This window comes from Cloeon dipterum, chromosome 2 (genome assembly GCF_949628265.1).
Source record: "Cloeon dipterum chromosome 2, ieCloDipt1.1, whole genome shotgun sequence".
Classification (NCBI taxonomy): Eukaryota; Metazoa; Arthropoda; class Insecta; order Ephemeroptera; family Baetidae; genus Cloeon; species Cloeon dipterum.
This window is the reverse complement of record NC_088787.1, coordinates 23,932,789-24,004,877: the sequence shown is the minus strand read 5'-3', so window position 1 is coordinate 24,004,877 and position 72,089 is coordinate 23,932,789. Positions and strand designations below refer to the sequence as shown.

The following is a 72,089-nucleotide window of genomic DNA, read 5'->3' as shown; positions in this document are numbered from 1 at the left end:
CAGCACACTGGCTTTCTCCCGACACTGTGTTCCTGATGTGCTGCTGCTGCCGCGCGCTACTTTAAAAGGCGATATATTAAGGCGAAAGAAAAGCCACAAATCCCAAGTGGAGAGGGGGGCGTGACCCCGCGAAACCGGCCATAATTCTGCTGCTCGTCTCTCGAATGAGCAAGCAACCTTTCCATGCAGTGCAAAAGTGGCTGGAAAAAGATGTGCCCCGGCGATAAAAATAAATAATCTCGGTGCAGCCTCAACGGACCGACCGTCGGCCTGCCTAGGGTTGCCATATGCCGCAGCAGAGAAAAAATTTGCAAATCTAAGATCGCGCGAGAAATGGGAAAAAATTATTTCAGTTGCTAAAACGCTGTTTTGATCGTGCTTATTGAGGCTGGTTGGTGGAAATTAAAGTTTTGAAAGCAAAACCAAAAACATTCAGACTATGATGAATCTGCTTCAAAGTTTTGTGCGTCGCTTCCTAAGCTACATTTTATGGATCTGAATATTTATGAAATTAATTTTGCATGCAGTTTCTTTCAGTTTGAAATTGTCGCAACGCTTTTGCAGCACTTAATTTACGAGTGACGAGACAAGAATCTTTGTCTTTTACGGCCGCTTTTCGCAAAATTAAGAGGTATACTGGTGGCAACCCCGGAATGCTACGATGCTCTTTTCTCTCTTTGTGCTCGATTTCGGCATCTTGATCTTGGCGGCAGGAAATAACAGCCATAAAATTCATCTTGATACACCAAACTAATCTCTGTGCTGGCCGCGACTTCTCTCCTTCCCTCGTCTTTCTCTCTCTATATATTCAATTTCGAGGCTTTCTCGACGAAACCATCTTGGATTCCATTCTGTTTTCGCCGCTTGAGGCTAACCGACCACCAACCGACACAAACAGAGGTTTGCTGGCGTATTTGGAAAACATAGAAAAACTGCCGGTTTTTGTTGTCATTGCCTGGGCTAATATTATGTTGGGATCGTGCTCTCTGTTGTTTTTACCGCCGTAAACGGTGGAGAAAAGCAAATATATGCTAAACCTCTGCAAGAACACACTCACTATTCCGGTACTAACAAGAGCACTGTTTACCTTAAATTTTTCAAAATCCGTTTGTATACTTGAGAACCTTTTAGTAAGAACAGTATAGTTTACTTAACTCAAATTGAATTTAATTATATTTTATTTTTCAAACTCCAACATTAAAATGTGTATAAGAAAAATTGCCAATAATTAGCAACTTTCAAACATATTGGATCTTTTAATGTAGATTTTGATTAAAAAGAACAAATATTTACATTAATACTCTTTTTATTAGTTTTCCAACAATCTATCCTGTCTTCATGTTTTTTTAGAAATGTATAATTGATGACAAGTTGACACATTATAGTTGAGAAACAAGTAGCATTAATTAATTTCAATTTGATGCAGAGCGTCTGCAAAGTGATTTCCCTCTGTTGGGTCGCAAAGTTTTCTCTGCCAGATGAAAATTGCGCCCCTGCCTTGCTGCTTATTCTTGTCTCTTTTATCTCTCACCGCTACTGCTACTGCAGCAAAGCAAGTTAACTTGGCTCGCGAAGATTTTATTACGTGGAGCCCTCTTCATTTTACTCTCCTGCGAAGAAGTTTTGAGCAACTTATTATTCAGCAGCAACTTTGATGTTTTATTTCGAGAGAGAGGAGCAAGCAGACACCTGCTTTTATATCGCCCGCCTGCCGCGCAGCTTTGCTCAATTACGATGATGTTTATGGGCTCAAAATGTATACTAGGCGGCGAGCAAGCGAGTTTCCTACTGAAAACTTTTGAATAATACTCAGACGAGCGTTCATTTGTATTCATCGTCGTAGCCACGTGCTATATACGGGATTTTTATTGTTTTCATTTCACTTAGGCCTTCTATGGAATTAAAAGTTATTCGTTAGAGTTAGCGAATTAAGATCGGTTTCATAATTCATAATTAACTTGCAACCACGGGGTTTTAGATAGTTTTCTAAAAGTTTGTAATATATTTTCTTATTTATACTGATTTTCCAATAAAACTTTAAACATTTGCTTGAAAACAATAAAGTGTCACTTGGAGGCTAGATAATTAGATCAGACCAAAAACGGCACCTATGGGAGTAGTTTTTAATTTTCAACTTAAAAAAACTTGGAGGCAAAAACAATTGAAATTTCAAACGAATGACTTTAATCAGCTCTCCATACCTGACGGTTTGTGTTTGTATGTGTGGAAAAAAATCCATTAATAACGAACACGGCAGATAAAACTTATCCTGTGGCGAGGTTATGGCAGACGGCGTTTGCGGCAATAAATCAAAGAGTGCAAAGCCTAATCGCGTTGCGCCTGACGCCTCCTGGAAGGCTTTAATTTTATACCTCATATCACTTGAATACACACACGACGATCAGGCCACGAATTATTATTTTCATGCGGCGAGTAGGCAGGCGAGCTGCCGTGAAAGATGAATGGCCGGCCGACCCTCATCAGCTGTTTGTCGCCGCGAACCATCGCTTCTGCTACGGCCATGTTTGCAATTATGTTCAGTCGAGTCTTTTCATGAGACTGAAATGAAGCCATTCAAAATGGGTTGTAGTGAATAGATCTTTGATTTTTACACTATCAAAATTGTAAATTGAATAAGAGGGTTGAAGAACTGATGCGACTTGATATGAGAGGAAAAAGCTAGTGGAGGAGTGTGTGCATGACCATTCAATTAGCTTTTGTGACGACCGCACACATCACTTGAAACTAACGAGATATCCAGTTTTATCTCACCATTTATTTTCAGCTTTGAATAGATTTCTCAGTATAAGAGGAAATGTTTTGAATGAAATGAGCGAAACTCTGTCTGCTTACAAGCATTCATCAAGTACCCTAAACCTTCAATATAAATAATATCAACAATTTAAATAAGTGAAGCGGAGCAGTAAAAACAATTTTGAATTTTTTATAACACTCCCATAAATGATTTAATATGTATAAAGCACGTGTCCATCCAATTAGCTAGATAAGCTGGCAATTAGAAGAACAGTGGCTCGAGCAAGCCACAAAGGATGCTGCTAACGTTTATAGCATAGCGCCATAAACATTGCATGCGGCGGTGGTTTTATCTCTTCGGCAGCCTACCGCAGCTCTCAAACTCGCATGCATTTCTTATGACGAGTTAGTTTAAAATTCATGAAAAATTCCGTTCTTGTCGGCTCATCCTCCGAGCTCTCGGTGGACCAACGAGCAAAATATAAATTTGATGTGGGCCGAGTGCCGATTCATAATTTAGACGACGCAAAAACAATGCCTTGAGCGTTGAACGCGACGCACAGAGATTTGCAGAAAATGAAACGGGACAATGATCTGTTCATATTCTTTGCGAAACGACCAACGCAGCAGTGTGTTGCAATGAAATTTTATTAAAACGCGCGCGCTAGTTTCGCATTTGCACTTGCGATCGGTTTTTATTTCATTCCCATGTCGCTCCAGCAGCAAGTAAAATCAGAGTCACCGAGGCCAAAGCGCATAATATCGATTCCATTTCACAAATAAAATTTTTTTGCATGCAATTTTTCTTTCTATTACAAATACTGTAGTGAATTACGATGGGTAAAATTAAAAACTGATTCATAGAATTTTAGTGACCTCACAAATAATAAAATTTAACGTTGCCTTGTTAACTCTTTTGTGTTTAACCTATTTCGTGTACTTAAATTACAGTAGCATACCTGTTTCTTCCCAAACTATTACATTCTCAAAATTAAAGTTTTTGCTTGTTGCTTATTGTTAGTAGCATAGTGAGCTCATTCTCGATAACATTTGACACATATTTAATTTTTAAAGCATAAATTCAAATTGAATATTAATAGATGGTTTAGAGGTCTCAGCTTGGGTGTCGTGGTCAGCCGCTAGCTACCGTGACTTTGGCTAAGATGCGCCAGCCACTCTAGCCGCCGGTCGAAAAGTTGCAAAAATCAAAAAGTACCCGAGAAAAAGGTTTGGGTTTTGTTCTTCGAGCCATTAAGTTCCATCAAACTTTTAAAATTTTGTCAGCCGTGCCAGCCGCCCCAGCTGGGCTAAAATTCGGCCGAAGCTGGTCAATCCAGCCAGCCACTGCCTAAAATTATACGCGGCTGAGACCTCTAGTAATAGTTTATTACGTGACAGTTTACATTCATTTTTAAAATCAGCGTAAGAATCCACATTGTGTTTCAGCAAACGAAGAATCCGAGTGAAATTTAGTCGCAGCAATTTAATTTATTTACCCTCCTGACGTTCAAACACCGCCTAAATTTTCACACTTGCTCTTCCAATCAAAACAGATTGAAGGGCTCATGTCGCTGAGTTTTCCAGTCACGTTTGCAAATCCCGAGGGAGGAAAATTTGTCGTCGTGTGGCATGACGCAACATGCAAATTAATCAAAAAGTCGGCCCGCCGAGCCGCGCACATATTGGCATCACAAAGGCGTTGTCACAGCAAACACGGCCCGATTTTGCATTGTGCTCGCCCGCCCGCCTGTCTGATGCTGTGTATGTGCACCATATGGACCACAATTCTGCTCAAACAAACATTCAGTATGTGCCACTGGCTGCGACAGAGCTTGCGGCAAATAGCGCGCGTTTGGCCCCTCTGCCGCGCGAAAAATTCCAGCCGACGCTGACTTTCTGCGGAATAGGATTATTGGAAAGTATAAAGCATAAAGGAAGGGGCAATCTCATCATTCACTATACACAGGATTAAAATTAATGCATATACCGGATGAAGATTTAAATCCCCTCTGCCACTCTCTTTCTGCTCCTATGGACGGAAAACAGCTTAAATTTTAAAGGATATACTCTGGCTTAAAATTTCTGTGCACTTAGTTAAAAAAACGTGTTTTTTAAATTCTATTTATTGTTCTAGCTTAAACAGAAATCTGAATTGTGTTAATCACTCTTGAAAATCGTGGAAAAAACGTATCATGAGATAGTTTTTAACAACTTTCAATCAGGACTTTTAAAATTTACAAATTGAAATGTTAATCGAGGAAAAAGATAATTTCACTGAATTTTAATGAAAGAATATAATTTTATATTGATCATATTGATGAAAAAATCTTGATTTTTCAGCTACATACAGAATAATGACAGAAGAATGAAAAAAAGCTTCCTCGGTATGTACAGTGAGCTGTTTATTTTTCCATATCCAAAATGGTCCTTTATGTAACAATATAGAAAAAACAGCTCACTACACACCGAGGAAGCTGCATTTTAATTTTCTGACCATGAGACCATGCGAGCCTCTGCCTTCATTGGCATCTATCAAGAAATGCATAATTATCTTTAATAAAAATGAAAATCTTTTTGGAGATTTTTAAAGAGTTAAAAGTAAGGCGTAGATTTCTGGACAATTTCCTAGCTCAATTTAATTCATGTAGTAAATTCAAAATTTTCTCCTTTAAATTACAAGAGTCAGAAAGCGTTTAACGGTTTAAATGATGATTATTTACTGATTGAATAAATATTTGATCGGCAACTAGCTTTGCTTTGGGTGCATACTCAATAAACTAAAAACTTTCCTTGGATAAAGTGGCTTTGCAGGATAGAATCTGAAAAAATCCCATCAAATCGCTTTTACGTTTTTCCACCACATAGCAGCAGAGTGAAAATTTCCTATTGAATATAAAGCCACGCAATAACGCAGCCATCAAAGGCCTCGCACATGATTAAAGTCGTTTCCAACTTTGGAAAAATTTAAACCGTTTATGCGCGTATGAAATGAAATGAGCATCAAATAGCGGCTCTAATAAAGCGCGTGGCGCGAGCGAGATTTAAAATAATTCTCTGCCGTTTTTCAGCGCTGACGGCGGAAAAGGTCTCGTCATCTCATCGTCGCCGTTTTAATACCCACACGCGCTCATACGAATTTTGCTCCATTTAAATAAAAGCAGCGTACGACGGAGCGAATTGTCAGAGAGCGCGTCGGTATTTTTCATGCTGATGAGATAGTCGCTGCCAGCGAGTATGTGTGCGTCGGAGCGAGCACGCGTCGCAAGCAAAAAACACCCTGAAATGCGGCTGTGCTTGCGCCGACAGAGACGACAGCTTTGATGGCCGCCGGGTGACATATCGGGAGAGTGTTTGTTTTCCATTTTAACCCAACCTTGCCAGTCGTTTATATTAACTACCAAATTGCTAATTAATTATGGGAATTATTGGAATACGTTTTGTGCGCAATATTTTAATAAATTTTATTTTGAAAAAAAACGCGCTCCTAAACCGCTACACACTCATAACCATGAATGCGATTATAGATGAAAAAATTCAATTTGCAAAGAAAACTCCTGTTTCCGTAGCGAAGGTAGATGGAAATACAACATTATTATTGTGTTCATTATTCTTGTTTATTCTTGCTCGGGTTAAATACATTAAAATACACATTAAATATAGTTTTTTTTTATAAATTGTTTACTCTCATCAAAGTCATAATACAAATATAGTACAAGTCAAAGTCAGAATATATCGATGAGTAAAAGGCAACAAAGCTAGCAAAAACTGATTAATCAGACTGTAGCTATCGCGCCCGTGAGAAAAATCACTAACACTACAAATTACAATCACAAACACTTTAAAACTCTTGTTACATGTGCTGCTTGAGGAGAGCGGGGAATTTGTAATGTTGCATTAAGGAGTAAAATATTAAGAGCTGTAACCATCTCAGACTAAATCTGTAGACGCATTTAGGGAATCACTGCACACGCGAACACAACAGGAGTGTGTATAATGTACACATGTGCTTGCGCTGCATACATGGCTGGCAGTTTTGCTGATTATTTCGGGGTGGGCGCCCGGTGCTTGCACAAGATCATCAGTGTTTGCACTTGTCTGACGCGAAATTTGGGTACGCCTAATGCCTGATCAGGTTGAAATAGTGCAATGCCTTCTTATCAGGCAACCAGGCTCCACGATTACGTGGCGTATGAATATGTTCAGTTTTTCCTTTGCATATTTGCAAAATTCAAATCGGATAAAATTTTCCCAGGTGAAATTTTCTATCGCGAGACAAGCTTATCAAATGTTTCTAAGGTTTCGCCGATGTGATTTTTTCATTTTTATGGTGCTTTTTAATTTGTACATTTTGCTACATTTATTATTATTTTTTATAAGTATAATATTACTGTCTCATCTCGAATTGAAAATAAATTAATTTTAATGCAAATAAAAAATCCATATTATGATGCTGATCAACAGTGCTGAAGCTGCGATATTCTAATTCTATTGACAGTGGACAAAGTGGTGCGTGCGCATGTATGCTAATACAATTAATTATTCACTACTCGCGCACTTGTGTAATCGCTTCCGCCATTTTCAGAAATAACTTTGACCAGCACATTCAGCGTTATTCATTACAGTTGCGGCATAATCAGCAAGAGCGGCGTAACGAGGACACAGGGAGCGCGAATTCGGCATTAGCGAGCAGACGTCAAATGGAGCAGAGAGTGGCCTTAATGGGACCGTTCGGGGCGTGCGCTTGCTCTCATGTTAATGCAGTTATCGGAGTTGCAACTTGAGGCCGAGCGAGCGCTGTAGGCGAGAGAGAAATTAATGATTTAATTACACGTGTAGCGAGAAATCAGTGGCCTTCTGTCAGCACTGCGGCTGATTTGGTGCCAATCAAGGCGAACAAAGTTGCCCGGCATCACCGAGTTGCAATCAACAGATTTGCATAAATAAATCCCCCGACAATCCTCTTCCCGGCGAGATGATTTTCTCTGCTCAGAATAATCAATCCCAACGATATGCAAAGTCCCTCTGGAGAGCCGGGCAAACAACTCTTTTGAATAAAAAGATTAAGGAAGTGGCCTTTTGTGTTGCCTTTGCACAGCGACAGATTATGAGTCGGATTTTTTTAAGAAGACTTGATACCATTAGTTGGATAAAAGGTTTTCTGATCCGTTTTTCTGCAAATTTTAGGAGAACGGAGTGAAATTTATTAGATAATTTTTCAATTAAATTTAATGTAAGTATGCACCTATAAGATTAGTGTCTTGGAAAAATTCTTAAATAATGAAGGTAAATGTTATATCCCATTCACTCAGATATTTCATGTATGTGAGCACGCAGGGAGTGCGGAGTGTGAAATAAATTTAGCCCATCTCTAGCAGTCAAATAGTTCATTCCTTTCCCTACACGTGCGGCCACCACGCAACTTTACTACATTTCAGTAAACAGTTTATTTGAACCTTGCTAACTCCGCAGTTTTTTTTTAAATTTGAAAATTATTGAACAGCGTTGCATAACTTTGGATTTTGGTAGTAAAAATAACCTAAATGGACTTTTTCATCTTTCAAGAGGGACAAAAGAGCGGAAATGACCTAACGTATTTTTAGATTACTTTAACGGTATTTTGATCTCTATAATGACACAAGTAATACCATATGTATTCGTCTCAATTAGGAAAAAAATTCTTTGAGCCGCGATATACTAGACGACTCTTGTGCAAGTGCTTCTGGCACAAAGCAGCAGTCGATGGTTTCTTTCAGAAGCGCTCTACCGTCTCCGGGGAGAGCTGGGCAGGGTGGAAATGTCGAGAGATCGAGCGATTTGCATGTTTTCCAGTGGCAGAACGTGATGTCGGCTGGCTTATGAACGCTGTGCGCGCTTTGCAATTCGCCCTTCCCCTGCCACCCCCTTTATTTAGCTGTAAAAAGGACGAATGGGTGTGTACGCCATTAGCTCAGTGTCGAGAGCTACAGGTTCATATTTGAAAAGCAGATTCCGCTTTGATGTATGCATACGCAACAGAATTTTTCACCTAACGAGCGCCTTTCGTTTGGCGCATTCAATTTGTGCACCAGTGAAAAACTTTAATTTCTTGTTTAATTAAAGCTTTCGATGTGATTCGTTTGAACAAAATCAGAACAATGGGATTTATCTCTTTTGCGAATAATAAATTAACGGTTTCAGGAGGTTTGAATCTAAGGGGAGGCGTCTCTATGTTTTTTAGATCAAAAGCCGGCAAAAATGCGAGTTCTGCTCTTTGAGCGCAAAACGAAACGTGTGCTGCTGACAAAAAGGAATATTTAATGCTCAGGACAATAGACCTGAGCCGGAAGGAAAAATGGGGTAATTTGAACGGGCGCCAAATCGCGACGGAGCCAGGGATAACAACCGGCTAATCTGGTCGTTAATGAAGTTTTGAAACACTTAGCATGCTGCGAAAGAAGCAAGAGAGTAGAAATCGGCTTTTGCTCATTTTTGCCGACGAGTGAGACGAATCGTTTTAATTAGGGTCTGTGTACAAGCCTATGAAAGGATTGCCAATTAAACAACTTGGCACAATCCCCAACTTTATGGCCATCATTTAGAGATTTCGCTCGCTGCTCTGCTGTATTGCTTTTACAGAGCAGGCCCGTCCGTCCGCTCCTGCCGTTAACTTCAGAAATCTAAAAAAATAAATGGTTGAGCCGGGGGATTTGGCTTTGGTCGCTCTAACAAAGACAATTTGGCCTTTAGCGATCGCTGAAAGGGAGACCAGACGACCAGGATTGAAATTATTCCCCTTTTGACCGTCCGCCCGCGCTACTACACCCGAATTTAAACAGCTCGTGCAAATACCAGCATTGGCTTTGGCCACTCACCGTGCACTCCACTTTCATTTCATTAATATGCACGAATTGACCACCTCGCTGTTATCGATTATTATGGTATTTTGCGTAAACTATTTTCAAAGCAGACAGTAAGCCACCGACAAAGGGTGCTCGAATTTTCCCTCTTGTTGAATTACAACTCTAATTTTTGCTAACATGAAAGGCTTATAGTAAGATACTTTCCTTAGAGAATCTTTAAATAAAAAAATTGTTAGTTTGTATCGTGAGAGGGTCATATTTCAGTATTCCTTTTATAGTATAAATATTGGTATTACGAGGGCAATCTTTTAGATTAACATCATATTTTCAATAGGCTTCGTTGTTTGATATAAAAAATACCTTTTTTAAGACATAAAGGCCTCTAAAATACATTTCAAAATAAAAGATATTTTGGAATTAGTTTTTATCAAGATTATTTGATGATAGTAGTCCCACAACTTGATGAAATTGAGTTGTAAAACTCATTTTTATTGACTCTATGAAACGCTTTTATCTTTAATAGATAATCCAGCTGTTATGAAACGAAATACGTACAGCTTTCTGCATCAGCCATGTTGAAGTTTTTAACGAGCATAGAGGAGCGTGCTTGCGGATGCGTCAATTAACACGCGCCTCTAAAGTGACAGATGTTTCGCGAGGAAGGAGAATTAGAGCAGCAATTAAAAAAAATACGCAATGAAAAAGTTAAGAGCAAAAAGTGCGGCGGGCGCAATAAAAAATGGTGGCTGCTGGCTTGTGGTGTTTTCTTCCGCACTTGGCATCCCCCGCGTTTTGCCAGCAGCATCTTTTCATTATTACGCGCGAGGATAAAATAAGTTTCTATCTCGTCTCGACCGAAAACTTTTCTGCCTTTCGCTCTCTGAAACTATTATTTTTCTGACCCAGTGCAACGTCGGCATCTAGCAAAGCTAATTCCAGAGCTGCTGCTGATTCTTATAGCTGCTCTCGTTTCACTGCACGATCAAAGTTGTGCTGCATGGCAATTGAAAATTTAATTGCATATCTTCTGAAACTCGGCATTACCAATAATATCTATCTGCCAGCCATGAAAATGAATTACTGCAATGAAATAAAAGTGTAAGAGAAATACAACTCACAAGAGGCGAAGAATACAGATATTGAGCTTTGAGAAGTTGGTCACGAAATGAATTATTGAAATTAAAAAACGTTTCTGATTTCCAGTCGTTTCCAACATTAATAATTATTAGAATAATATTGTCAAGATTAAAAAACTCTCAACACATAACATTTAAATTTTTTACAGAATCAAATAACTAGATTATTTTGACAACATATTAAAACACAACCAAAAGCAAAGATTTAGGGGAAAAAGCAATAAGAGTTATGAATTTGTACCGAAGTGGAAACTTGTGTAAAACGAGTTAATTTTTGCTTCTTTCACAAATATAGCTTACAAATATTTGCATTTAAAATTTGAATTTTATGCTGGAGTTTTTTTGTTCCTCTCCATGCCTCCTTTGATCAATAATAATGACGGCTAGTTATTCACCAGATATATGTGGTGTTAATATACATTGGAAAAAGAAAAGCCACGTTCATTCGCAGCTATTTCCATTGCGCCGTTCTATTCGCTCCACCACTCGTCGTTGAAATAGGAGTCGACTCTGCAATTTATAACTTCCGGCCGTGCAAATTTGAAACGAGAAAAGTCGTTGTGGCTTCCAGAGCTAGGGTTAGTTATTCCCAGGAAAAAAGGCAAACTGCTGTCAATTATAAATTGCAGCAAGCTCGCTCCACTCTTCTTGTTAATGCAGCGCGCTGCAGAGACATTTGTTTCTGCAATATTTCACCGCAAAGTTAGCGCGTCGACTTATAAAAGTTGTCAGCGCTTAGTGTCACACACCGAGTCAGCGGCTTACATTTCTGCAATTTCGTCTGCGGCAACTTGAGCGCCAGATCTTTCATCCGCCTTTTGGCTGGCTGGACGAAAGTTTAATTTCATATTTACAAACCCGGGTGCTCAGGTTAAGCTCTGGCGCGATAAAAACTGTAAAATTGTTTATAATCTACAAATAATGCGGGCTGAGCCGTATTTTTTAAATTTTAATTTGAAGAAGTTTTTTAAATAAATTTGATTTCGCAGATTAGAAAATTGAAAGAACAATTAAATAAGCTATCATGTTATTAAGATAACTATCAGAAGAATATCTGCACATGAAGCATTTTATATTTTACAGTGTTCTCCCAACCTCTTTTGCCGAAACAAAACTGAAATTTTTTATTTCAATTTGATGCTCATTTTCGGCCACCAGCACCCTACATACACATCGTTTTCAGCCACAAGCGTCCTTTAAAAATGCTCTCCCACTCGTTGTGCAAACAAACCAACTTTTTTTATCAAACGCGCACATTTTTTTCTCTGTGCACGCGATTTGACTCTACGGAAAACAACCTTTGCACGGCGAAAAACAAGTTTCAGCGTAGCTCGTTGCGAAATTTAACCAGTAACATAAAATTTTCAACTGGACCGAACTACGCAATTTTTCTCTTGTTAGCGGTGAATGAAAAATTACCGACCGCAAATTAACTATTTATCCAGCTTGTGGCTCGTTTTTGCCGGTAAACAGAATTTTTTTTAATTTTTCGCACAACCTAAGTCAGCGTTTTACGCAGTCCTATCTCAGGTGTCGGCCCTTTTGGGACTTTTACCGGAAGAAGATTTCCGCGTCTTTCGCCGCCGCAAGCTGAAAGGAGCAGAGCACGCACTTTATAAAAGAGCCAGTCCACATCACACGCCGGCTAGCCATAAAACTTTTGACCTTTATGCCTAATTCAGGATATGTCGCGATGAAAAATGTCGTAAATGCAGTCCTCGCGCCGACACGCCGCAGAGAACAAAGCAAAAGTTGCTGGTACGAAACTTTTCAAAGCCACACCACTGAATTTATCCTTTTTGCACTACACTCCCGCAGATCAAAATTCAATAGAGATTTCTGGTAGCCGGCTGGTTTTATTGCTTTTCCTAGGGTCTCTTGATTCCCTCCAGAGGCCCTTTTCACTTCAAAAAGAAACACGGGTAAGCGCCATTTTGCTCTGCAAATCACGCCAATCGATTGTATCCACTCCTTTACCTTTTCGTATGGGTGTTTCATAAAAAAGAAATATCGGTTTCTTTGCGGGCTTCTTCTAAAGGAGAGCGAGCATTCGTCAAATCGAACCTGTCAACTAGGTTGCTTATAACAGCTCCCTTGGCGATCGATACGGACTTTTCTGCCGTTCAATTATTGCGACAATAAAATTTCGCTTGAACACAGATGTGAGTGTATTTTGTACACGGGCTTTAAGATAAAGAGAGGCGTCATTTATCATGCAGCGAAAAGGCCATTTTAAATTGTTATCGAGCCGCGTGTGCCACTCGAGCACTCACCAGAAAATATACTACATACACTCTCATTTATCACGTATTGCTGCATTCAGCGCGATAAGACCACGTTTATGTACAGCCACATCCTGCAGAGGGAGATACATCATAATTGCATGTGAACCGTCGACAAAATAGAACGCCACTGTGCATTTGGCGTACAAAAGAAAATTCGTGCAGCATTATTAATGCACTTGCCGCAGCTGACGTCACCCGCGCACAGCATCAGCGACAGTGCTGGAATTTTTGTGCAGCATGTTCATGTGCACGCTCCACCAGATTGCAATCTCCATTCATGCAATTGCACTTTGCAAACTGATACTGCTATCCAGGGCAGTGTAAAAGGCTCATATGAGTTGAAAAATATTTGTTGAAATTTTGCATCTTGAATTAAAACTAAATAGTTTTTCAACTATCAGAAATAAGGCCAATTAGACGCCAATAACCATAAGATTGTCATCAATTTATGATTAGTTTATTTTCTTGGAAAGCTTGACTGTATCACATTTAAAACAACAGGAGTGTAAGTATAGCATAAATACCCAATCTCTTTTTCTATGAAAATGCGGGTTTTAGAATAAAAGAAAATCGATTACTTATGGTCGTACAATCAATAAATATGATACACGCATTATTTAACTTGTTAGCATAAATCCTTTCAAATTCTTCTAATAAAGATAATGCTTTCAGAGCACTTATAAAAGGCTTGAAGTAGATGAGTCAGCATTGTTAGTGCAAAAATGACTTTTTTGCGTTTGATGAGGTTCTCAAAATTTTTGTGTTCTAGAAAAAAACACGATTTTATGTCGAGCTTATTGCAAGCTAACAGCATATATTTAGTTTTCAAATAAGAAGGTGCTTTTTGGCAGGTTTGTATCAAATTTAACCGGTTTTGAGAAAGGAAATTCTTGGTTTATTTTTATATATCTTCAAATTATTTCCTTATGATGGCAATAAATTAAAACAGTCTTTTATAGTTCAATAATATTTTATAAGCATACGCTATGAGCCCGTTAAGCTTTTTCACCTTATTCGTAGCGTGGAAAATAGTACGATTGCCGCGATTACCTAAGAGTTTTTATGGTTTTTATAAGATTAAAATAACTTAGTCGATTGACCCATTTTGTTGTTAAATATACACACTCTTTATAAAAGTTCAAAACGCTTTTATTTGCGTCTCCAGCATGAAAATTTATTTTTCAGTAATTTCCTGATACATATTAACTATCACTTTAAAGACAGTATAATTTTCACCCGCGATCACTGTCTAAAAAATCGAAATTCTTTCGTTGAGAAATCCTCCCTAAGTTCCCAACCATAAGTGATAACTCAGTCAAATAATTGTTTAAAATCAATAAAATATTTGCTTAAGGTACAAATACAAATTCAATTTATTTTGCTTAAATAGCCAGTCAATCTTGAGCTTTTGTTTCAATGAATAAATAACGAATTCTAAATAAAGGATCTGGCGTTGCCATTGCTTAAATTAAAAAAGTTAATAATAACAATGAAACTGCTCCGTTCATATATATATGTTTATCTCAAATCTTTTCTCGCAATTGATATTAATTGGGTGATGAGAGTGTAAAATTTCTTTGGCTGGTCTCTCATTGCCCTTAGTAATTTGAGGGTGGATCGATTCAGCCTTTTCACTTATGTACGCCTGTTTGAAAGCGTCGTGGTGCAGAGCGTCGTTGGATACGTTATATCCATTGCAGCGTGTACCACACTCAAACAGAGGACGATACTGCTGCAGTTATTGTATTACTCCACTTTTTCCCGTTGCTGTACACGAATCGGGCCTTTTGTACCGAGCCAACCAGAAAGTCTCTTTTTGTGTAACGAGATTATTACCAGCAGTAGCAGCAGCGAAGTCTAAATTAGCATTGTGGGATGGCTACGTATAGCCCTATTATTTATGCCTGTGATATCCTTTCTCTTTGCTATGCACATGTGTGCGAGACTGGATAAATATCTACACAGCGCAGCGTGTGTGTCGGCGAAATCAGATTTATTCTCATCCTGTTTTGTGCTCCATTCGGCGTTGCCTTTGTTTGCTTTTAGCGTCTGCAGTACATAAATTTAGCGTGTTTGCCACCAAAATTTTCATGCACACGTTTAACGAGCCGCGCGACAGCCGCAGATTTCCAAGATGCGCTGTTAATTAAGCTTGGGAGAGCTGGTGCAAAAATGCACGTGAGAGTGGATTTACGTCGCGTCGTAAAGCTGTTGGATCTCACGCGCAAGGCAGGTGCCTATCTGATTATTGGCCTGCCGGGTGTGTTCAGCGATAGAGGAGGGGGCGAGAACGCTTTTGCCCTTTTTATGTTTGAAACTGCAAATTCACCGAGACCTCGATCAGGAAAATAAGGCTTGCTAATATGCTCATGATGCATTTCGTTTTCGGTCTAAATGACTTCAGAGAGAGCCATTTTCATGATGAAGTTACATCAAGAAAAAGCGTGGCTCCTTATAGATGAAACGAGGTCCAATAGCAATTTACAGAATGAAAAACTCTGATTTTGAATATTGTGCTGCAGCGACTCTTTCATCCAATAAAACATTTAATTTTCTATTTTAGTATCAAACGAGCATGATATCAAGCAATTTTAAGTTTTTCTGACCTGTTTCAATATATTCTTTTAAGTTTTTTATTTTGCATCTTTCAATCAGAAAAAAATCGTATAACAAGGATTTTTCAGATCAACGATCAACACAAGTCTCAAAACTAGTAAAATTTGTTTTTTAATATTAGGATGGGAGACTTTTTTTTAATAATTGTGAAAATCTTCATATCAGAGTTTCAAAATTGTCTTTAAATTTAATTTTCATTTTTAAATTATATGTTTATACAATGTGTTTGTCTCATTTCGAACCATAAATTTCCGACAATCAGTGAATGTTTATTCCCTTTCCTGCAACACGCTCTAACCGCGAGCAAAATTCGAAATTTTAATTTGTTTTAACGACTCTCTCGATTTTTGTTGCGAACGAGCGAAACCCCCGCCTCTGGGTATAGTGCGTACGCCCGCCACTTTTATTGCATACCATTAAGCTGATGATGAAAAATTGAGCCATAAAACCGGCTCGTCCGCCATTACGCACCACTCGGCAAGCTCTCCAAGGAAGAAGAACGAATTCAGATTCGCTGCTCTGCGCCTTTTCAGCCCAAGGAGTTAGCAATTAATGCTGACATTTTTCATCATCGCTGCTCGCTGATGCGCAGATCGCATCAATTAACCGCCGTCCGATTGGCAAATTGGCTGGAGTGGAAAACGTAATTAGCACATTCATTTTTATTCAACGGCAGCCTGCTGCTGTAGATTAAAATTGACTCACGGCTGGTAATCGTATTTCCGATTCAATTTTCTGTCTTGGCTGGCGCTGTCGGATTAATAATGCCACTAGCTGTCGATGCTCTTGTGATTGAATGATAATTCCTGGTATTTCCCCTTTCAATAGAAAAACTCTATTTGCGTCTGATCGTATCTGAGTAAACACATTTGGAGCAGAGTTGCTCAAACTAGAGAGCACATCAATATGGTTTTTTTAGTTCTAATTTTTTCTGGTCTTTATTTTAATGTTAGTCTAGGCCCACCGTATCTCCATATGCGTGCAGAAAGGAATGAGTCGGTCTATTTGCTTGTTTCTAAGATTTTTGCAGTACATTTTACAAGAGAAAATGATTACAGGAAATCATAATCTAGAATCCATCATGTGGAACGGCGGCAAGCTAATTTTCTGCTCGTTTCAAAGTCAAACAAGAGTTATTCTACTTGTTTGCTCTCCATTCCATTCGTTCGTCCTAAAAAATTCGAGGAATTCAAGAATCCGGTGACCAGCAGAGTGTTATCGTTTGGTGATTTTGCAGGAAAAAATAATCCTACTGGCTCTGAGGGAAAAGCGAATTTTTGCGGGCGTTCTCAGTGCCTCCAAGTTTTAATTAGAAAGCCACAATACCCTGGGTGTTCCTGGCCCGGGTGGAACAAGCCTGTTCAGCACTGAGTCGCGTTAAATTTTGCTGCAGCCTCCCGAGCACGGATGGACGGGCTAAGAAGTAATGTAAACACGCAAAACGCGCCAGCAAAAAACAGAACGAGCCTTTCCCGTTGTTTTTCCAGATTAGTATTTGAGCCTTGGAAGCGAGAAAACACCATTTTGTATTTTATGATTTTATGCTCACGTGAGGATATTGTTTCAAAATTGGAAACAAGGTTATTGAGAATCGATGGTGAAACATCTGAGTTTTCCTTTTTCAAAAGAGTAATCAGCGTCAGCGAAGTCGCTTGTATTTACCGATGCAATTAATCACGTTGCTAATCTGTCCAGTCATCAAGAGGTGTTTTGCTCTCGGCTCTAGTGAAAATCTACAACGCTCAATTTTTATCGAGTGGATTGCAATAATGGTGAAAAATGGTTACTGAATCAAAGGGCGCGATGGAAACAGGTTCATTTATTAGCCCGTGTTATCGATTTTCCCGAAAACAATTCTATTTTTACTGTCATCAGTCATTGTAATCTCTGCGTCCATTGTAAAATTAATGGAGCCTGTCGACTGTCCCCTGAGTTTTAGTGAACAAATAAATCCATCAGCTTTACGTGAAACTAAAACGTGTTAGCCATATGTTTAGTCTCTCAAACACATTAAGGGTTTACATAGATATTGAAAATTGGTTTTGTTCGGCTTGTGGGATAAAAACAAGTAACGTTCACATCGTATTTTAAGGTAGCTCTTGAGTTTAAAATCATATTTGTTTATTGTTACGAGCCAGCAGAGCAACTTTGACCCATACTACTTGCCCACATCCAAAGCCAAGACATTATAAATTCCGGTACGCTCTGGATCTAATAAACAAATCAACATGGTTGTAGTAAAACATCTCAGATAAACAGTGCGTGTTTACATATACATTACTCTCAACTCACAACTTAAGTCATCGTTTTATTGCAAAACAGATAAATTAAGCTTAAATTTAACCTAACACAAAATTAAAATGACCATGAACTTTCGCAAATTCTATTCAATTCACTCCAAGCAATCAAAGTTAATATATTTGTATCACAAATTCTCACTACGATTGTTTCTGTTTTCTAGTGCGTCAGAACTTCCAATCTGAAAATCTCGAAATTTGTTGTTTCGACGTGAGAGAAATGTCAATTTTTCTTTCAACGTGTGTGTGTGTGCGTCAAACGCTCTCTTCTGTGAGCCCGTGCTGTACGGTCCATCCAAACGCCGGGCTTAAAAGTTAAAGTCTCGAAAATCCTTGCGCCTGGCAGTTGCTGATCCTTTTCTGACGCGCGTTTATAGAGAGAGAGTTGGTCGTTTTTCACTCTTCCTTTTATGTTTTTTGTCTGCGAGAGTCCATTAAGTGCGTAAAAATGCGTTGACACAAGGCAGCGCAGCAAAGGCGAAAGAGAGAGAACTTTTTGCTCTTTGTATAATTCATGCCTTCGCCTTCGCACAACGCTCGCCGCGTATAAAACAGCGCCCGACGGTGGTGGATGGTTTTGTTGACACACGCCGCGGACTCGACTTCAATCAGCAGTCCGGGGACGGCCCGAAATTATCGTGTGTGTGTGTGTGTGTGTGCGCGCGCGCTGGCAAAGATGAAAAATGGCCACCGCCGCCGGCACCATTAATCCACGCCCCTGACTCGAAAACAAAGCCGCCCTTCGCCACGCAATTATAAATTTGGCGCACACAGAATTATTCACTTGGCTTCACGCCTGCACCCCCGCCCGGCTGGAAAATTGTTCCACTTGACAATCCAAAATATTTTTGATCAAATAGATAGGGCGACCTAAAATCCCGTTTAAAGCTGATGTTTCCTTTTGATCTATTAGCAACGCTGTTTTTTTCGTTGAAATGGTCTCAATCTTTTAAATGTTCAAGTGGTTAATCATCTGAATGAATCCTGATTTAGGTATTTGATGCATTGCAATAAAATCCCATATGAATCAGATTTTTATCTGATCTTTCATTCAATTTGATACTCAGGATGAAATTTGGTTAATGTGATATAATTTTTAAAAATATACAGATATATTATGAAATAACATTTAAGGAATGGCTCAGCTCAGCGCGTAATTTCTCAGGATGGATAGCTATTACAGTTTTTCTAGGGCAAATTAAATACCACGTTCCCGTGCTCTACAGCATAGCTATTTCGGTCTCGTTTGTTTACCTCTAAAACTAAATTTTTATTAATATATACGGTTATAGGTGCAGGGATCTCTAAATTGGCGGTTGATCAACACGTCCAGCTGCACTCATTGCTAAGCTTCATCGAAAAAAAGGAGCAACAAAATCTTGTCAAACCCGCCACTCGGACTCAATCATTAATGAGTGTTGTTGGACGTTTTCAACGACCACTGCTTCAGAATAATCTGCAGCAACTACTATGGCATAATATATATATATATATATATATATATATATATATATATACATACATATATATATATATATATAAATTTTGTTTTGGAGTCATAACTGCTAATGAGGCCTGCTGGGCGGAAACGGTTGATGTGCAGTAAAAGAAACGTGGATGTTTGATTCCACCCTCCCTCCTCAAAATATCACTAATATATAGCACTTTCCACCCAGAGCAAATACGCGAAAAAATTTTGCTTTAATGGGAAAAATATTCAGCGTCTTTTTCGCAGCACCATCAATAATATTTAGCATGAAAATATTTATCAAATGACATTTTTTTTCTATAGATTAGCCCTTCGATCCTGCTGTCATTATACCTCGGAATCAAATTTATTTAGCTTGTTCCCTTTTTCTCCACCGAGATGTGTAAAAAGAAAAGCGGGTGTGTGTCTGCTTACTGCACGTATGAGTTTATTTGGCAAAAACGAGGGCGAGCGCGTCGACATGACATACACACACATTCACACCGCTCTCTTCCTTTCAATAGCGAAAAGTGCCAGTTACAGACTTGCGCGCAATTTTTCTCATTGGCTTTACCGATAAAATTAATACATCTATCTTTTGCGGAGTTATGACCTTCCAGAGATATAGTATAATAATATTTTGCTTCCATCTTAATTTTATCACACCAAGGAACAAAAAATACCAAACAAAGTTAATTTCGTTTTCGTTGAGCTTAATAATTCAATGGGCCATTTAGAGGAAAATTCAAGAATATATTTCAATGTTAATCAACACAGAGAATGCCTAAAACTCATTATTTTTAATGAGGTCTAATTTTGTTAGCATTTTTGTGGAGTCTAATTTTGGACAGAAATTTGATATTGAACGAAGAAATCTTTTCTTGTAAATAAAAAGGAAGTTATTTTCGTCAGGAACGCTATTAATGAGAAATTCTATCTTTGACTCCTGTACATATATTTCCAAGGCTTAGGAAATATTTTGATGTTTTCAATAGAAATCAGTATCGAACCAGATTAATTAAACTTAGGTTGTAGATATTCTTTTTGAAAAAAAGCATGAATTATTAATAGGCAAAATAAACTCCCTAGGGGCCCATTCATCTCCTACCATGCATAAATTGAATAGGAAAACGACAATTTTTGCAAGACAAACTCTGAAAGGAGAGCCTACTCATTAAAATCTCCTTGACACACATCAGACAAAAAATTCGGCTAGCTTGTTTGCCGTGCAAATTTTAATGTATAAACGCACGCGCTTACTCTATCGAGGTGGCGCAGGTAAAAGCTTGTCTTCGTCTTCTCTGTGTGTACTCTCTCTCTCTCTCTCTCTCTCTCTCTCTCTCTCTCTCTCTCTCTCGTTCGCGCGCTGCAGCGCGCAGAGTTAGCATATTAATTGGTGTTTAACGTTAACGAGTCGAGGAGATACACTTAATTAAGTCGGGAGAGTGTCTTGTTTATTCAACTTTGCGTGTGCGAAAAAGAAAAATTATCATCCAAGTAGCAAACAAAGTCTTCAAGGTGCGCCCTGCTGTAATTACGCCTCTCGACACTTGCGCTTGCCGCTGCTGGAAGACGCTCGTTTCGCTCTGCTGACTCTATTTTTCATAATATGCGCAAACACAGGACCAAGTCCCTCATCGGCAGAACAAGAGAAAGAGTCCAGTGATGTATTACTTTCAGATTTTCATAGAAGAGCCGTTGAGAAGTCAAGGATGGACATCCTTCAAGTCACTTGAAGAAGACTTATTGGTGCTGTGTAACATTATAATTGGATAAAAAAACATCTTATTTTTGGGCATAAATATTGGGGATTTATGAAGTCTAAAAAGGATATGTCTCATAGGAAATGAAGACCTGCCAAAATACAAAGATTTCATGTATTTAGATAAATTTATACATAGCTGACAATGAGCACAATGCATATATGTTGGTCGACGATCTTATCCTCAAGTCTATATAATCTACCCTTTTTATATGTAATTTTCATTGCTTATTTTAATTTATATCTAACCTTTCATCAAGCTGCTCTGCTCTAATTCAAAGAAAGAATTTGCAGACCATCCTGTAGAGGTCATCGTTTCTATTCCTGCTTGACTTGCATTAATTCTTAAAAAAGGCAAAGGCTGCATCACTTGAGACTTGTTGGTTGACGTCACGAGCCTCTGAAGTCCCAATTAAAGTCAAGTGACCAACACAACGTCGTCTAATTCAAAGAAGTGGTCGCTCCATTGAAATGGGCACAGGCAGTGCACGTAATGGTGTCTGCGCTGCACTTCTTTATTTATTTATATACTTGGCCGTGTTTTTTAATCACGAGCTGCCAAACAGCAAGCTAGTACAGAGAACTCGTTAGGCGCGCGCTTTCGCTGACCCGACGGCAAGTTAATCTAAATTTGCCTGAACGGCTTGCTGTTGGGAAAGTTTTCAAGATTTAATAACGCAATTCGTTCGAAAGAGTACGAATTTTTATGGGCATCCTTTGAGTAGCGACGTTGCTTTGGGAAGTTACTTTGGCATTTTTTCCTTCGGCAAGCAGGAAAAGATGACCGTATGTTAGGCGATCCTCATGAGCGGGAAAGTTTCAATCTTAATCTTTAGGCTCACGCAAAACTTTCCATCAGGGGATAGTGAAGCGTGAGATTTTGTTTGATTAAACGGAGACCTAATTGCTTGGAAGTAATTTAGACCAAAAAGGGGTCCTGCAACCTGCAACACCCCAACACCCTTGTGTCATTGCAAAACTTTTGATGGGAGCACGGAGAAAACACAAAACCATAAACTGTTCAGATTATTAATTGATCAATCAATGATTTATATGAATTAAATTTTAACGATTGTATCATTTAATTATCATATTTGCAATCTCTTTCCTCGTTGTAAGGCGTTAAGGTTTTTCTTTGGTCAACTGCTGTGATCAAATTGTCATCGTCATTTACAGCTAATTAAGTCAGGCATCTCCAATATTGCTAGGATACATTAGCTGGCAATATGTATTAAATTGTTGGAGCGTTTCTTGGAAAACTGTGGCGTAAATGCGTCATGTTAGGGCTGTGGGAGCAGCTTGTTTCCAGCGAGGAAGCAGCTCTTCGTCATCGTCGTCGGTGCGGATAATGGCAAACTCGGTTTAATAAAGACGGATTATGCGGCGCATGCAGAAACAAGCGGCTCAGATCGCTCATGCTCGTCGGCAACAAAAGCTCTGTTTGATTACACGATGATCTTGTCGGTACACAGCAGCTCGGAACCACCACCACCGCCGATTATTGAATGGCAAACGGGGTTTGACAAAGAGATTTGCGCCAAATCTGCCTCGTGCAGTTTCGCCCACTGTTTCGCCCGCCGGATTAAAAGCTCTCGGCGACTGGGCCTGAGGTCGAGCGCAGCGTTGGCCATTCCTCCGTCTCCGCTTTCGGCGGCTTCGATTCTTTTAGACCAGCATCTCCGCAGCATCTCAAGATATATGTATTATAATGCAATCCTTTGGGAGTGGTGCTGAAGTCGTCTGTCATTTCAACTTCGCGTCGACGAAACTCCGATTGCTCTGCTCCGCAGTGCGTAAGCAAATCAGCGTAATTTTAACTGACAGACACGCCTGACTTGCCGTGCAAAAGTTAACAAAGCCCGATACATTTGGGAATGCGGCTGCCGCTTTTGCTCCGGCGCCAGCAACCCCTCCTATTCTTTATTTGCTCATCATCCATTTAGCCAAATTGAGTTCCTATTTGCGGTGGTGGTGGAGGCCCCCGTGTTTAAACTGTGTGCCTCCTCCGCCCGCAGAAGCAATTCTAGCAGTCTCTGCATCTTTTGTAGCGCGGCCGGGGCGCGCTTTTCGCGTTACGGGCCATTTTTCTCCCAACTGCAATTCCTACACTCTAATTTGAAATGGTGGAGGGTGAATGACTCGCGAGGAGTTTCTGCTGCTCCAAATAAGAAGGACTCAAAATTCAAACAAACCATTTTGATATATTTCATGTTTTAATTTAATAAATAAATATATGCAAGCTTAATTTAGGGTGAGGAAAAAACGTTTTAGGCTGCGAAAAAAGATAAGAAAAGGGAACTTGATTTAATGAAATGCTTTTGTAAATTTATCCTGTTTATAAGTTGAGAGAATATATTAACCGAATTTGCCGTTAATGTAATCAAAAGGTTTTTCAAATCTATCTTAGTAACATATGGGCTCACAAGCCTGAGTATGTAGAAGAATTCCAGAAATGGACCACCTCGTGTTACTTCCCCCATACTGAGGTCCATTTTTGCAACGCTAGATATAGTTTTCAAGTGCGAAATTAAATTAACGAATGCTAGAAGGCAGCAAGAAACGAATCGGAAAGCTCTCGCAAGTCTCCCAAATCCGAGTTAAATATGGGCGCATATCAGCCCGCACTCGAACCCCCACAAATCGCTATTATTATCACACTGCAAGAGCACGCAGTGCATGAAGTGCAATAATGCGAGTCAATAGCTATTTTAAATGCCGCATGTTTTTCAGAAATGAGTCAATAATTTGGTTTAGGTAATTAGCTTTATTATTTAATGTTATTTACAAAGTCGTACTTCGAACCGATAAAACAAAGCTCAGTGAAGGAGGAGGGAATTTTCTGGCGCAGAATACCACTCTTGTGTCCTTCAACGAACTCGTGGAATTGAACTCACGGTTAATACATACTCAGTTCATGCATCATTGCTCTTGCTCTTGCATGCATTCATATACAATTAGAGCTGCCATCTGGTTGAGTGCAGTTTTAGTAAAATGCTGTTTTTATAAGGCAAAATTAAGCCGCAAGTCAAGGAAAATTTCTTGCTTCCGTCGAATTAAAAGGAGGCATTTTTAAATTTATGTGCCTCGCTGCTGGAACACTCTAAAAGGAATAATTCAAGTCGTAAAGGCAGCATTATAAGCAGAGCAATGCATGTTTAACCAGGAAAAAATTTGTACCACATAAATATTTCTTATGTTTTCTTGATTTATTGTTCTGTCAAGACACAACTTACTCAAGGGGAGTCAACTTATCAACTCGCAATACCAAAACGTCGTTTTGATACTTAATATTTAGTTTTCTTGATGACGCAGGTTGAATGCATTTAAGATGATTTGAAGAAATTTATAGAAAATTTTTCCCGTTTCACCTATATAGCTTCCAACTAGTAAAATATCGAGGTGCAAACGGTCATCGTCAATTAATCCGAAACGTGGCGGCCGGCAGGGTCCTGGCTGCTTAGCATGTGGACGCCGGCGCGTGTAATCTGCACGGCGAGCGAAAGGAGCACGCACCCCTGCAAATTAAGAGGCTGGCCGTGTAATCTGGAGCTCTTCAAGTGTCAACCCCCGGCAGATCTCGCAGCGCAGGCAGGCAGGAAGGCAGGGGAAGGCCAACTAAATTTCCGCTCGTTGCTAGCCACCACCAAGGCCTGTGGCAAGTCCATTACCAACTACTTTACAAGTTGCTCTGAATTGCTTTGACCGAGCCGGGCCGCACTCACTCGCCCATCCAGATCCATCCTCCAGCTCTTTCCGTGTCCCCCTCGCAAAAAACGGGATAATCTTCGTCTGCACAGATTTTCGACCCTGGCGCACTTCAAAGGCTTCTTTCAACTCCAAAAGCTCGTTTTGTTGCTACTTTTTGCAAACCTTTTTTACGGTTTCGATGCGAATGACGAGAAAAGTTTTGCCCCAAACAATTTGAACTCATTTCATTTAGTGAATAGTGTAATTGAATGACACCGCTAAATTTGATTCCATTTTGGTTTGCAATATATGTACTCATTGCTACAAGTGGATCTGTAACAAAAAAGTGTAAATTGATGTTTTCCTCTACCCAAAAATCTCTCTGAAAATCGGGAAAGAGCTAAAATATTCCTAATAGGTTTTGTCATTTAAATTACCGTAAAAACCAGAACGTTTGCATGTAATAAAGCGGAGAGAGCTCTGTCTCCCTAGTGAAAATCATGATTAATTTTGTTAAAAAGTAAGTTTTCCTCATGAATCACACACCGTTGCATAGTTCGCACAGAGAGGAATCTAAATCAAGCAAAAATCGTAGATACTCTGCTTTTGTTGCCGAGAAAATCGCAAATTCTGAAATATTACACTGTTATTTGGTCCTGATTTGATAAAAGATGCACATCGTTGAGGTTATTTATTCAAACTAACAATAAGTCTCTACTATATCCTTAATTCAAACTAAAAGTTTGAGCTTTGATCAACAGCTAATTGCATAGTCAATCCAATTCAAATCAATAAATATAAATTGTTGCCCTGGTTCGATCCACTTCAATTTTCTTCAATGTAAGGATTGAAGACACATCATGTTAAGACAATTGACTAGGATCCTAGTAACTTTGCTGTTGTTTGCAAAAGGCGAGTAACTATAGGACCTAAATCCATCGTCGTAAACCCATCTTTACTTGAATGCAGTGTTTTAAATGTAAGATATTCCTCAAAGTTTCCTATCAATCCAGTTTCCTTCTTTAAAATGATTTCGAATGAAATTATTTGATCCATAAAAACTGCAACTATATTCTTATGTATTATAGGAATCTATTTATCCAGAGCTGAGAGTAAATTTTGTGTGTTGAAAAATGGCTGTCGTAAAAGAAACGCTCCGAAATATTTGTCTCACAGAGCCGCCGGAAACGATGGCTGATATTTTTTGTCCTCGTTTTTAACCTGCGGCCGCACATTACTCAGGCCTTATGCTGGTTGCTGGTGCGAGCCCTTTCCCTTTTGGGACCGCGTGCGTGTTTAAAGGAGGCTGGCTGCATTCATCCTGCTTCTCGGCGCGTAATCCCCGCTTTACGAGATCATCCCGAGATTGATTGCTTTCACGACTGCATTTTAATAGTCCGCGTCTCGGGGAGACGCGCGCGGCGGGCTGCCATTTTTTCTGCACCCAGACGCACTCCATTTAAGCTAAGCCTGCGGCGGAATAATGTTTTCCCGCCCCCGGGTGTGCACATTGAGATGAGCCGAATCTCCGGCTTCTTGTCTTTACCGCGCCAGCGAGAGGTAATAAAGAGCAAATCGTCCTTTTTCAGAAAGATGTCATTTCCTCTTTTTTTCGGGCCGAACCGTAAACATGTCTTTTGCCTTTTTTTCGGGCAAACAACATTATAGGAGACAAAAGACAAAAAGGCATTTTTATTTACACTGCGTGCCAAAAGTCCCTTTTTTGCATGTCGTGTTTTGAGTGTTGCAAACTTTGTTTGGACTTTGGATATTTTCGTCGACCGCTAGCTCGCTCTTCCCTCTTTCTCTCTCCCGCCTACCACACCGGCATACGTAAAGAGATGCTGGATGGATGCACGGCCGCGCGGACCAACTGGTGCCGTTCGCTGCTGGGTCGGCGGCTGGCTGCTCTTCAAGTTGACAGCACTCCATTGGCTATGCGTATCACATCAAGTACGTGGTCCGACTTTGTCAGAGCCGGGATGGCTTGCTGTGGCTCTGAGGGCGCCCTTGCCGATCTCGAATTCCCGTTTTGAATTTTTGTCTCTCGCCGAGCAATTGAACATTTAGTGGGGTGAAATACGAGCATGAAACATTTTATCGAAACACTTTTAGTTACGGAAAAAAGCAAGCATAAATTGTTAACATTGGCACTTATGAAATACGGCGTAAACTAGATGATTATATATGTGACTTTAAAAAAGAGGATTCCAAATTATCAACAAAATCTTTGAGAGAAAATTTCTTTTGTTTAATAAATGGTAAACTTGTAAAGAGGAAAGGTTATACCTGAATATCAATAAAATGTTAACCGTTTCCAGTCGAAACACCTTATTAAAATTTAATTAGAAGTCCAGATCTGGCTGTGCTTTTATATACATTTAGATTAATTAATTTTTTCTTTGATTTTCTTATTTAACTGGCAACTAAAAATCAAATTAGCAAGTTGCAAAATATTTCCAGCCTAAAACCAAGAGCGTCTTTTTCACGGAACAAGGGCGACCCGTCTCTCTCTCGCTCCCTTCGCAATTCCTCTCGATGGCTGGATGGGTTATGAGAGCACCCGTGACTACTTTTTTTATTCCGTTCAAATTTCTTTCTCGCTTCCGCGTTTACGGTTGTCTCAACGCGACCGTATTGCCAATTTTCGTTGGCAGACATCGGTGCATTCCAAGGTACGGCCCGCGTGAAATATTCATGCCAAAGTGAAAAAAGAGAGATCCGCAGTCAATTTTTCCTTGAGGCACGGCGCTATTGGAAATTGTATCGCAATCTTTTATTTTCTACTTTATTACCTCACCACGCTGTGACTTGCCATCTTCCCTGATCAAATTTTTTGGCACTCATAAAATTTGAACACGTCTCGTTCTGGTTAGGGAACTAGTTCCTTAATGGACTTAGGTTGTGAGGAATATTGCTGACTAGGAAAAGGAAAATATTCGACGGTAAAGCTAAAGAAACCCCTTTTGTTTAGAAAACAAGGTGAATTCCTTTATACCCCATACCAAATACTATTTATTTTTCTCCCATCCTTAACGCATGTTTCGCAATAAACTTTTCTACGTCGTCATTTTCAAGGCTAGCATGCATTGCAACAACATCATATACGCGCAATAAACTCGAGCACGTGCGCGCCAACTTCCATTTTTCATGTGGGGCGCATTCAATGAAGAAATCCCACTTACGCGCATTCAAAGGGAAAAAATTTTATTAGCATATAGTGAATGCAAGTGGCTGCTGCTCAAAGAGTCGACTGGCGTTGCACCGAATGAATATTATATTTTGCGCACACCATAGATTTCCACTGACTACACAACGAATAAAATGCATATTTGAAATCTAGCTGAGCAGGTCATTGCATCTAAGTCGGTTTTCAAAGGGCAGACATAAAATGATTATTCGAAATAGTACAATACTTGGAAATTCTCATTCAGTCTTGAAGCATGAGCATGTTGATTGAAGCTTGAGTCCTGTTGAATATGAAATATTTTAAAGATAGCAAAAGCGTTATATTAAAACAACAACGCATACATTCTTGTCGACACGCATGAACAAGAAGCTATCGATTCATTTTCACTTTTTATCCTTGCCTTTAATTTTGTGAGTTTAAGTTTAGAGTTTCTTCGTAGGCCATCGTGTCGTTTTTATTTTAAGAAGTTCATCATCATGCAATTCTGTATTTGCACAACCCAGTTACGTTTCTGCAAATGCCTGTCAGAAAACGACAGTAAATCTAGGAACTATCTCTCTGTGAAAACCCCTGTCAGATTACACATACATTTTATTCCGCGTGAAATTGCGTCAGACCTACCAGTTCTCTCTGGTCGTATTCGCATCAACTCGCTCCAAACACGAGCGCGAAAATCCCTCTCTTTTTGATTTCGAGCCTGGCAACCATCGCCAACCGTGCAGAAAACAGGTCACCTAAAGAGTAGTTTAGCGACATTATTCACCCGCTAGCCCAGAATCACTATTGTTGTCGAGCACCTTTCACAATCGGATTAGGAAGGAAAAGCAGCGAGATCATTACATTCTTAGCTATATTGATTTTGTTACATTAACATAGCACAGAAATTTTGTGGTATAGCACTGCAAGTGAAGAATCTCAGAAGTAAAAAAGGTACTAGATTAAAGTGATCCGATATGCTTTTCAAACCGACGAGATTTTTCCTTGCAGTGAATTGATAGACTTTGCTGTAACACTGTATATTAATTTTTTCAAATTGAAACATCCACTGAGAATTGTTGATAAACCGAATTGTTTGGTATTTCATCAGTCTTTACAAACTCTTGACGCACAAATGAACAGTTGGTCGCGCCGCTGCACTTTTTGTCTTCCGCCCAAATACATTTATCACAATAATTATGCAACAAACACACACACGCTGTGCACGCGCAGAATCTCTCGTTCCTTATTGCCGAGTCGCACGCACCAGAGCAGCTGAGTGAGAATGGCGAACGCGCGTGTTTACAGTCCACGTCACCTCATCAGGTAGTAAAACGTCAAGAGCACAAGAGATATGACCTGCGATCTCCAACTCGGGGCTGAACTTTTACTGCCGTGCTGCATGGCCGCCGGTTTCTCGCCTGTCAACAAGTAAGACCGATTATACACGGAGCAAAGTGGTCCGCTATTAATCTGCGGTGTCAAGGTTTTGCAATTCAGTGCCTTGCGAAACGTCTTGAGAATGGTTAGTGCAACTTTTAGGGCCAAGATTTCAATTGGCTTAGTGATAAGCTATCAAACAAAAGTTTGCATTGTTGATTGATTCACTTTGAGGGTGTTTTTGAATGCAAATGGAATTATTGACGCATAATTTTATTTATTTGGAATTTCTGTCTTAAATTTTTCCTCTCACCATTGAGAATATGAACGTGAATCGAGGCGGGTCGCGTGTTGGATGGCACGCAGCTATAGTTGCCCGAGTGCTCCGCCTTGGCCGTCGTGATCTCCAACTCGGAACTGTACCTTCCGTGCCGCACGACGACCCCAAGGGCAGCATCGTAGTTGACCATGCGGTCATTGTGGTACCAGAAAACATACACAGGTGGCTCAGTGCTCTTACGCAAAACACACGTCAAACGCAGCGCGGAGCCACTCTTCACGAATTTGTCCGGTGCGCCCAATATCTCAGCTTTCGCTTCTGAAATTGTAAAATTCCATTCAAAATTTTCTCAATTAGTGTTATTGAAAATTGATACACCAAATAATATTAAAATGAAGGCGACCAGTAAATGAATTTGAAGTTAATTAAAATTTAAAACTTTAAAATGGAAAAAGGCTACTAAAATTAGACTTTCTGAACTTTTATTTTCAATCAACTAGTGCCAATTCAATTGATATGCTCAAATATTTCAACCTACTACAAGAGTTTCAATTTCTTTTCTCGACTTGTTGTGACCAACACTCAAAATTACTAAAATATCCCTGAACTCACCAACAAGTTCCAACTCTACAAACAAACTGGTGGGTGGGTGCGTGGACACTTGGCACTCGTACAGTCCTGCATCTTGCTCCTGAGCAAACTTGACATGGAGGGCCCAGTCCTGGAATCAAATGTGAACCAGGCTTTTAAATCCACCAGCATACTTTTGCTCCGGGTGGCCCTGCATCTGGCTGTTTTAATTAATGGCCAAGAGCGCTGATTAATAGCTCTCGTACCTGGGCGTGACGCACGTGAGCTGTGAAGAAGCGGTCATCGCTGATGTACGTTGCCAGGCCAACGGTTAGCAAGTGGTAGTCTTTACGCCTAATCCACGAAACCTGCAATTTTAAATTTTATGTTATTGCTCATCGCTAAGAAATCTCTATTGATTTAAAAAATGCTTTAATGTTTGCATTGCAGAAAAATGCGAAATTACGTAATTTCCATAGTATATTGAATTTCAAATTTATAGCACAAAACTGAAAAACAGTGCAAAAATTAATAAATTTTTTAATTTATATAATATGCAACTAATTCATTGATACCAATACTGCATTAAATCAAAAGGCTTATTTAAAATAAAATAATTTCCCATTCAGTTATTTTGCTTCAGATTTCTCGTTCACTCTGCGATACTAATACTAGAAATAAAATTCCAGCAGCCGCGAGCAGCGGATGATTTACACAATAAAGCGACGTCTGTTTTGTGAAAGCAATTGTTTTCAGGCGACAACGTCTTTTGCTCGTTTTAGCGGCACGAAGAGCAGAGCAGAGGAAAACACGAAATAATAATTTCACAAAAGGTCTTGGCATCTGATTGTGCTGCGAGTTGGAATAAGCGAAAAAAAGCTGCTCCAGACTGGCAAAATAATTCATCTTTTTGTCGTCAGAAGTTTAAAAAGTTGGTCTCCGCTTTTTCTCCTCGCTCATCGTGTTTTTTGCATCTTGATCTCCCTCCAATATGAAGAGCGGCGGCAAGATTGGGGTCTCTCACTCTTCCTCCCTCCTTTGAAAAATCTTGAAATTATTTGTTTCTCTGGGAAATGATAAATGAGCCGGCCGGGCGCGTCGTCGTTATTTCCAACTTTTTCCTCCCCGCACGGCCCACTTTTTATCCGCGAGAACTGCACCCCAACATCTTCTCTGACGCATAATTTTCAGCTCGGAAATCTCTCAAGAGTTCTTTGCCCTCTTCTTTAATTAGTTTTTGCATCAAGATTGCTTTACTAGATAAAGAAACATTTTTTCACATGTTTAATTATCAAATTTAAGAATCACTGCTGTGACTTAAGAATTTAAGGACAGTCATATTATATACCATCTCGTGTTGTGTGGCAAAGAAATTGTCATCTATTTTTTTTTCTTTTTGCTTTTTATCCCTGTCCGAGGACCGGGAAAGGCGCGCACTGTAACTTAAAGAAATTGTGAAACTGCGAGTATATACGCATTTCTAGGCAGAAATGATTTTGCACCCACTGAATCTAGCTTTGATGTCATATTTTTTTCTGACATTACGAATTATTTACCTTGCTACAATTTTAAACAAAATTAATTAGAAAATTCAATTTATTTTTAAGTTGTATGTATTTTGAACTCTTACCGGGATATAAAGTTCTTAAATTAAATAATACATGCTCATAGGGCTCACCATGCCTTCGCCGATATCGCCAACCTCGCAGTGCATGATTGGCGTGCTGCCGGTCTGCGCGAGCACAATGGTACTGTTCTCCGAGAAGAAGACCCTGGGTTGCAACGTGGCCGGTGGCTCTGGTGGCTGCTTGATGGGCCCGATCGGTACGTGGTTGCTACGCGTCGACGACGGCTGGTGAAACTTTAAAACGGTGAGTGCCGGCGACGAGTGATGCTGATGGTGATGGTTTGCTTCTTCATGCGTAACGCCTGCGACAACAAAGCAAAAAATGGCGTGTTTAGCAATATAGTTTTTAAGTAAGAGCAATCATGTTAAGTTACACACAGATTTAGGTCACATTGAGAGTGATTTAGCCATTTTTGCTGATTTAATTTTTTTTCTTGAATATCAATTTATAAAATGCAGGTAGCGATGGGTGATACGGTTGAGTAGTTAAGGGGAACAAGACATGAAAAAATTTTGAGTTTCTCTATCTTTTATACAATTTAAACGGATTTATATTGTTTGCTTGATTTACTTCGCATTCTAATTATTACGGATGATAAGAAATGCCTTCTTCGAGTCAAATGTTCAAGTAATTTATCAATTTATTGTTTGATAGTGCGTAAAGGTTAATTTATGCTCTACACTTACGAAAAAAATTTGCCGATGTTGGAAATCAATCGCATATTTTATGTATTACACATCCTAAAACTAGAGGTGAAATGTACTTCAAGAACCAAAAAGACATTTTTTCAAAGAGATTGCCTTTAAGGGAAACAATGTTTGGTCTATCAGCCCGATTAAAAATTAATACGAAAGATATTGCGTTGTTTTTTTGAGCGCTTGAAGAGGCTGTTTGCGTGCTAAGTCGAAGCAAAGACGAGCATCAAAGGAACTCTTTATGAGTGGAGAGAGTCTGAAGCACCCGCAGGTGTTTCTCTGCATTTTGCTGATTGTGTGGCGATCCCAGAGGATTAGGAGAAAAACGTAATTAGAACCGATTCTTTGAAAGATCCTCTAATTGCAGCTCTATATTGAATTATTAAAAAAAACCACCATTCCACTCGGAATTCCGCAAGCTGATTCATATTTCATACAAACCCTCGCTCGGGGATTTCCGTCTTTTGAGAGCTTTGGCTCGATCCTCTCGGAGCAAAGGAAATTGTGGATTATTAAGCATTCTCTTTATGCGCACTCAAATCCTGAGAGCTGCTAGCATCAAAGCGCGAATCAAATCTGTCGATTCAGACAGCCACGGTGCGGATTAATGCCGCCGGCCGGCCCAATAACACACGGTGTGTGTTCGAATGCGGTACAAAGGCTTTAAAATGCCGCATAGAGCAGCCGCATGTTTGCGCCGGCCGCTCGCGTGTGAAATTCAAATGACCAGTGCAGGATTAATCACTCTGCTCTGCACAATTTATTTGTATCGAGAGGCATTATCGGTGCTCGTAAATATTGTAATTCTGTAATGATAAAACTGCCGCTCCAACAGCCTTGGTGCTCATAATATCAATGAAGATGTCCTTTAAAACGATTGTGGGTAGACAATTATTAAAACTTGTTTGTTAATGCTGGATTGCGTTTTAGTTTTGTAATATTTTGGTGATTTAGTTAAATATATTAGAACTCTTGTACTTAAAAAGGGAAGGCATTTTAACGAACGCAAATCAATTTGAGAAAATCGGAAATATCGAGAAATACGAACAAAAGAATACCTGTCACCTTTTTCTTGCTAGAACCTGACAAGAAATAAGTTTATTCGTCATATTCTTTTTCCCAATAACTCCAGCTCTTGTTGGTAATAGACTCGTGGTAACTGCTAAAAATGGTCTTGCGTTGCTTACAATGCCTTCTCTAGACCATGCAAGTGTCCAAATTTTAGAAAATTTAATAAAAATTTGTTAGTAAACTTTTAAGCTTGCTTTGTTTAAAATGAAAAAAAATATTTTGACAAATTGTGAAAATTTCATGACAAAAAAAGAAAACTATGTGGGTTGAACTTAAATTTGATGATTTTCAATAGCTTAATTCTCCTTAATGCAACAAATAGGAATGGGAGGCTAGCAAATTAAAAAAAATGCAAAAATAAAAATAATATCACACGCATAAATACTGTTATAATTTTTCAATGTGTTAGCGTTCCATGCCTATTTGTTTGCCTCTGGAAGAAACCAATGTAAAATCATTTTAATTAGGAAAAACTTAACAATATAAACCGGTCAAGAGATCGTAGATATAATCGAACCTATCAACGTTAATTCAATGTGCATTTTCTATTTATGCTAAAAAGCTGTTTTTTTAAAAAGCAATCCAAATCCACACTCAACACATTTTCTGCAGAATAGCACGTTTTAAGTAGGAAAACATTTATGTCACATTTTATGACCAATAAACCGGCGCATATATGTACAATAGGCAAGCGACGCGTGGTTCACAAAACGAGATTGAGAGGAAAACACGAGCGACGAAACAGATGCCTCGAGCAAGCCAAGTTGGACAACAACACGACATCCTGACGTGTTATTTTCAGCACGACCGGTTGCACAACATCCCTTGAAACAGGGTGCTGATCGGCTTAGCACTCGATTAGAGAGCGAGCAGACGCCGATGAATAATTCGCACAAGGAGCGTAATAGAATAGTAGATGAGCGCTTTTGACTCTATTCGGTGAAACAGTGATACAAACAAATAAAGCACAGTCTAGACGCGTTCGTCGATATTCACGCACTAGCACATGACGCAGCTTTTGATCTGATTATTAATGCCGACGAGTACAAAAGCGAAAAACACTAAAGCCCAGAGATGATGATGTGGCCCCGATGAAAAAAAAAATGGAAAAACAAGCAAGCAGAGGCAGCACGCACACGTGATTACAAGCTGTGTTGTTTGCCTCTGCTTGGCTACTTGTTTGCGACGGCGGAAAGTGCTATTTTTATTCAGTCCTGTATACTTAAATCGGTATGTAAATTTGGATGATCCAATACAAAATTTGCTCTGCGAAATTAAAATCATTGTTTCTAGATTGGCTGCATGATGTTATAAATGGCATTAAATGATATTGCGAATATTTTAGTTTGGATATGGAGGGTTAAAAAGAGGACCCAAGGATTGAGAGGGTTTATCTTTCGAATATCTGATTTCAATTGAACATTTTCCGTAAACAGTTGAAGTTTCATGGCATCTTCTTTTATCGTAGAAGCTAAAAGAAAATGAGAAAATTGTGTATCATGTGTTTGGCTAAATTTCAAGTTGTTTCATATCTTCAGTCACGTCACAAGTCTGCATTTGTTGTGTCCTCTTTCACAACGGTTATATTGAACATTCCCAGCATTCCGTGTCTCCACTGCGAGGAGTCAAATTTCACCGCAAGTGTGTCGCTCGTGCTGAAAATCTGGAACTTCTTTCATTTAAGAGCGAGAGCGTTGAGATAATGCTGGAGGAGAACGCGTTTCAGTCGCTTTTATTCCGTGGAAGCTGCGCGCCACGGCGGTTTCAAAAAGCTCGCGCGATCAATGAATGCTGCAAAACAGTGTCTCTTTTACTCGACATCCCACTACTCACTCAATTTGATGATATATTTCAGAATTTTCTAGCATATATACAGTTCAATATTTTATATATTTAAAATTCAAATTTACTCTTATTAATTAAATTGCAGAGACATAAACTTCAAGGCGAAAACATACTTTTTTATTGAATAGTGCACTGTCCGTGTTTATTGATATATGTCCATCTCTTTTTGGTTGAACTTCAAACCTCGAATAATGAATAACATCAAGAATAAGTATTTTGGAAGTTTTTGAAAAAAAATATATATTTAAGAAACCATCATGACCATTTATTGTCTCTTGAAAATATCAACCATGTGGTAAATAAAAACTTAAAATCCTATTCTACGGATAATTATTACTTCCTTCAAGAATGAGATTCAAATTTAGTACAAATTGGATAATACAAAACTTTTTAATTGGACACTCTGACCTAATGAGGGCCTCTTCCGATGGTCAATGATTCAAATAACCATGCTTCGATGACCAGGAAATTTCTTTAAAGAGTGCACTTACTTCCCTCAACACGGGCATTCATTAAATCTTTTAAAATGGCTCTATGCAACCAATTAATTTCCCCTTGTTTTATTGTAATCACTAAAATTATTATTTTGTAATAGACAGCCTTTCCTTCGTAGGAGACAACGCCCTGCTCTGGCCGGAAATAACATAACCCGTTGAAGGAAAAACCGAGCGGGGCTGCGTGGTTTTCCAACACCTCAGCGCTCGGTATTAGAGTACTCGGATCGAAATTGCCCGAGCGCAATAACACTGCCGCAGGTTCAGCTTTGGCGCACAGCTGGCGGGAGACAAAGCTCTCGTCAGGAATGTTACTTGCCTTCCGCCGGCGTAATCGATGCAGTGGAGCGCGTTAATGAAGGCCGATGCCGACTGTGCCAGGCATAATACCGACCGAGTAGAAATGACATGCCACTGCCGCCGGGGGACGCCCTTTCGAGCCCAAAACAGAAGAAGTTTGGTGGAAACTTTCCCTTTATTTGGTATAAAACGAGAACACGAGATTTTTAGGCTTGAATGAAGCCAAAAAGTCTTTTTGGTTATGCTCTAAGAGGCAACTTGGCTTTTGGCACTACTTGTTCAAGTTTATTGAGGAGGCAAACAGTCCTCATTTAGCAAGAGAGGCAACAAAATTGCCAGAAGGTTCTTTTTTAGAACGCCTGCACAGCACTTCACGTGGGCTATGAGCTAACTGGGTCCTAGGTCCCAATCCCAATAACACCGCCGAGCGGATAGCATGGTGCCTCAATGGCCGCAAAGGAGCTCGGGCCCAATGTGGCCATCTTTTCGCCTCCCCGCACCGAGGTCTTTAATTGAAACGCCAGACATTATTTGTCCGTAAGGCCGTTGGAAAGGTGCGCGAACCAGCAAGTGGTGAGTCGGCGCCGGTGCGCCTCCCAGCCCGTTGAGTTGTTTGAGTATTTTTTACCAAACTGGCACATGAAATACACGTAAGATTTTTATTTTTCTAATTAGTTTCTCAGTGGGCGTTTGGTATGCAATCTATTTTGTTAAATCGTTTCTTTGACCCCTCATCAGGCCGAAAAAATACCACAACAACCCTTCTTTTAATTAATCGACAGAAAGATGATTCTGGGCTCACTTCGGCTGTGTTATTCCAACAGAGTCTTAATTACTTGTTTAACAGAAGTGTCGCCCATTCTCACATGCTTCCTTTCTTTGTAATTGACCTGTGATACTATAATGTATTATTATGACTAAATGTGAGAATAAATAAAAACAAGAAATAAACTCATCTGCTAGGCCGGACTACTTTAGATAATTCGATTTCGTCCAGAAAATAAAACCGCGAGGTCTTCACCCGTTTGAAGCGCTCCAAAGTCGAATTCTGAGCATTTCAGCGTGCATTGCCGGTTCTACCAATTCATTTAGGCACAATCAAGGTGGCCTCGGGCGAACTGTATCATCGCGTATTAGGAGAGAGAAGGCGCGCAGAACTCTGCAGCTCTCCTGGGGCCTGAGAGACGCACTTGTTTGCTCTCGAATTTCGCGCCCACCGACGTCGAATGATTTTCCCACGTGAACGAACTTGCGCTGCCACGTACACATAAATATCAGAATATTTGATAATGCCGCGCGTCGGGCATATTTATTCTCCGCAACGGCAGGCTCCCTTAACAGATATGAGCGCTTTTAACCCTCTCGCGACGACGGACGGAATATATGTGTGTTCAGTGGTAACTTGTGTATACGGATCCCATTTCCCGATAGCTCTCCCTCATACACTTATCATGTGTACTGCGCATAATGTACGTGAGTGAGCTGACGGAGGCGAATTTCTCGCGCTTTGGTTTCTGCCGACAACTGCGAATCGTCCGCCGTGCCACTTGATTAATGGAGAACAAGGGAACAAATTTTGCACACGGAGAAATCATTGCTCACAATCAATGCTGGCTCGTATTCCAAGCTGCCATTTAGTAGAATAAATAATAATTCACCACCATGAAGCTCAACTAACCATTTGCATAGTTTAGCCACGATAACTAAGGGGTATTACAAAATGACAAGTTGTCGATTAACAAGGCAATAGATAATGGACATTATGTGGCTGTTGCCAAATACCTTGTAAACCTAACTATTTAGTATCGCAAAAGTAACTGTTTTGTGAAAGCACATTCAACAAGAAATCAAGCTCTTGAAAATCATTTGAAATGAAGGATAGATTTTTATGTGAATGAATTTTTTTTATCAAAATAAAGTTCAAAAAGTTCACTCTTTTGTATTGTGCTCAGTTATGAGCGAGTCGAGCATTTTCAACAATCGACAATCGGTGATTGATAATCCTCTGCACAGTTAATATTAATACTGTGGTTGAGGATAATTGCTGTAGAGAAGTACTGTGCTGATACGTTGTCTCTGGGGCGGAAACAGCTTGTTGCAGCGCATGAGATTAATTTATCTTTCATAATTTTACCAACCATCCTTTATTACACATTATGGAAGGACACTTTAAAATATTCTAGCTAACAAACTCCATATTCAAAACCAAACACCACACCATGAAATTCAATCTAAACAGCGTTTAGATAATAACTATCGTTTACCTGCAGTGACATCAATATAAAATATATGCTGATTGTAAAAATTGCAAAAATATGAATGGACGCAGTGATGGTTGCTCATAATATGTAATTGAATACAAAACTATTGTACTGCATCTCGTTTGAATAATTTTGAGTCAATCAGCGCATCCCATTCAGCCGCACACAATGCAGCCAACCGATCCAATTTGCAAAGAGCTTTTATGGCAGTAGTACGCGTGCGGTGCATAAAATTTTTGAGCCATAATCGCATTTAATCCACGCGTCTAATCTGCAATTTGCGATGAAATGGAATTTCGCCTCCCATCCCATCCGCTGCTGACATTTTGAATTCAATTTTCGCATTAGCGGCTGAAATTACAATTGAGAACAAGCCACTCGACGCTGTCATGACGGCGGCTGCGAGTGAAAGAGCGCTCTGACGGCGATATCAACATAATGGAGATGAAATGCATTACTCCAATTGGGCGTTTTTTTTGTGGCAACCCACCGACGAGCAGTGAGTGATTGATTGCTTTGAACACATCCCTAGCGTTGGCTACAGATAATTAAATTCTCCTGCGTTCATCCCATGCTCGTTCTTTTATTAGCAAAATTAAATATTGACATTTTTTATTTCTCGATTTTGCTCATCTATTCGGATTCTTGAGTGTTTAACCGGGTAAAATAAATATTTAAGACTTTCATTCCAGTACATATTTTTGAAGACTTCAGATAAATCTAATAATTGTTACAGTTTATATTTTTTTAAACTTTTAACTTGGTTTCATTCCTTTTTGTTTTAAAAAATTTCATGCACTATTAACTTTTTTAATTTAAAGGCCAGTGGTTACTTAATATAAAAAATAGTAGTAACTTGGATGTTTCGGACTCTTTTTTTTCTTAGAGTGACTAAAATTTCAAATTATTGCAATGATTCAAACAGTATTTCGATGTTTCCTCATTACCATTCCAAGATTTTGGTATGGATTTCATTGACTGGAATTATTTCTCCCTATGTCCTTCCGTGATGAACATATATCTTTCTATCATATTAAAAATATTTGCACTGCCACGTAAACTTTTTGTCGATTCATCCACGCAACTTTGCGAACGTCAGTTTTGCAAATCTCGCCGCGCAACAAAAAGACATCTGGACTTTTCCAGATCATAAAGCGCGAAGGTCTGGATGGTGAGGCAGTTTCCCGCCGGAATTGTTATTCCGCAATAAATTTGATGTCCTCTGGTCCAAACTGACTCGTAAAAAGTGTCGAGAGCGTTCGGTTTCGAGTTGCGACGAAAAAAATCGCGCTCTCAGGCCATTGATTTTTATTCGCGCAGCGCGCACATATTGAGTGGCAGGCGAGAGAGCAAACATATTGGGGCCACACACACACTCACGAGAGCGAGAGAGATTGCAAATCCAAATTATGCGGGCTGCCGATAACATTGTGTGCGTTGGAGAGTGAGGAGACTAATGATGCCGGCGGTCGCGCTGCCAATCTCGCAGCTGTCGGTCAAACCCCTTTGATTACCCGGCCGACCGCAAAAACTGACCACGCATTCGCAGAGAGAGAGAGAGAGAGAGAGAGAGAGAGAGAGAGAGAGAGAGAGAGAGAGAGAGAGAGAGAGAGAGAGAAGCAGCAACTCGCCGCAGCTCCGCTCACGCTCACCGCCTAATTTAATTCTCTGCAAAAATCAACACACGTCCACTACGGGGAGACAACGGATGACAGCAAACTCTTCAAATTAGGACATTCTCTGATAGTAAGCTCTAACATCAAACAGAATCTTCTTTACACAAAAAATATATATTGACCCTACAGAAAACACTCCTAGTACGTTTCATTAGAAGAAAACGTTGCACATTACCACTGTGTGTTGTGAATTGCGGAGGATTACAAAGGTTTTGGAGTAACTCTCAAATATTTTCCAAAATGTGCAGAAGAAAAAGGAAGAAATGCTTCCAATTCTTTATTTTAATGCTCTCTTTGAGCTACTTAATCAATTTTGAAGGTCGTAATTACGTAAGGTGTCATGCCCTGATAATAATATAATTAAGACTGCACGCGTTTTTTATCAATTGCTCAAGTATGTTAAGTTGTTTGTGCTCTCTTTAATGGGCTATGAATGTTATGATTTATGATTAATTTATCTTAGTTTTTTCATTATAATAAATACAAAATATGTATTTTTCTCTAAACATGTTATAAATTCGTGTGTATGAAACAATTGGTTTTTACTTCTTATAAGTTGAAGTGGCAAAATATTTACTCACTGTAAATTTTTATTTTCTTTGTGATTAATTTTCTATATAAATAAATTTACAAAATCAGTCATATTTAATTAAAATACTTTTTTGGATGCAAGCTTTTGAGCTAAAACAAATCTCAAGCGCTCAGTTAGACGTAGGTCCCAGCATCTCTCTGTAGCAGGGCGCTCTCTGCATCTGTGGGCAAAAGCGCCAACTAGTCGGGATGTATTTTCCAGGCATGAGAGACGCCAGCGGGGAAAGCGCCAACCTCTAATTCAACGATTCTTCCCTCTCTTAGCCAGAGATGGAGCAGCATCCGCCAACTGGCTATTTTCCACCAAACAAATTTTTATTTTAGAAAACGTGCTATAAGGTGATCGGTTTTACCATCGGATTTATTAAAGTTTAATAGATAATATTATTTTTAAAATCATTTTAAATATCCAGCAATTGTTTTTAAAATTATCAATTGATTTTACAATACTATCTCGCGTTCCCGTACAGCGGCTGTTTCGATCCCGCAGGCCTCGTCAGCAGTACCTAACTTCTCAAAACAGAATTCATAGCCACAGTTATTAGGTGCAGAGAATTTGAATCAGCGCACCGTTGAAAACGAACAGCAAAATTGACAACTTCAATTACGCCACAACTCCTTCCTCTTACAAAAATTCAACCAAACCAAAAATTCTATCCTTTCTTATGTGAGCTATTCAAAAAGTGAAAAACTGCTTCTAATAATACAAAAACAATTATTAATATTTCCCATCTCGAGTGTGATATTAGGAGCATTTTTCACTATTTGAAAATAGCTCCCATAAGAATGAATGGAGTTCTTTGGCTTGGTTGAATTTTTGTCAGAGAAAAATAAATTACAGGGAGATTCGAGTTGAGGGATTGTCAATTTCGTTGCTCGTTTCTCTTTTAGTTTGTACTCAGAGAAGAGAGCAGGTAGACATTTTCAACGATTACTGACTCAAAATTCTCTGCAGCTAATATTGTGGCTATGAATTTTGCTTTGCAGATAAAGTACTGCTGGCGAGGCTTCCGGGGTCGAAACAACTGCTGTACAGTACGAGAATGTGTGATATTAATTTTATTTTACAATTTTTGAATTTTAAGTCTCCCATGCCTATTTGTTCGCTTGTGGGAGCAGCCATTGTAAAATCATTATAAATTAAATTCACGACATATAGTTATTTTTCTTTGTCTCAAATGCAAATAATAATGTTGACAAATTTTTTTAGCCTTGTTCTTCTATCAGGTTTTTGCATTAATTTATAAATATAGAAGCTATATAAAGAAAAGATCGTTACCTTGAGAGAGAGAATACTATATTCCAACTTTGCAACTGAAGCGAGTCCATTTAAATTGCTTTTCCGCTATCGCGAGCTGAGCCGGTTGAATCCGGCGGAGAGTGTTATGCAACCCGCACGCCCGGTATGCTAAGCAGGATGCTGAAGACGAACTGCCTATCCGCTCCTCGCTAGCTTGTCGTAAAATTCGAGCTCTGTTTACGCTGCCATCAAAATTTTACGCCGCACTTTGGATTCCAGCAAACAGCGCTTTCGAGCGGCAAATGCGGCTAATTGGCATCGATTGGCAGTGAAAATTTACGGCAGCTTATCAATTCCATCGTTGTTATAAATAAAAACGTTTATTCAATAACGGCCGCGTAATGAGGATTTGCATCCCAGAGGTCGAAAATTAATTTCACTTGGGAGCAGCTCATCGATGCGAACGTTACACATCCTGATATTATTATGAGCTCATTTGTTTCCCGTCTGTCTGCGCTGCACCGAGGGACTCGCCTAATCTGGAAATGAATGGATTCTCTCTCCGCCACTGGGAGCATATTCTGCTTCTCTTTGATCAGGCTAATCGGAATTGAGAATCTGCGATTATTTCAGTTCAAAATTACCCTTTGCTAATCAAAGGCACGTGAATAGGTTTTTAGAACAGAAATGAATTATTTTATTAACAGAATATCAGATAAATCGTCCGGGCATATTTAGTTAAATGGATGCAATGCGTAGGCTCCAATACTTGAGAAGAAATAATTTAAAAATAAAAGTTGAAAGTTTTCGGATTTTATATATAACTGTCATAATATTTTTTGCAGTATTGTTTTTAGATTATTGTTCTTATTTATTCTTGCTTTATATAGTAAAATACAATATAATGTACATTAAAATAAAATTGTATACAAAGCAAGAGAGGGAGAACAGGACTACCGAAAAGATGCTAAAACGATCCATCACAAAGTAATATCACGCCGCACTAAGCCGCAAATTACATTTTCTTCCACTAATCACGTTCATTGTACACTTGCCATAAGTGCTTCTTGTAGAGGGAAGGAATTCAGCTACGGTGCAGCCCTTGAACTCTGGTGGCAGATCGTTTCACGGTTGTACCACTCTAAAGGAAAATGCACGCTGGCCGAAAACACTGCGCGCTGGCGGCGGCCGCAGCCTCTGGTGCCGGTCGTTCGCTTCGCCTCACGGTTGTTGAAGTCGATGGCACCTCCATCGCACCTTTTGAAGAAATTCAAGTCTGTGTAGGCTAATTGAACGTGCATGTTGATGGGCATGATGTTCGCCTCTTCAGGCCATGGATAAAGCGCATCGCCCTTTTCTGCACTCTTTCCATTTTCATCGTGTTTGCCTGCATGGTCGGGTGCCACGCAGGAAGTCAGAAGATTATAAGGACTCGTCACTTGAAGACTCGTAATACGTTTTTTAAATCCAAATTTAGCTTCCGATGTATGGGTTGTATGTTAAAAATAACTAATTTTCAAGGAAAAAGGGTAATCGCAATATAGTGAAAACCCTACTGATCTTTTCTAAACGTTAGTCAATTGTCAAATACAACACACATTTTTTGTGAGTGATTCATAAGTACATATCACATCGAAATCTACTCTGTTTGTAAATTTTATCTAAGCTGCGTCAGCCGTCGTTTTATTTCTCTTTATCTGGGAAGCCATTTGCTAACTAAGTTTGAAAGCGAGAATGAGCATCTTTTCGCCCGAGGTCGTTGGAAAGTCAATAACTTCAAAGAAAAACTTTTTGACGGGAGAAACGCTTAATTATCGCCTCTTCCTACCAGCGGGAGATGAAAATTCGCAAAATGGGAGAATGGCGTTTGAGAGATTTGGATTTAATTAATGCGCCAGAGTTGGCACGTTATGCGGAAAAATCAGCGCGGTGCACGAATGAAATACATACGTATCAGTTCTCGGGTGCAGACTCTTTTGCACTTTATTTTAATTCAACAGTGATGCAGAGTCGGTGGCTTTTAATATAAACGCGCAGTGCGAGAACAACACGGACGCTTTTAAGGCTTCGCCGTTTAACCTGCTGCGAGCGGAATGAGAGGAGAGTCAGAAAAGAGGTTTTTGGAATATATAAGAAATGAAAACGTTGGAAGAGCGCGGCAAAATCCTTGAAATCATCCAAGTGTGCAAATGTTTCGCTTAGCCCCATTTTCAGCTTTGAAATGAGAGAGGAGCACTTCGCTATATTCATAAATATGCAAGTGAATTTGCACAATCACGCTGCTGCTTGCTTTACAAGAAAAATTTTCTGCGCTGTTGCATTTTTTCTGGAAATACCTTTCCTAGTAAAGTCAAATTTAGAAGCATGTATTAAAATCAAATGAAACTCGTTCCTCTACTAGAAGCTTTACAGGTTTGTAACAGTTTCAAAAGATTGCTGTGTGCAAAAAGTTACGCTTATTTTAAAAGTTTCAAAATAATAATTTTAATCTATTTCCAGCCTTACTTATTCTTGGTGTTTACATTGCTATTTAACAATCAAGCATATTTTTATAATATAATAATATTAACATTTGAAAGCTATAAACCAACTCACAGACCTCTCACGGATTTTTAGATGACCTAAATATCTCAACAAATTCCTATGCATGCTCTTTATTTGAGCTCAACCACTTGCCCTCTTTATTTCCCATCTCCATCATTTATATTAACAAGCATAGTGAGCTCTGTCTGCAATTAAAATGCAAGCATCTGCGGGAAACTTTCAGGAAAACTTTTGCCTCTGAGCATGCCTCTTCTTTTCGCTGCTATTTTGTGATGCATTGCGGCGCGCGGTGAAAAATCGGCGGCGAAACATTATTGTAATGCTGAATGTGAGCAGCAAAGAAATGCGAGCGTAATTTGGAGGCCGAAGCAAGCGTAAAGATGCAATTTCCATGACAAAGTGCGCGGAATTTATCACCGAAGCAGACCAATTTCTCGCATTATTCATGACTCTCGGTGTGGGCAAAATTGCTCATTCTCGGCACGAGCCGCACAATTCGCGTATGATTTGACTAGCGTATGTAAACCTCGTTTCCGCAATTCGTCAAAGACGGCGCTCTTGAGGAAACCGAAAATGCTCCCTCTAACTGCAGCCATTAGTCTCGATTCTCGATTATTCCAACCGCGAAACGGAAATAAATGGACCGATTTGCTTGTTCTCGTCAACGAGAAATTCAGCACCATATTTTTAAAACCACGTTTGAACTTAAAGGGGAACAAGAGACGAAATTGGTCTTTTGTTTTTCTCCAAAACCTCCTCCCTACAGTAGTTTCCCCCCTGAACCCATCTTTCAACAACGACCTGGAACGTCACAAAGAAGAATAGTTATGATTGTTTTTAATAAAGATTAAAAATTAACCTAATTGTTTGAGCCTTCAGCATCGTCAAAAGGGGCACAACACACACCAATAAGACTACGATTCTTTGTTTGACCCAAAAAAGTATAGATAAATTATTATGAAAATTATAAATTATTAACAAAAGGATAGTCTTCAGACTATCCTTTTCAGTATAATTGACCGTATGAAATATAAGCAATATATTGTAAAGGATTAAATATGGCGTCTCATTCTACCCATTTTCCCGTGGAACCACTGATCCAAATTTTATTTCTAGAGCCCTTCCTCAATTATTAGCAACGATGCCATTCTCTCCTGTTCACGTCCTTTAAAATCTCGAATCCGAACGATTGAATTGCGTCGGGAGCGAAAGGGGATCGAAATTACGACGTCTTTTCCCATTTATTGCGAGTTTTGCCTCGCTTGGGATTTCACCAATCGGCACCTCTGCTGCTACACAGAATCAACGTCGCTTAAAACGAAACTCGAGCTGATTGAATCAATCTTCGGTGATGTAATCGCATTTGCTCGCCTCCGTGCGGACGATCGTCGCGGAGCAAAGTGTGTATCGACTGAAAAAGCAATTTCCCGGCTCCACCGCCGAAACTTTGAAACCCGCAGCTCGCACAGGCACGTACAAACGCACTCTGAATGTGAAAGAATGAAAGCAAACTAATTGGAAGGAGAGGAACCAATTAGTGAATTCCAAAACTTTTTATTTTCAAAATACATTAATTTAATAAAAGTGCTTGGAAAGAATTTTCTTTTGACGAAATTTAACGATATAGGGATTCATGAGGAATAAAACATCTGCAATTTATTTCTCCAATAAGAGCATTGATGCTCCCACTTTTCAATAATTTCGTGGATTCTATTTTGTTCTCTCATTCATTTTTTTAATATCTTGTGAAGAAATCAATACTCTCTAACATTGTATAACAAAGGATATATTTCATTCAATTACGTATGAACTTTATCGAATTTATTTGTTAGTGCCACATTGTAATATTAAGTTATTTGCACCCTCAGCTTGAATGCAACATGATACACATACGAATTTGGTATTCAAAATTGTTTTTTAGGAAATTTTCTACAGCACTTTTTCAAATGTGAATGAAAGTTTCATGGCAGGTGCCCACTTAACCAGGATATAAGCCAACATTAATTTCATGCTGCCAATTCTAGCAAAGCTACTCCTAAACCAAACGAATTTTGGTCTTGAAAATTACATAAATTGTTATTTTTTAATTAGCTATACTACATACTCGATATTGAAACACATAAAGCAGTTTTGAATTTTAAACAACAGTGTGTATGCTGGAATGAAGAGGCTCTCGAGTATCTCTCTATATCGTAGCTCCTTTCTAATTTAAAAGCGAGACATGTTTTTATAGCTTGCTCAGCTTTTGCAGCACAAATCCTTTCTCTGCACGGAAGAGCAGCTCTATGCAAATAATGCAATCACGCCCAGCGGCGGCCACGGTAGCTGCGGCGGATGAGGATAAAGCTGCCCGAGGCGTATTTCATAAAGTTGGTCATAAATTAAAAAAGATGCATTATCGCTTGCCAGCAGCAGCTTTATTACGTTCCCATTCACTTTCTTCCTTTGCATTTTTAACTCCTCTGTTCGCTCTCCAATGTTGCATAGAGCGCACGGTCTCTCACCTCTTTCTCTCTCCATCGTCAAAGTGCATTTTGCTCCACTTTGTCCGAGGTTGGTAATTGCCCTCGAATTGCAGGCCCCTTTTCGCGGAGAATGAGACAGGCACAAAGGCAATTTCGTGTCCTTTGTGTGAGTGTGTCTTTTCTCTCTCCGACCCCCTCGCGATTCGTCTCACAAAAGAATTAAATCAGAACGGGCTTGTCCAAACCAGCGCAAACAGACGCGCGACAGCCACTTTGCACCTGCTTCCATTCCAACGAAATTAATGTTGGAATTTCCTCTGATGAACAAGCGGGTAGGTACAGAAAATGGAGGGCGAATAATGACTTTCTGAAAAATGAATCAGAACTTTGTTAAAAATTAATCCGAGGAGAGAAGTTGAGATCTGATTAAACAGCGAGGGAAATTTTCGACCATATAATTAGTGCTGTGACGCATCAGAAGTGTTTTTTTTCAATCGCTAGAGCGTCAATTATCATTTTTCCAAGAAGAATCAAGCCCAGATTTAAATACAGAAAAACACCCGTCGTAAATAAGAGCTATTTTTAAGATTTGAAAGTATTTTTGCCGGAATTTTTTTGTGGCATAGGTGGCATAGCTAAATTATAGATCAGAGGAGGTCTTCAGATTATTTATAAAGGATTTTAAAAAGAGATTTTGTTGCAATAAAGGTAACTTTTTCAAAATCGTTCGTAAAAATCTTAGCCAGGATAGTTCCTTGACTGATGACTGCCTTCTCCAAGTGGGAAACAATCCCGTAAAAAAAGAGCACGGGGTAGAGATCGGATCACGACATTGATTTCAAATACAACGCCAGACAATCTCATTTTACCAATTTTTACTATTACAGAATATCAAGCCGGAGTTCTTATATAAGCATGTATTGAAGTCCTCGATCATTGCATCTTTCTCTCAAACAATGACACTATAAAGGACTCAACTTGAAACTCGTATCTGCGTTAGATTCCGCATGCAGTGGATTTATTGCATGATTGTAAGACCTTTGATGTCTTACAACTCCAAGCATTTCCTCGCCTTTTGAAAATGCAATCGCTCAAAGTACCAGCCACACGCGTCTTTGTTCTTCCCTCAACAAACCCTTCAATCAGGCCTGTAGTGACCTACTTAATCAAAGTTGTCGACTTAAAGGAAATCCAGAGGGCGATTTGTCGCCACTCGAGCCGCCTATTTCCGCAAATTAAAGCGTAAAATGTCGGTGGGATGGAAGTGCTGAGAAGGGAAGATGTGCATCACGCGTCTTCTTTCTTCCGGAGAGTGGCGCAGAGATGAGGGTTGCGCGCTAATGGCCGCTCTCGCGGTGGCGGCGGCTGCGGGGGTGGCGATTTTTCAAGTTGATAAGACCTCACGCGAAGCCATATTAATGACCCTCCAACCGTTCGAGATTTATTCGCGATAAGCCACTTCAAACACAATCAATCAACTTAAAGAATGGCAGCGCCAATTATCCCCCGCCGGGCCTGGCTAACTCGGCCCTTATTGACAAATCGCCGCCCGCCCACTGACGAATTCATTTCGCACTTTTCTTTCCGCCGCAGTGCGAATTAGTCGATCGATTTAACTGTAAATTTTTATGGAGAGCGGTAGATTAAATCTAACAGTTAGGTTTTAGAAAGTGAAATTCGAATTATAGAATTATATTTTGAGTCTTTACTTTACAAATGGTTTATTTTACATATATATATTGAATAGTTTTGTCATAAACACGTTAAAGAGATTTTCGCTCATATAGTTGCAATAGTTTATATTCTCAAAATTAAAACTTTGGGAATGAACTTCAATTTTCCCAGGTTGCCATTTAATTTTCTGAGTGAGAATGTTTGTACGCCAATTAAGCGGCGAGCACTGTCTTAATATTGAAAATTATTTTTTATTCTTCACCGTTAGATAGATCATGACGAAATTATTAAAATCGAGCTAAATAATCATTGAAAAAAACCGTTTAATTTTCGGAGTAATTTGGGCAATTCTGAAATTTTACTGTTCCTCCTGATTTGATTATTGTACCTAACAATTTGATCAACTCTACTACATAACTGTGGTCAACAATTTGAATTAATTTTCCTTGCTTACCCATATCAAAACAACTTTATATGTGGGGCTTAAACAACTGATTCAACAAAGAAAATGAAATTTGAAGAAACAGTTTTTCCAAATCCATGGAAAAAAGAGCAAATTGAATTATAAAAAGGCTCAATAAAAATCTCTCTGGTTTAAAATGAAGAAAATTGCGTAAAATTGAAAATTATGTAAAGTTCATTTGCCATATAATAATAAAAGCACGCAAAATTTCCCCTGGCAATATCAATTATTAATTAAAGAAATTCTTGCCAAACAACCTGCGAAAGTGGCACAGGTAATTCAAACAAATCACCCAATTCTGCACCTGATACACGCACGTTAAGTGGGTATTTGCGTATGTTGTGGGAGAGCGGAGCGAGTTAACGTGCATGCCTTTGAGCGGAACGAGCGGCGAAAGAACTCGGGACTAATAACAGCAGAGGCGGAGAACGAGCAAACAAAAGTGCCACCGTGAATGCATTATTTAGCCTTTCGCTTGAGCAGCCGAAATAGCTCTCATGCCGACAGCGTGTTGTCGTTGCCGGCTTCGAATTGCAACAGCAGCAGCGGCGGCGGCGGCAATGTGCTCCTTTGGCGCAATTACGTGCACGACGGTCGGCGACTCGTTATTTGCAGTTGACAACAATATCGTGTGATTGTAATTGCTAGCGGCTACATGGAGAATTATTCAGAGCTCTCTGCGCGTCAGGACATACACGTGAAAACACTCGAATTCAGTGCTCTGCTTGCCGTGTGCACATAGCAAAAAGCAGCGTGTTGTTACTGGAAAATCAGCTGGGGGCGTCGAATGATCGACCTTTGCCTTTTCACCAAGTCTGATCTATTTCCTTTCATCGATAACCTTCTGTATTCTATTACTCGAAATAAACATTGGCTGACAACTTTCAGGTTATAACTCAGACTAAATTCACCTGCTGAACTTTTCACTCTCATTATATTTCCAATACGCAAAAAATAATGCTCGTTAGAGGCAATATTTGTTATGAAAATTATAAATCAAACAAAATAAAATTTGAGTGTAATGGGTTGTAAAAACTGCAGACTACATCAAAGCGTACATATTTTAAATTGTGGATAATTACAAGCAAATATTAATTTCAATTTGAAACACAATTTTTGCCTGAAGCACTCTGTACATTTTTCAAAAACTCTTATAGTATAGTTATTCTAAAATACACAAATCGTTAACGGAATTTCATTTGCACGGTATATTCTTAAGTAAATTAAAAAATATAATAGAATATGAGAAAGACGAACCCTTTCTTTAGCCATATACAGGCTTGCGAATTGCACAATAACATCGACGCTGCAAGGGATGAGCTCATTGCCCGACTCAGTAGAATGGAATGAATCAATTAATCTATTATCTCCTTAAGTGTATGTTTGATTTCCACAGAGTTCCCTTACTGAAAATAAGACCATCAGAAGTAATACAGGCAAAATAAAGTGACTAATTGCTAATTCATGGCTCATTCACACCATTATGCTTTACTCAGAAATCTTAAAACTTTTTTCAGTAGTTTTGGTCTAATAGTTTAAATTTGAATTTTTTGGTATTCCATGTTTCAAATTGTTATTTTTTGTCTCGTTAACATCTGTCATCGGAACATCAGGTTGAGATTATCTTTTTTATAGTATTTATTTAGTTCTTCACGTTCTTCATTAAAATATTTAAGTCTCGACTCTCAGATGCAGATATTATCGCATTAAAATGCAACTTAAATGTAAATAAATGATACCATCATAAAGTTTTAAGGCGCACGAAAGTTAAGTTTTAGTCGACACTGTCAATATTTTGTATTAAAATTAAAAAATCTAGCTATGACAAACATGTATTTAACAATGAATTCAAATATCGTGTTTTGCACTCAATCAAAACACCGTCGGCGATTTAAAAATTTTGTCCTTAGCTCTTTTTTTTTAAAAAAAAAACGGCAAATACCCACAAGCACAGAAAATGAACCACGGTCTCGCATAAACGCATGATCTGTATGCAAATAATTCTGCTGGCTCGTGAATATGCTTTGAAACGTTTTTACCTCGGTGAAATTGCGTGCACGCTTACGTGTGGTGAAAAAAGTAGTGGTCCGGCAATAGTTTGTAGACGTGATCGCCGTCAAGTCGTTTTTGCTTCGGCGTAATTACTCCGTGGCAGGTGAATGTGCGCACGCTAAGTAATGGAGTAATTAGTGGTAATTAGCATCCGAGCCAAAAGCTTCACTCGCGCGAGAATGAACATCGCTTCCATTTCTGAATCTAGAACGAAATGCAAATTCTCGCTGCATGGAAAGGCGGCCAAGTGACAGATGGACGTTTGCATTAATAGGAACATTTTATGCAGAAATTACGCCACGCACACTTTGAATATATGCCTCTGGCTGTGCTGCAGTTAACAAGCATTTTTATGAATCATATATGGTACAAGTAAAAAGTTGGATTCTAAAAGTTGACCAGCACAAAATCATTCTTCACGAAAAAACTTAAAAAAATAGTTTTCTTAAACAGTTTTTCTTAACGAAAATCAGATAAAATTTGCATTACCAAATAAATTTTGTATTAACATGTAAAATTGCTTTTATTTGTAACTTAGCTTTGATGGCTAGCTGAAATTGAAATTGACTGACACATTATTTTCAAAGAAGAATAATTAATTTCAGTGTTGCATGATTCGGTTTTGCTTACTCACCATTCAAAAATATTTTGTCTGAAGCTTTAGCGGATGGTCACAGAAATTTTTAAAGAGAAAGAATATTGAAATAACAAAATTATTTAGATTGCCCTTTCTATACGTAATTAACACTTAGTATTTAAAAAAAAATAATATGATATATAACGTTCAAAGAAACATTGGAATAGTTTGAAATTGGCACATTGTTAAAAAGATTTTGTGTTTTCTAGTTTTCCTTTGGCTGGGAAACAGTTCTTTAAAAGGTAAATTTGACGAGTCCCGCAAGTAACATTTTCATCGTCGAATGGGCTAATTTCGCGATTGGGAGACTGACGAAAAAGTGTGCTCTTTTAACAACGAGCGCAGTGCCAAAATTTGCCGCAGGGAAATAACGATATAATAAAGGTAATAATTCGGCCTGTGCCAATGAATAAATAATAATGGGACGCAGACGGGCGAGAGCGAGCAACGTGTTAAACGGCCGATCGATTGCAGGGGGCTGGGTGTCTCCATTTGAAAGTCTAATTTGGACTCTGGTATATCAGCGAACAAAAGTAAATAAAGGGACGAAAAGGCTGGTCCCGGTGATAAGCACGCGGCTAATTTATAGAACTGCTCCTGCCGGGATTTATGAACGTTTGCTTTCGCAGATAAAATTAAAATGAGCACAGCTTGAAGTGGGCTACACGGGCATTTTTAACGAACGAGGACGAATCAGAATTTCAAATGCTGGGGCTTATTAGTGTCTGGATTCAATTTTGGGAATGGCTCGATATAAATTTCAAGGAGAGCCAGCCAGACCTCTAGTTGGTGGCAAAACGATTTTTATCCTAAAAATTGTACCTTTTGGCAAATATCCGTATTTCCTTTCCTTTTTTGAACAGTCAAATGTATGAGTTGGAATAAATCGAGTAGTTAAATTTTAAAGGGCAGCAGATTGAACTATTGTAGGACTTTTTTTAGTTCGAGGAAATGTGTAATGTTGAATATTCAGACATTAAATTCTAATTTGTTTTTGTAGCAACATAATTAACAATAATCTGATGTAAATTTCGAGTCTAAAAATAAACTGAATGCATTTTGATGTTGACCAAATAAACCATGATCAATTTGGTAAAACCTAAAACAAACACAAATTTTGGTCAAATTGATGTGCCTGCCTTGATGGCATCAAACAGAATAACACGATAAAATGCGTGTAGATCAAATTGAAATTGTATGCCATTAAGCCAATTTCGCTGATTACTTTCTTAGAAACTTTCCAAAAGCTACGCTCACGCTATGATTTAGAGGCAGCTGAGTTCAGCCTTGCGCTCAAAATACACAAAATTTGCTTTCGATAGCCCGCTCGCATTTGTTTGAATGTCATTAATGTTTAATTACAATCCAAGTGAAGCGTGCAACATCGATTGGCTGCAACTGAAAAGGGTGAAAAGGAGCATTGAATATAATTCCGGCCGTTGTTTGCACAGTTGTAATTGGACTTTCCCCTTGACTCTGGTGTACACGGCTCTCTGCGTCCCTCGTGTCAAACACCAACTCATTCGCTCCCGGACTCGCTTTCCTGTTTGCGATGAGTGCCGCTGGATGGGGATTCAAATTTTGAAACTATAGTGCAAATACAGCGCAAGTTTAGGAACTCTTGTTTGCAAAGCGTACTTTGAATTCGAGGTCGCTGCCAAGAAAATGGTTTGCAATTCCAAACATTATTCGAAGCCAGATTTCATCGGCTGCAGGAGCAAAGCCTTAGATTGTGGTTTATTATGTTTCTGTCATGATTTAGTAACCCACTCATCCGATCAATATTTCAAAATAACCGCATTGCACAACTTCAAAGGACACACCAAATTGAAGGGTACAATTTGCAGCTGCTGTGGCAATTTGTTTTGTAAACAGTTATTCAATGAAAGGAAAACAAGCCTACCGCTCACTGGGGAACAATAACATCAGCCTGCGAATGCGACATTAATTATTAAACTCAATTTAGCCAAATTTGATAATTTATTACAAAACATAATTCAGCAAAACGAAATTGAAGTTAGTGGGTGAAATTTATGCATGAAGCCAGGGATTACAACCGTGAAATAGTTTCTGCTAATAGCGTACAGGAAACTCGCTTGGAGGCACAGGTCGACAAATATTTGCCTTGTTCGCGCTGGAATTAATTAATTTGCGACGGCGACGACGTGGATTCGATTCGGCAAATGCCTCTCTCTCTCTCTCTCTCTCTCTCTCTCTCTCTCTCTCTCTCTCTTTCGTGCGTGCGTGCCGAAAATCAATTGCCTGTGGCTGTACACACGTTTCGCCATAAATAAGGACACAAACAAGGAAAGGAGGATTACGCGAGCGCTCGACCGACGACAGAGGTTAACGCGCCAGAAATGAGATATGAAATGACGCCGCAGGTCAAAAGGGGTTTATGGTGTTATTACGGCTGGTTTATCAAAGACCAATGGAGTAAATTTATCTTCATTATCGGCTCTAAACAGAATTGATAAAAACTCACGCGGTAAGAAAATGTGAGTAGACTTCATGAACGAGGTATTCAAAATGTTACTTGCATTAATAATTATTTTGGAACAAGGAAACCGCAGGACTTATAAGATCTAAAAAATTTTCTGTTTTGATGATAATTTTTCAAGCTGAGATTTTGATTGGTGGGAAAAAATTGATCAGATTATATGTATGCAGTTAAAGATCTCATTATCAGTTCTGTAACGTGCTCTCTAAACGTTTTATGATTTGTGAAAATTCCATCATTAAATTTGCCTGGCAAGTAAAATAGCTCTAAAGGAAGCATCAAAACAGTGCAGAACTCAATATGTGCATTATCAGTTTGAGAGTTGTATACGTCTAAGGTGTTTAGTTTATTTTCCTATGAAAAAACACAGCGTCTTCTGAGACGTTAGAATCGGCCATATTGGAAATTAAAAGCAAACGTCTCTTCTAAAGTTATAATGTTTGTTGTTTCTGATTAGTCTCTGTTAAAATGCCTTGAATATGTACATCAAAGAAAAGCCATTTACGAAATATCTAGGTTTTTAATTTATTCATTTATATTACTCTTAGTTTGTTTGATCTTGGGTGTCCTTTTACGGTGATTGAAATTGAGGCAAGGTTATTGTGTCGTTTAAGAAATTGACCCAACAGCAAGAAAGAGATACACACAATCAAGCAGACGTTATGCTAATTCTGCGTGGGAAGCCGAGCTTGTTACTGCAGTAAATCGATCAGCAATTTCACCGCATACGTCAAGAATTTTGAGACATTTACCATAATTGCCCGTCATTGTTCGGTTACAAATCCGCTAAATATCAAAGGGAAAATTGATTCTGGTGGAGGCAGCGTTGTGTAATACGCAAATGTGCTTACTCACTCGCGGGTGACTCGGCGAAAGTTTTCACAAATCGCGCACCCGCAGCAGCACACGTGTGGCTCGACTGCTGCCACATTCATTTGCCGCACAAAGTTTTCCATGCTGGCGAGAAAAGCGGCGAAGTGAGAGTCGGCGGCTATCATCCCACAAAAGTGGCAGGCGCACCGCGGCATTCTTCAATATTTATGCAAACAACGCCGAGCGACAGCGGCGAATAGCAGGAGAGGCCAGGTATGCGGCAGAAAACAAAGCAAAACGAACGAAAGGGAAGTATAAAAAAGTGAGTAGGTGAGAGAGATTTTCAGTGGTGCTTTTTTCAGGGGGTTTTCGAAAGATCGATTGAGACGAGTTTAACTTTTAGAAGGTCGTAAAATATTTTAGTATTTTGTGTACTTTGAAAATAAAAACCATTATAACTTTTGATTCTCTTGCATTGTAATGACTAATGAGGAATCCATTCGGATTTGGGAGGATTGCTTTCGGCAGCCAACTCGCTACTTGCTGGTTTGAAACTTTCCAGCACAAGGGATGAATGTTTAGCGTTTCGATAAAAAAACCACTGGTACGGGGGTAGTAAGCACGAGCTGGTCCTTTACTGGACTGAGCTTCCTCCATATAGGCCTGTGTGCCCATATTATTCGTTCGCGATGTTATTGGAACGCGGACTTTTGCGCATTGTTCGCCATCAGAAATTCGCCAGTAACAAAAGAGGGAAATCGATCAAAAAATTCAGCTCATTTTTATTCTTTACATGCTCAAAACAAATTAGTACAGATCAAGTCTCATGATTGACTGAAAATTTAAAAAAAGAAAATAGAGATTGAGACAACTGGCTTAAATTTTGAGTAAAAATTTATTATGGGGATGAAACGCCTGGGAATTCCCATCCCTGTCAGGTAGCGCCACTCAGCGAATTAATTTGCTAAACTTGAGCAAGCGCTATTCCACCAGAGTGGCTATTATTTTGGCAGAAGCGATGGTGTGCATGTTTGCGGACTGATGCGTGTGATTTGTAAAATCAAATTTCAGCAGAGAGTGAAAGTTGCACACGCGTCCTTTCAATTAAGCGAAGGAAAATACCACTCCACACATTTTACGTTTAAGTTTTTCTATCATTTTTCACCCTCATCATGTTCTATGTTCATCTTTGTTTTCAGAGGGGAATGTCAATTTAATGTTGTTTATATATACAAAAAATGCTTATAGTTTCCATTCTGTAATAAAATCTAGTTTTCCCGTTCGTTCATGGAAAGTAGTAAATCGTTTGTTAATGTTAACACACGATCCGGAAAACTCCAAGTGACTGCTCTCTGTCCTTCATTAATATGCATTGCACTTTTTAACATCTGCTAAGCACATCGCGTGGGCTGCGAGATCACCGGGTTCAAATAACACCACCGAGCATGGGGCATGCGTGGCCGCAGAGAAGGTTGGGCCCAATGTGGCCATCTTTTCGCCTTCCCGCACCGAGGTCTTTCATTGAAACGCCAGACATATGTCCATAAAGCCGCTGGGAAGGTGCGAAAACCAGCAAGTGGCGAGTTGGCGCCGGGATGCGGCCTCCAGCCCGTTGAATAATTATTTCCCCTGGTGAAAAACATATTTTTTATTTTTCATATAGCGGGAAGCAATAAGCTTTGAAAGGTGAGGTAAAATCAATATTATCTAGCTCTTTTTCAATTTTCTGAATTGAATTGTACCTGGAGCACACCTCCGAATTGCCCAATTAAGACTTACCCCAATGTCGATGAAAAATTGAAAAATGGAGCGAAGGAGAATTTCCGCCAATCCACTTGAGCTGTCAATCAACTTTTACTGTAAATCGAAGAGCTTTCGCTTCATCGTTCCTCGCTATTTGCAAACACCGCCTCTTGACGTTGGAGTGGATTACGAAAAGCGTTTTTGCCCAGAACCAGACTAAGAAGCAGAAGCGGATAGGCATCCTTTTGCTTGCTTAGAGAGATAGAAAAGAGCTCCGGAAAGACCCATCGCGGCATTTATCGCGCCAATTCTCTTTTCGCTTGTAAAAATGCGATTATTGCCCGCGGAGCGGCGGAACAAGCGTGAGCAATAAAATTAACGCCATTTTGCGCGCGACTAGAAGCGTTACACGAAGTGGTAATATAGCTTCCTCAGATGCCCCGGACGGCGCATGCAGTGGAAGGAGGAGATCAGATTCAATTTTGCGATAGCCGAAGGTCGTAGCGCCTTTTCATATAGTAGAGAAATCCGGGCAGCGAAGAAGATCCAATCGCAAACTGAATTAAATAGGCAACATGTTATGCGAAGGGGCTTTATTAAATTAGAATTGATTTTCACTGATGTAATTCTGGTTTTAGATATAAATAATTTTCACAAAAAAAATGTTCTTGCGTTGATGTCAATGATTTAATTGTTAAAACATTTCAATCAATGTTGATATATAGACATATATGTTTTACCATTCCACTCTTAAACACGGCTCACAGAGGTTGCTGAAATTTAACACTATTTTCACCCTTTTCCAGAATCAAAATAAAAACGATGATTTACTTGTTACATTTTTCCACAAGTTTGATTATTTTCAATCATCTTTGACTTTTACTGCTAAAAGTTGATTGCTCATAAAAACACTCAAATTAAAAGCGTTCTTCGAAATTTTGTTTCTATTATCAAATTTATCTGAATATTACTTTGTGAATTTTATAACTGTTGACTGCAATCACACCAAACGATATACGGTTTCTGCGGGAGAAGGAAAAAAGTAGTGCAATAATTTGTAATGTCCTTAAAAAGGACGTTTATTTAGGACTTGGTTCCTGCAATGATTCTTTTCAAAAGTGAATTAGAAAAACTCGGGATGTGCAGCTTGGACGCAGGGAAAAGAACTCCTAGAGCCGCAAGGGAATCCATTTCGGAAAATCCAAAAAGTTTCAAGAAGAGTCTGAAAAGTGTGGCTTGAGGCACTTTCCTGCCTCTATATATGTAATTTCCTGCTGGAAAGCATCTCCAGAGCCTGCAATGATGCTCGTCATAGCATTGAGGAGGGCAGATGCATGAAGCGGCAGACCGACAAGAAGAAAGTTTGCTCGTGTGACTTTACGAGCATTTGATCTTGTCGCCTTCAGCAGCAGCCATTTCGTTGCACTTTTGCCCGAATTTCACCGACGCAATCCAGTGGCGCAGTAATCGGACTTAACAGCCGAATAATAATGCCAACCAGCGCAGAGATGTTATCTCATCCCCTTTGCGGAGAAAGACCAGCACCCCCAGGAAGACATCGATTTCCATTCAAATTGATTTCCCCGCACAACGATAACAATTCGACTCTAATAAAGCTACTTTATTTGTCCCACTCGCTAATAAATGAATATAAATTGGTTGTTTATTGTGATCCACATCAAAGCTGGACATACAACATTAATGCGAGTCCCGGAATTCCTCTTGGGTTTCCTCCAAGAAATAAATGACTACGTATGAATTTTTTGGAAAGAACATTTTTCACATGAAATCTTACTAATGGGCGTTTTGAAAGACAAAAATGATTCTTCTCTTAAATTGCTTAATAAGTGGATTTTGTGAGTCTAAACCACGAGGGTTGAAAAGCAGGTCCAAGTATATCAGTGATCCTAGCTGCGGCGTTGTGATTGATTTGGCCTCTAATACTCCCAGCTCTACATGGTTGACGAAGGAGCAGCATTAAGTGTATTGCTCATCCTTTGAATTCTAGAGTGCAGCTCGCCTCCAATGGATATTGAAAAAAATAATAACATTAAATTCACAAGATTTAATTCATTTTGGACCAATCCACTATAAAACTTACGATAAATACTTTCTATACACGGAAAAGGAAATTCCCCCCAGGCTTGCAGGTAGTTCCAAAGCGAATCAAGAAGGTTCACGATTTGATCAATTTCCATCTTTTTCGATTCGTCTGCTCGCAGATGCAGGCGAGGCTGGAGAATTCGATGTCCCACTTAATTTTTCACATGCACTTTCCTCTATGGGTCGGGTAAGAGTGGCTCTTGGGTTGTCAACAACATTCGGACCCAATATGGATCACCGTCGGCCACGGGTGATTTGCTCTAGAGATGAGTTTCTTTCTCCTCGCAACATGACACATGGTGTCACCCTCAGGCACACTAGTTTGCCAGCAGTTTGAAAAGAAAAAGGAAAGATGGAAAAGGAGCGTAAAGTAATTGTGAGACTCGTTCTCTCCCTGAAATGTATATATCGCGCCAAGGGCCATTTTCGTCTCGGCTCTCGCAATTCCAGCTTTCTATAGTAGTATTGAAATTTCGGATTAAAAACGTTTTCTTTCACGGATGAACAGCCAATCAAAACTTTCAGTCGAGGTAAAACTTTTGTTGCGAAGAGCTCTTCACGCACGTAGAAGATATATTGTCTAACTCTTTTCTACGGCAATATAAGAATTTTTCCCTTTGTGGGGATAAAAAAATTGCAGTTGCAAATTGACTGGGCAAATAGCTTCAATTAAAAAGGTTAATCGTCTAATGAGGGCGGCTTCATTTGCCAAGCAGCAAATGCATAAAATATTTGATCTCGCCGGTTAGCTTCGAGTGGTGTTCATAAACAATTCTGATTGCTCGTGCATGCCAAAATATATATATGTATGCAAAAGCGGCCCTCGTTGGGATTACGGACGACGAAAGCTCGAGACGAACCCTTGTATTATATGTATGCAAGTAAGTCTGACGTATTTGGACGGCAGGCTGCCTTTGAGCTTGCAGAGCGTTTAATCAAAAATTAATTAACGCGTGGAAGCGCGAAAGAGAGCGAGAGAGGCGCGCTTGGTTAGTTTTTAAAATCTCATTAGATTTTGATTGTCCGAGTTCCTGCTCCTTTTCGCGGAATCTGGGTACTTGGTTGTAATTTTCCATTTTAGCTGCTGAGGAATTCGAAAAAAAAGCTGGATGAGTGCCTCTTTGTGAGGGCTACAAATCTTGCCTTTCTTTCGAAATTTAGTCTTTCTTTTAATTCGAAGACAATTAACTTTTGTGCTAATAAATAAATTCCCCTCTCTAATTGCCTTTTATTTCGACTTTTAATTATCTTTCATGGATCTCATGATTTTTTTAGTACGAATAACCAAGCATATGCAAATTCTTATGGAGAAGCAAGTTGAAAAATCTGATGCTCTTGAGCTACTATATGCATTGTGCAACTTTTTCATCAACTGAATTCAACATCATTTCCGTTAGAAATTGTTATCCCTTTATAGCAATTTACAAAATTGTCCATAGCAAAATGATCAAAAAATGCTATCTTAAAATATGGACCAATTAAAATTAAGATTTTCAACAGACTTCTTCTCTTACGTTTACTCTCAAGGTGTCCAGAGAAGCTCCTTCGAGCAGAAGGGATAAATTTACAAGTAAGCTGACCGGCGAGGTCATTTAACAACTGTAAACGCAGCCGAATCTAAAGGCAAAAGCGGCTCAGCAAAGAAATCTCACCTCTGTCGGGCTTCCTCGCCTCGGCGATCATCATCAGGGCGAGAACACTGAAAAGCACACTCGACAACGACGGCATCCTGGCGAAGTTCAGTGCTGTGCTCGCGATAAATAACCAGCACTTCGCAGCATCTTTCACTGGAGCGGCGCCAAAGCTCACATTCCAGCCAAGTGGGCTAAATCAGGTGCGCGCCGAACCAACTTTGCTTCGCTTCTTTTTCTGCGCCTGATGTATATCCCTACGCCAACATTTGTCTGTTTGCTCCGGCGGGGGCGGACGGGCGACGGCACAAGCGATCTCGCAGCGGCTGGACGAGCGACTGGCTGCCTCCGCCGCCGCCGACCCCGACCAGAGACGGAGTTCAAGTCAGCGCGCATGTTCCCCCTGCCGAACGCGCTCTCGCTCGCCCATGATTCACTCTTCAAATGCGTACACCCTTTCTCTTTGCACCACCAGGACTGGCCAATTCACAGCTTTATATTTTTCTTTTTGCCATTTCGACAAAAATCGAACTCTAAGGTTACAACCCGTCTTTCCGTTCATCAAAGAAGGAGTTATAAGATTTCTCCAAATTTAATCTAAAATATTATTGAGCTTGGGAGGGTTATTTTTGTGTCTTTTCCCAATTTCTTCGTATTTTGACGTTGTTAGTCTTGCCTTGTGGACTAATAATAGAAAATTTAAAAAAAATGATTTCAAAACAATTAAATATTGATGGCAAAAATTTTAAGCTAAAATATATATGCTCTTTATTTATCAGAAAATAATCACAGTATTCAAAGCTTGTAGATAATTTTTGCGATTAATGGTTCAAACAGTGACAGCTGAAACATTTACAGCAAATTAGCATTTTTTGTGATTGCTTTGGCACAAAAATCGAATTCGAACTCTGATGAACACACATCGAAACCGAAGCTGAAAAATTCGCGCCGTGAAAAGCCTCGTCCTCGCAGTAGAGCACCAACATTTAATTGCACGCGTGTACCGTCACCAGAGGAACAAATAATAAATAACTCAAACAACGCACCCTGTTGCTTTTTTATCGCACGTTTGATGCGACGGAAGAGCCCAGGGCGCAGTTTACCTTTTGTGTTCATCACATAGTCCGCGTATTTATTGCTGGCTCTCTCACTTTGTTTGCGCATCGTTCAGAACTTCCGACTCTCGAATGGGGGTCAAAATTCATAAACTGAACTCTACTCTTATTTTGTTAACCGTTTTGTCCACGAAATGTTGAGATCCTAGAATTGAAAGTTATCGAATTCGACACAATATTTATATTTTTTCTTTCCTACTCAATTTAAGCAAAAGCATTTCTGTGAATGTTAAAAATGCTGGAGTTGTATGCTAATTTTGAATATCTGCATTGCCACTCCGCGGTTCTTTGGCGCTCCCTCATTAAATTACAAAGAGCGCTCGCGCACTCCGCCGCTCATCATCATCAACATCAGCAGCAATAAAGCCGCTGTTGGTATGTTTATCAAAGTGTTCACAAGTACTGCAAGGACTACATTATCCATTAGACTGGGATAAATTGCGAAAAATGTAACTAAAAACTAGGATAACTGGCAGTGAATGGTATTTTTAATTTTCTCTTAAAATGATTGAAACAGTCATTTTTATTAGTCGTTCATTATTGGCTTTTCAATGGAATTTCGTTTTAAAAAGTCATATCCCACGGGATGTGCTGAGCAGAGGTTAAAAAAGAGAGATTGAGCCCATGTTGCGATTTCAAACAGAGCGAAAAACAGCCCAGTAAATATATTATTTGAATTTTCTATTTGAGCGCACTTGACCCTTCATCCATCCACTGATTCGTGATTCGGCGACTTATTATTCCAGTGTAAATATAATATCTTTTTTAATCCTTATTCGAATAGACTTCCAAAGGCACCGGGAGTTGCATTTGATTTAATTTGGACGGTGTCAAGAAAAACCGACGAAATTCACACCATCGATCAGTCTTGACATACAGAGTAAGCAAAAAATATTAAGTAAAAATTTTCATTAATGCTGGTTTTACGGGACGTTTTTGGCGAAAATGAAATTTCTCATTTTGAGTTGGTACACTTAAAAAGTTAAAGTGTGCTCCTCTCGTTAAGCCCGATCAAATTAACACCAAATTTGAGGTCAGTGGTCAAGGTCAAAGGTCACAAAGGATCATTTTCGAAAATTTTCGTAGTTTTTAGAAAACCAGCGCCATACTTTTAAAACTTGAAATTCCCCTTTAAAGTGGTCTCAGGGTACGTTGATGAGCGATCCCATTTCTTTCAGTCCGATCTGCACACACAGCGAGATTGGGCGGCATTGCAGGCCAATTATTGTATCTGCAGAGAGAGATATTGAGTCCGGCAAATATTGCATACATGTTGTGTACATTGGGAATGAATGAATGGGCATGCATATGCCATATCTGCGGCGGACGATCAATGCTTTGACGGGCGCAAACCTCGCTCTGGGAATATCGTCTCGGCGAGCACATGGGATACAGTTTTTGTTCTGCCCGTGTTGTTCTGCTCTCTCCGCCCTGCACAGAGATGGCTCGATACACACGCGGCACATAAAGATTATTGCTTATGATTGCGCAGTGGACCTCCTTTAATTTACCGCCTCCCGGCATGACCTATTTGCTCCTCCGTACTCAGAAGCGCGATTTGACAATGCAAATCATTCTTATTTCGATCTCTTCTTTTAAAAGAATATATGCCTCGTTGTTGCTCTGTTTACTGAAATTTAAAATCACGTAGGCACGGATTAGTTTAGAATTAAGCTCAAAACTTACAACTGAATGTAAAATTCACAGCAATTCGACGTGCTTTCCCTTTTCTCTGGGCTATTTAATATTTATATTTTCTCTATAATATGTTGGCATAACGTTAAGCGAATATTAATTCAACTTTTTAGCAAATTAATATCAAAATTAAACACTGCTTGGTTTCATCGTACAATCTATCTGATAAAAAAGATTGTTATTATTTGTACCTACGTTTCATTATTGTAGTTTCAACGGTGGCATTTACTTAAAAAATTTATGTAAATCAGAGAGAAGCTGATGAGTGTCCATTAAATAGTTAAAAACATTAAATTTGATGATATTTCCCTCACAGAGCAGATGAAAATATGTCAAAATTTCTCACTATAGTAAACACATAATCCCCATTTGTTTCAATTTTTTCTGTGTTTTTGTTCGATTTTGGATTCTGCACGCTCAACCAATGAATTATGCATTCAGTTCTCTGTTCACTTGTGAAAATAAGCTCGGTTTATTTTCGTTTCGCTGTGAGCACTCGTTTTTTTCCATTCCCTCTCTGTAAATAAAATGGAATTCATTCCGCTTCTACTCTCTGCAATACGACACACAAAGCGGTCGATTATTACCATCAGCTGCGAACTTTGAAGTATTATTATGCATGGGTATGTATATTCATGAGAATTAAGGTCAGCAAAGGATGCATGATTGTTCACAGCAACTCTCCGCATCGAAAATGCGTATATTCTGGTGAAATTGCTCGTCCTTTGCAAATTCCTGGAATAATTTAAAATCAGGTTGCCCATTTCTCGAAATGAGAGAGTTAGAAGGGCTTTGTCGCCTGCAATTAAATTGTTCTTCGCTAACCGGGAAGTGACGTTTTATTATTAGACCGCAACTATTCGCCAATATAGACGAAAAGATCAAACAGTCCTTGCATGGTCGAGCAGATCTACAACAGCCGAGACCGATTGTCGCAGCAGCTTCACAGAGAACGAACTCGACTTGAATACATATTAAATTTTAAGCGGACCTTTCAGTGAAAACTAATGCACACACTCGCAGGGGCAAAAAGCCAGTGAAATGCTGCTGGGTTGACAGCCGAGCAGAGACACAATGGACACGTTTATTAATCCGGAGAAGCCAGGGAAACATTGGATATTTACACAAACCATGGCAAAAGAGTAGCATTGGTCAAGGAAAACTTCGTGAATATTTAATATTCAATAGTACTGTTTATAATCCTTTTATTGAAATTTAAAGATACATCAGATATTTTTACAGCTCACCTTGTTCTTTACATTTTGTGTTGCTCTGATTGGAAATATTAACAAGAGTGGCTTTAGATATTTCGTCTAAATAAGTTTTAAAACCATAAAAATTGACACGAATAAAGCCTTTCTTTATTTTCAATCATTTTAATACTCTAGGTACTGTTTAGTTGCTCTGTTCCCAAAAATTAAATTTTTCTAAACAAGTGATGGTCTCAGTAAAATTTATTGTGGAGTCAGAGAGGGGCAAAAAATAAAGAACTGCATTTCAAAAAATAAATTAGATGATTTTTAACGCCCGTGCTCGTTTATAATGTGTTGATTATTTTGAAAATTGCGTTTGTAGAAAACATTTTTTTGTTTTGATGCACGGTTAAACAGTCTACACCTAGAAACCACCAAAAAATATTTAGCACTAAGTTTGAGCTTTAAAGTTGAAGCCTATGTGGATCTTCAGGCGGAAGTTCACCGTTTCTTCGTGGCTGTGCTGAAACTCAAACACCGCCGAATAGAACCTCGAGCAAAAACAGAAGCCAAGCTAATTATTATTCATCAAGCTTTTACGTACTTTTTGCGCGTTAGCTATACTGGTTGCTCTTGTGCAAGCTGACGGAATCTCAGAGGGATTGCGCTTCCGAGGTGAGGTTTTGTTGCCAAAGTGAAGCGAGACTCAAGAACAAATCAAAATGGGAAAACCTGACACGTACTTATTAGCATAACGCTCTTTTGCTCGAACTATTTTGAAGTTTGCGCTAGATTGCTCTCAAGGGGATACGAAATTTATGAAGCACCATCAGTTACGTTTACATAATTGCAAAAATTCGGCTCCTTTTCGTCGTTCATTTAAAAATTTACATTTACGCTGCTTGATTTACTGGTCAAGTGCCCGAGACTTTTATATTTTCGGAATACTGTATGAAGGTGCAAGCACACCATCGAAATTTCCGTTCCCACGAATAATTTCACGTAAACAGTGTTTTCCGACGCTGTCAAGCCGCTGACGAGAGAGAAACAAAGCTTTGCTGCGTGCGTGTGCTGCATCCTTTAGGCAAAAATTCGAGTATGAATTCCACGCTATTCTCTCTTGGAATGCAGCACGGAACAAACGTTGCGCAGCCGAGTGTGATAAACGGGGCCATCTGGCTCAGCAACATTTAGCTACAAATTACAAGAGCACAGGCATCAGATTATAAATAAGCGGCATTTTTTATCGGCGGCGTGATTTACACACGGCGCAGGAAAAAGGGAAAACAACTTTTCGCCGCTACTGCTGCGTATGCGTCTTTTTTGTGACACCAGGATGAATTTTTGCTCGCCGAGGCCAAATTGGAGCGCGAGAGCAGCTCATCAAAAGCGGCCGGGTTAGGGCTCTTTTTTATTCTAGCACTTTCTTATCACTGATGATGTGTGAGTACAGCGGAAAAGCCTAAAATGGCGTTTGTCAGACAAGGCGAATATTTCTCTAATATACGCACACTCTGCGTGGTAGCTGCTGCGAAAAGCTCGTTTTTGCCTCGTGGAAAGAAATTGAAATAGAAAGCGAGCCGGAGAGAGCTAAAAGGATGAGCCGGGGAGAGTATGTTTTTCATCAAGAAGGAAGCATAATTTTCAAAGCGTTGTGCAGACATTGAAATTCTCCGGATGGCGTACTTGTTCTTCCTTACTCTCAAAATCATCATTCTACGATTCCATTTGTACCATCTGAGAATTTTCAGGATTAAAAATTCCACAAAACCCAATACTTTTCTGAGAGAGTGGAGAGTTTGTTATTTATTGATTATGGTTACATTTGCTTACACACAAATGTACTAAATACTTGTTTACACACAAATGTAAATCCTGGAGGATCAAAATATTTTGTTAGCCCGCAATAAAATGCATATGGTGGGGTAACAGGATTTTCGACCCTATATTGTTGAATCCTATTAATCCGGCTATCTATATGTCAGATAGTGGAGATAATGATAAGAAAATCCTGTTACTCATCCATGCAATCCTTATGGTGGGATAACATGATTTCTTACTAATTTCCGGATACTATACAATCTGTACTCCTTTCTTACTTAAGAGGATGTTTTACAGGACAACAATAATTTGTACTTGCGCAGCACGTGGTCGATTGATTCAGATTTTATTGAATCTAGCAACAATTTGAAGCTACAGTGTCTAATAATCGTATCGAGCTTAGCAATAATATGTTAACAGTAACTGGAGTATCATTTTGTTAGACAAAATTCCTGGAAACAATATTATATATAAAGGTGTACATATAATCGAGGTATTGCAATACACTTTTCGTAGCAATACATAATGTGCATAATCTTGTTGTTCTACTATCTAGGACCTATTTTTTTTTTATCAAAAGAGCCAAAAAAGCGTAAAACGAAAACGTGAGCCGGTGGCGCAGAGACGGGTCTGCAAAGCCGCCATAATTAGCAGCTGACCGACCGAAGATAAAACGGAGACAGAGATGTTTTTGTTAGAACGTTGGCGGCTCGTCGTGTTTTGCTCGATGGCTAATTAGAGGCCCAAAAGTGCCACTCAAGGCGGCTCTCTAATGCGTATAATGGCGGCTGCTAACAAGTTAAGTCGACGACGCACGAAAATCGCCTTGTTTGGCACAGGAAAAGAGATTTTTACTCCTACTGGCGCAATTTGCGATATGGCTCTTCGCAGAAATCTGACTATTCGGAACCCTTATTTTCAGAGCCATATTTTCCTCTGCAAATTTCTCCCCTTATTAATTATCTTGTTCAGAGAGTGTGATGCTACTTTAAGATAAAAAAAATATACACTCTATAAAATAATGCTAATTTTTGTGAAGAAAAGTAAGTTGCTGCTTTGTTAAAAAAAACTGTAAAGTAAAAATATGGTTCCGATCGAAATTTGACTTTCTAAAATACTCTGAAGAGAGTTCATCACTGCACTTGATGTTACATCCAAGAAATTTGCCAATAAGGAACAAACAAACGCTTTCCCAAGAAGGGGTTGAAAATGGCGGAGAATGAAAGAAGCCGTTCCCAACTGGTGTGTTTGTTGTTCCAGCAGGCGTGTTGTGTATATTTATTAACGAAATTAGCTCATATTCTCAATGAAGGCTGCGAAATGAAATCTTGTTGCTGCGGCTTGCATGCAAATTGGGCCACTAGCTCGCTCGCTTGCTCGGGCGAGTACCAAAGTTTTGACAGAAAAGCAGTCAGGTCGTAAAATTTTTACGAGCGCGATACGTTTAACCCGCCTTGCGAAATTAGCTAGCTAGCTCCGCCGCTGCCGCCGTGGCAGTTATCTCCATAACAAATAAAGCGGAGACGCCGCCGTGGCACAATGGAACATTTTTATCCCCGGCCGACTAATTAACTTCTTTCTTTTTCCCTGCTTTTATGCATTCGCCTGGCGAAAATAATTAAGATGTATCTCCGGGAAGCAGGAGCCGGAAAAAGGCTGCGCGCTGCGAGTGGTTAAATGCGATAATTTCTGGCTGCGGTTAATAAAAGCAGATTCGCCAAATGGAGCCTAAAGTGGATTAATATTTTTATTATACGCATTTTGCCTCAGAGCAAGTAATTAACGCGTTGCGTTTAAGTTTATGATTATGGTCGCCTAAAGTCGGGTTTCCGAAAGGCAGAGTTTATAATCAATTTTCGAGCTCCAGCCTGGTTTTGATGAGGTTTGATGAAATAATCGATCCCCCCAACATGTTTATTAAATATAACCACCCACCCATAACTTTTGAGGCTTAACACATAGTTTGCTTTTGGAAATTTTGTTTGAACCACAAATATGCTCGCATAAATGATTGCTAAATAAATGGTTTTATGGCTTTTTTAACTTACTGATCAATTAACATGTATCTTTATTCACAGGAAAAACGTGTATCCTGCTGTTTGTATTCTTTTTAACCAAACGTGTGCTACACTTTAATTTTGGACTAGAACGGGTTTGAATATTTTTTTTTTTACTTTCAAAAATGGAATCTCCATTTTGCCGTGGAAATAACCCTGGCTATAATATCCCTTTATTTTCATATGATCGTTGTTCTTTTTTATATATCTATAGGCTTTGAACCACTCTGCTTTCCAAACTTTTTTACCCCAAGTTGCTATCGCCCTCATGCAGCACTCATGCTTCTTGAGGCTAAGCTTTTTCTGGCCGCGCGTAGTGAGCATCTCATTTCGAAATTCAATCTGCCCGATGCCTGCCGACGGCTCATTACGGCGCGAGTCAAAGGGTTAATGTGCCTAATTTCGTGTCGTAAAGCAACCGCCGCGGTGATAAAAAAAAGTGTCGCTCGCCCACCGCTGCTTATATCGAGAATCAATATCGAGAGAGGAGAAAAAACACCGACGTTTTGGTGTTTTCTTATCTGCACGGGCAGAGGGGACGCGCGCGAGAGGCCATAAACGTGATTTATCGCGCCCTAAAAAGCGGTGCGCGAGCAATAATTTAATGAAAACACATACGTACCCATTTTATTGAGGCGACAATTGTTGGTTGGCCCAGATTCGCGCGGCGCGGTCATTATGAAGCGTCTGTGAGGCTTTTTCTTGCCGGCACACGGCGTGCAATGATTATCTCGTAAAATGTTTACAGCTGACAATTAAGGACGAACGCGACTAGACGGATTGTCTGTCTGATGATGATGACTGATGCCACACTTTATTATTCGCTCTAAAATTGAACACGTGCTAAACAATAGCAGTTACGACGTCTACTTGCGTTATGAACAGCTATTTTTCCTCCATCAAGTTAGTTTTGTCGATGAGTTCGAGCACGCTTCAAGGGTCAGCTCAAACCACTCACTTGTGCATCACAACTTGCTTGTACTTTATACCTAAAACATATGTTTCCATTATGAGAGAATTTGATTGGAAGATACTTTGCACGATATTGATTGAATCTTACATTTTATTTATTAGACTCCTAAGGAAAATTTTAAATATACAAGAATATTTGAAAGCAAGTCCATTATACATATATTTTATGCCGTCATTCAAGTCTTAATCTTTATGACGGTTTTTTACAACACAGACGAGAGGAAATTGAAAAGGAAATTGCTCTTCAAAAATGGTAAATAGAGTGAGCTCCAACAATTGTTCGTTTATCGCTATAAATGCGCGTGGGCATGATTAGTAAAAAGAGTGCTTCAACATCTCTTTTGTAAAGGCTAGAGGAGAGTCAGGCACCCAAAAGAGCGCTGAAATTAAAATTGTTCTCTGATATTTTTGTTTTTTCGCTTCCACGGAAATGGGCCGGAAAACTTTAGTATCATGCCCGAATCGGAACGCTGGGGTCGGGCCACGCTGATATGAAGATTTTAAGCCATCAAGGCTGATCCACGAGAGGCTGCTAATGATGCCTCGCCCCTGATAATGCAAATTCTTCAAATCCGGCGCAGAGCACGCTGCTAATGCCTTTATCTTGTATCAGGCCAGTGCACACGCAGGCTGCGACGAGAAGAATGGAAGAGTGTCGCTGCCGCTGCAGCCGCACGTTTTGACAGTGACATCAAAAAGCAGTTTGAGAGCGGGCGAGCAAGAAAAACCGGCCCTAGTCTCATCAACCTTGAGCGACAACTTTGCCTTGCTCACCAAGAAGCTCTTTTCCTTCGGTCTTGTCTTCCTTATTACAAGGCCTGAAGGCCGGCATCACATTACGCGACTCACGTGAGCGCCGCATTAACTGAAAAATTCACTGCCTAAGTGAATTACTCGCGTCTGGCACAGGCAGTTCACAAAGCAACACTCTCTCATTAAGGGTGGCATTGCCTATCAATTTCTCGCAGAGAATGAAAGCAAATAAAAGGATTTATGTATATATATAGAGCGATCTCATGACATTCAAATGATAACACGACTAACTATAAATAAATTAATAAATAATGCCACCTGGAGAAATAAAATTAAAGAGCTATACAGTAGATTAAACATTTGAGAATTCCTCAAAAAATAATTTTGATGTTCTGTTAATATTCTAGCAATATGTAGTAATTAGGAAAATTAAAAAATATATTATGTAAGTCGCACATGGTTAAAATATATTTTGCATTCTTCAAGTCAGGAATTCTTACTATGCTTAATTTCAATAATTCCGAATGCAACTAATTTTTACAATATTATATTCAGTCTCCCCTCCACCTTGACCTTCCATCCCTTCCCTGCACCCCTACCTCCCTCCATTCCCAGATTCCATTATAGATTATTTTCACCGATTCGAATCACCTGGCCCGCCCATTGATCACGAAGCGAAATCACCCGGTTCTTTCTCTCCGGCGCGCGAAATTAAACGACACGGCGGGTGTCTGCCGCCGTCCCGCTGGTGCCACGCGTAAAAAATATCTCCTCCGCCGCTGTGGTTGCGAACGAGAGCGAATACGAGTGACTTTCACGTTAATGTTTCTCCGGCAGCGAGCACGACGCACACCGCGCGACCCCCAGGGTGAGATCTTCTCATCATTTCGCCCCCCACCTCGATAGAGCGAGAGAGAGAGAGAGAGAGAGAGAGAGAGAGAGACATCATTTTGCAAGCGAGAGGCTCACACGACGCGTGTCTTGCTGAACGAAAAAGCCGCCCGCCCCCGGCTAAATTTATGGCCCACGTATGCGGCCAGGACACACACCCTGTCGCCCCATCGACTTTCCTGTGCCCGACTTTGCCTGTGAGTCAGCCAGCGCCGATCCTTCCTTCCTCTCGTCTGCTAATATTTGCTCGCGCCGAACACACCGCACAATCGGATCGCAAATTTTTCCCACTCGACCGTCTGTTTGACTTGCTGATGTGCTTTTTGCAGCCAAAGTGTGCCTTCCAACCGCGTTCTTCTGACATTCCGACCCCAGCTAAATAATGACAACTGACGTGACCAGCCTTGGGATTCGATACTTAATGGCTAAATCGGTCTTACGATCTTTTTGGTTATGCCATGAATTTGAATAGGGGAGAGAAAATGCCATTTTATAAGAATTCATACTTTGATGGTAAATGAATAGCATGCCTATTCATCCTCGTTGATTTCAGTGTTATTTAATTTAACTTGACCAATTTTGATGAATCCAGTCTACCCTATTTCATGAGATAAAATACAAATCAATGATACCTATTATTCATTTACCACTAAAGAATGCAACAAACCCCGAGTGAAAATGTGTTCTCAAGAAATTAAAATCATATTCAAAATGATCAGGCAAGATGAAACATATGACTGATTCTATTTTATTTTTAACAAACATAGCTCGCATTGAAAAAGTGCATTTTGAAACTAAGTATCCAAGAAATGTGTGTTGGTTGAGTGCGATTTGATGGATGATTGCGTTCTATCGCCAGCCCAACCGGATTGGAAGGCGTTTGAATAATTACTGTGCTTTCGTAACTTTCTATTGAGAATGGCAAA

The 72,089-nt window shown here is 39.5% G+C and overlaps 1 protein-coding gene across 1 annotated transcript; it reads right to left on the bottom strand.

The window, feature by feature from the left end:
• Positions 1–28,860: 28,860 nt before the first annotated feature.
• On the bottom strand, positions 28,861–61,015 carry LOC135937006 (zwei Ig domain protein zig-8-like). Its single transcript, XM_065480045.1, has 6 exons — positions 60,688–61,015; positions 31,919–32,169; positions 30,507–30,608; positions 30,283–30,391; positions 29,704–29,988; positions 28,861–29,431 (listed from the first exon to the last, which is right to left on the bottom strand). Exons 1-6 carry the CDS (start codon positions 60,761–60,763, stop codon positions 29,325–29,327), a joined length of 930 nt encoding a protein of 309 aa, XP_065336117.1. The 5' UTR covers positions 60,764–61,015; the 3' UTR covers positions 28,861–29,324.
• Positions 61,016–72,089: the final 11,074 nt, after the last annotated feature.

Bases quoted from the DNA above. Each gene is read 5' to 3' on its own strand.
- LOC135937006 (XM_065480045.1), bottom strand. From the start codon at position 60,763: ATGCCGTCGTTGTCGAGTGTGCTTTTCAGTGTTCTCGCCCTGATGATG. The intron at 32,170-60,687 runs GTGAGATTTCTT...TTGTTGTCGCAG, and splicing joins GGCGAGGAAGCCCGACAGAG to GCGTTACGCATGAAGAAGCA. The intron at 29,432-29,703 runs GTGAGAGGAAAA...ACTTGTTGACAG, and splicing joins TCACGTTCATATTCTCAATG to GCGAGAAACCGGCGGCCATG.